The 72,089-nt window shown below is 34.5% G+C and overlaps 2 protein-coding genes across 2 annotated transcripts; both read left to right on the forward strand.

Annotated features, from left to right (window-relative positions):
• Positions 1 to 1,529: 1,529 nt before the first annotated feature.
• LOC131642507 (receptor-like protein EIX1) lies at positions 1,530 to 4,938 on the forward strand. The gene is made up of 2 exons (XM_058912748.1): positions 1,530 to 4,630; positions 4,737 to 4,938. Exon 1 carries the CDS (start codon positions 1,640 to 1,642, stop codon positions 4,625 to 4,627), a length of 2,988 nt encoding a protein of 995 aa, XP_058768731.1. The 5' UTR covers positions 1,530 to 1,639; the 3' UTR covers positions 4,628 to 4,630; positions 4,737 to 4,938.
• A 29,316-nt stretch (positions 4,939 to 34,254) lies between these two features.
• Positions 34,255 to 38,150, forward strand: LOC131642506 (receptor-like protein EIX1). The gene is made up of 2 exons (XM_058912747.1): positions 34,255 to 37,308; positions 37,402 to 38,150. The coding sequence occupies exon 1, from the start codon at positions 34,330 to 34,332 to the stop codon at positions 37,303 to 37,305; it is 2,976 nt and encodes a 991-aa protein (XP_058768730.1). The 5' UTR covers positions 34,255 to 34,329; the 3' UTR covers positions 37,306 to 37,308; positions 37,402 to 38,150.
• Positions 38,151 to 72,089: the final 33,939 nt, after the last annotated feature.

Here is a 72,089-nt window from a genome sequence, read left to right on the forward strand (position 1 = left end):
AATTATGGCCATCGAGGAGTCACATTCGGCTGAAGATAAATTAGAAGTTGATTTGTATTGTATTTTTTGTTTTGAGAATTTGATTGTAAACTTATCTTCTAGAGCACTTATAAAATTAGTGATGTTTTATTTGTATTTTGATAATAAATATATGCAATACTAATTCATAAAATGTTTCATATTAAATGTATTTTTTTAAAAAATTTATTTGATTAATATAGTAAATGTATTTATCAAAATATTAGTGAGAATTTGAGATATGTCAAAATATTAAAAATTATAAAAATAATAGGTTTATTAAAAACACCAACGAAAGCACTTTTTCAGAAAAGCGTTGCCTTAGGCCTATATATGAAAGCACTTTTTAAGAAAAAACGCTGCCTTAAGCCAATATATGAAAGCGCTTTTTAAGAAAAAGCGTTGCCTTAGGCCTATCTACGCCAGCGTTTTTGCCTAAACCAAAAAAGCGTTGTTGTAGGTCTTTTATTGCATAGTGCCTAGTATAGCATATTTCCACCTCTACTAGTAAGCAAGAATAGTCAACTTTATACCGCTATTAATAATTTTTTTTGTAAGCAAGCTTCATTAAGAGAGAACAAAAGTTCTCAAACTCAGTTACAAAAGATCCAAGAAAACACTACTCAGAGAAGAGAAAATTACACACCAAATAAAACTTAAGAGATATAAAACAAAAGGTTTTTACAAAACTCATAAAAATTACAATTGGCTTGTGTAATATTTCCGATAAAAGACCACCTCCATAACACCGCTTTGATGTTCCAAATGACATCCAAAACGCTCCAATCTTCCTCTCTAAAATTAATCTCATTCCTACGGTTCCATAAACACCAAATTGTTGCTAACCAAACACAACATTCTTTTCTTTTTTTTACCCTCTTGTGTTTACAAAAACGATTCCACCTCAAAAAACTATCCTTTAGATCAACCGTTTCGAACTCATCAAAATCAATCCGACCGGCCACTTCCTTCCACACTAAAGTGGCAACATGACAACCAATTAACAAATGATAAGAAGATTTGGTATTGGCTCAAAAAAAAACACAAGAAATATCATTAGAATTAGTAAGGATGCCTCGACGAACAAGCGAATCTTTAGTAGGAATCTTCTCAAGAAAACACCGCCATCAAAAAGCTTTTATTTTGAAAAGAAACTTGCATCTTCCGCTATTAATAATTGACTACGCAGTTATATATATTCTGCTTATTTATAATAATAATAATAATAATAATAATAATAATAATAATAATAATAATAATAATAATAATAATAATAATAATAATAATAATAATAATAATAATAATAATAATAATAATAATAATAATAGTAATAGTGGTGACATATCAGGCATTTAGCTTATTATTATTGTCTTGACTTTAATTTTCTTCATTTATCATAAAACCAAAGTCTTGCCCGTCACACAAGTTTGATAGACTTAAAGCCCCCACCCCACTAAGGAAAGAAAGAAACAACAAGGAAATTAGGTAGATGTGTTATTTCATTGTCTATAAATTAATATGCATCTTGTTTATCTTTATTCCACTTCACAATTCTGTTAACTACTATATCTCTTTTATTAAAACATCCACAAATATTTTAAACTGATTTGAGTTAAATACAATGCCTCGTTCTGTGTTCCATTTTCTCTTTTCCATGGTGACAATTCTATGGATCAGTTTGTTATGTGGTGAAAGTTTTCGTATGAGTAAGTGTGTGGAGATAGAGAGGCAGGCCCTCCTCAAGTTTAAAGATGCTTACATTCTTGGATTGGACAACCCTTTTGCCTCATGGAATGGTGAAGATTGTTGCCAATGGGAAGGAATTTTATGTAATAATTTAACTGGCCATGTAACCGGTTTGGAAATAGGTTACGCCCCGGGAATTGGAGGTAAGTTAGATTCTTCAATATGTGAACTTCAATATCTAACTTCCTTAAGTCTTGATAATAATCAATTAAAAGGAAATATTCCCGAGTGCATTGGTTCACTTGATAAGCTCATAGAGTTGGATCTTAGTTCCAACAAATTTGTTGGTGTCGTTCCTCCTACTTTGGGGAATCTTTCCAAGTTGCAAACTCTTAACCTTGCATATAATGATAATATGAGTGTAAATAATTTCGAATGGCTTTCTCATCTCTCTAATTTGAGATACCTTGATTTATCATCTGTGAATCTCACTTTAGTTGTTGATTGGTTATCATCTATAAGCAAACTCCATTCTTTATCTGAACTTCATTTATACAATTGTGGGCTTCAAAATGTCACTCTCAAATCTATTCCCCATTTGAATTCTTCCATTTCTCTAGAAGTTCTAGAACTTAGAGGAAATAGTTTAAACTCTTCTATTCTGCCATGGGTCGTTAAAGTTAGCAAATTTGTTCAATATCTTGATCTCTCAGATAATGAACTCCAAGGTAGTATACCAAAACCGTTTAGGAGTATGTGTCAACTGAAAGATTTACGCCTAAATTCAAACAAATTGTCTGGCCAACTCAGTGACAACATACAACAATTATGTTGTGTAAATAATAGTTTAGAGTATTTGTTTTTAAGTGATAACCCATTCACAAATGAGTCACTTCCCAATCTTTCATGCTTTTCATCCTTGGTGGAATTATATCTTCAACATACCAATCTTGTCGGCATGCTACCAAAATCACTTTTTCTTTTGCCATCTCTTCAAATTTTAGATCTTTCTCATAATCATTTGAGTGGTGTGGATATCATTGATAATGCAAATACATTGACTTTGCAGGGGCTATATCTAAGTTTTAACCAATTGAGTGGATCAATGTCATTATTTGAGATTACTAAACTTACTTCATTGCACACAATTGATCTATCCTATAATCCGTTAAGTGGACCAATTCCTCACACAATTGGCCGACTTTATAACCTTACCTCAATGTCTTTCTCTTCAGCTAAGTTGAATGGTGTCATTAATGAAACACATCTATCAAAATTGTCTCAGTTAAATCATTTGGATTTGTCTCAAAATTCACTTTCATTTAACTTGAGTTCAGATTGGGTTCCACCTTTCAAACTTGGAATACTAATAGCATCATCGTGCTTGTTGGGTCCTAAGTTTCCAATATGGCTCCAAAATCAAACAGAACTTACAAATCTAGATATCTCTAATACAGGTATTTCAGATTCATTTCCTAAATGGTTTTGGAATCTATCTTCAAATTTGGAGTATTTGAATGTTTCAGATAACAAACTTATTGGACCCTTGCCAAAATCATTTCCAAGTACCATTGTAGATGATTATTACAACCATCGTGTGTGGGATTTAAGTTTCAACAATTTGAATGGTTCATTGCCCCCTTTTCCCGAATTGCTCTCCCTATTTCTCTCAAATAATATGTTTACAGGGTCTCTATCTTCTTTTTGTACTTCCTCGGCTCAATATTTAATTTATTTGGACTTATCAAATAATTTTCTAAACGGGGAACTTTCAGATTGTTGGTGGAACTTCCAATCTTTAATAGTTTTAAATTTGGCAAGGAATAATTTATCAGGGAAATTACCTGACTCATTTGGTGCTTTACAACAAATTGAATCACTCTATTTAAATAACAACAATTTCTTTGGTGAAATCACATCTTTGATCCCTTGTCAAAGCTTGAAACTAATTGATGTTGGCGATAACAATCTTCAAGGAACTTTACCGATGTGGATAGGTCATGATCTTCCTATGTTGATTGTTATGCGTTTACGGGCAAATAAGTTTCAAGGAAATATTCCTACAAGTATGTGCAATTTATCATTTCTTCAAGTATTGGATCTCTCAATGAACAATATTACTGGGTCAATACCACAATGCTTTGGTGACTTAATTGCTCTATCAAATTCAATGCTTCCAAGAGAAAGCTTTCACCATATCTTATCATCATTTGCCTCTTACACAGAAGAGTATGCATCTGGCACCTTCTATGATAAGGAAATATTGGCTTTGAAAGGATCAAATAGAGAATATAAAACAAATCTCGGATTGATGACAACCATTGATCTTTCTTGCAACCACATAACAGGAGAGATACCCCAAAGTATGACAAAGTTGGTGGCATTGATTGGCTTAAACCTTTCAGGAAATAATCTCACAGGATCCATTCCCAACAACTTTGGTCATATGAAAAGTTTGGAATCACTTGACCTATCAAGAAACCATCTTTTTGGTAGAATTCCAACAAGCTTTTCAAATTTGAATTTTCTCAGTTACATGAATTTGTCTTTCAACAACCTGGAAGGCGAAATTCCACAAAGCACTCAACTACAATCTTTTGATCCCTCTTCATTTGTGGGAAATGATAGACTTTGTGGGCCACCACTCATAAATCTTTGCCATGATGGTGTGATTTCTCCAACTAGAAGCCATGAGAAACATGTCACAAGTGAAGATGAAGATAAGTTCATAACTTTTGGATTTTATGTTAGCTTGGGACTTGGTTTCATAATTGGATTTTGGGGAGTTTGTGGAACTCTGGTGATAAAAACATCATGGAGACATGCATATTTCAAGTTCTTCAACAACATCTCAGATTGGATTGAAGTCACAGTAGTTGTTTGTGTAATTAAATTGAAAAGGAGATTCCAAGTGGAAGGCTAACAGGTAAATTTGTTATGATATATACCTTTTATTTTATTTTTTTATAATTTTCACACACATAATATTAGTTAACAATGACGTGATGTAATTTTTTAATCAATATTTGTAGGTAAAGCTTCACTTGAGAGGGTGATATGTGACGGTGTTTTCGTTAATATATGTTCGATTTGAAACGTGCATGTGGAATTCTGGAGTATTCTTTTGGCACTCTTTTTCCATTGTTCTGTCTCTTTTTATTATGAATGTTCTGTCTCTTTTTGTGTGTTTATTATTGTTTAAATCCTCATGTACTATGGAAAAGTATTATGAAGTTGAATGATTTCATTTTATTATCGTCATGTTATATTTAATTTTTTTTTGAAGCATAGTAGATTTTGAAAAATGAAAATTATTTACGTATTTCATAAAATTTATAAAATATTATTACTATTTTTTTTCAATTATTTTTTTATTTAATAAAATTAAAATAAAATAAATTTTACTAATCTCTTAAATAAAATATATCTAAAATAATTTTAACCTTTTTTTTATAAAAAAAACAAATTGTTATACTACTATTTCAGAATACCATTTACAAGAAAATAAAGAATACTCTTATGACAAGTCAATTGTTAGTCTTAACATTTAATATTAAAATCACTTTGCACATAGAATCTCTACTTGAAGTTGTGAATTCGAATTCTTAAAAATGCAAAAAATATACTAACCTAATAACTACTTACATATTAACATAAAAATAATCGATAAGAAATTTTAAGATATCTTTACATTATAATGTCACTAAAATAATTTTAGATTCTTTTTAGTTAATTTATTAAAAATTATAGTACTTTTTCATCATACTACTTACAACAAACAATACTTTTATAAAAAGTCTATTGTTTATTTTAAACTTCAATTTTTAAATTACATTAAAAAAAATTTAATACGATATAATACATATACACATACAAATATATATATATATATATATATATATATATATATATATATATATTAACGCATACTCCTAATATATTTGTCACATATAAATTATTTTTGTCACATCACTCTTATTCCTATGTGTTATCTTCTAAAATTTATTTTCATTTTTCACAAGTGAAAATCACATAGAATCTGTACTTAATATTATGGGTTTAATTCTTAAAAATACAAAAATTATATCAACCTAATGATTATTTATATATTTTCATAAATCTTAAAAAATAATATTTTTTTATTTTTCTTGCAATATTTTCTCGTCATTCTGCAAAACACCTTTGGTGATTTATTACTAATAATTAACAAACAATCATGACTAATATTAATTACTACAGTCTAAATTACCATGGAAAAACTATATTTATATTTTAATCGTAGGTGACATTTTGCAACGCCACTTTGTCCATCTTATCTTTATCTTTATCTTAATCTTAATCTTAATATATATAAATCCAAGGTTGTCATGATGGCAACCCTAGCCACATGTCACCTTGGTAGTATCTCTAAACAAAATTTGGCCACATATCACTTTCATAATAAATCTAAACAAAAATCTTAATTTTGACTTTTACTAATTTAACCCTATATTAAAAATAAATAAGTATAATAATCATAATAATAATATAATATAATATTCAGCCACGAATATTAATAATAATGATATAAATATGTAATATATAATATTTATAAGTTTATATTTTATTAATTTGTTAAAAAAATTCAAACTATTGTTATAAATAATTAATAATATTTTATTTAAATTAAAAAATAAAATGTAAGTAATCTGTAACAAAAAATTAAAAGTCCTTATTATTTAGTTTATTTTAGATTTAAAAATAAAAATAAATTTAACATAAGTTTATATTTTATTAATTTAAAAAAAAATCAAACTATTGTTATAAATGATTAATAATATTTTATTTAAATTAAAAAAATAAAATGTAAGTAATTTGTAAAAAAATTAAAAGTCCTTATTATTTAATATATTTTAAAATATTTGTTTTATTAATTTTAAAATTTCTATTATTAATAATAATATATTATCACCCTTTCAATTAGTTATCTATCTTTTATACTGATTTTAAAATTTTCATTTTTGCTATTTTTTTTAGTCTCATATATTTCCTCTTTCATTTTCTAAAATTTATATCATTTGTTTAATATTTCATGATTTTGGAGTTCATATAATTTTTCTTAATTTTATATTTAATTCATAAAATTATTTAAATAATTATAAAAACAAAGATCAAATCTAACAAGACCCCTATTTTTTAAACATATATTTTTTAATTTTTATTCATTTTTTATATAAATCTATTAATTTTCAATTTAATATCTTTTTAAAAAAAATTCATTTCTATAAGGTTCTCTATTTAATAAAAATGTAACTATTAAAACGTTTTTCTCTTAATTTTAATAATTCTTTACAATAACAATTAATACATTATCATTATTATGAAACCATAAAAACCCATCAAAAATTCTATTTAATTTATTTTAAAGTATTTATTTTATTAATTTTATAACTTCCATTCTTATTAATATATTAAGACTAATTTGACCCTATATTAATATTAATAATAATATAATATAATAAAAGAAAATACTAATACTAATACTAATACTAATACTAATAATATAATATCCAACTATCACTATTATAAATAATAATAGTAATAATAATATAATATTCAATTAAAATTAAGATATAGGGAAATAAATTAATACAAAAAATTTAAAAATGAGATGTATTTGTGCTCTTCAAAATTAATTTTTTTATGTAAATTAATTTTTTAATTTTATATTTAAACAAAAAATTGAATAATTATTTATACAAAAATAAGCAAATGTCTAATTTATCTTATTACTCTAATTCTCACATTTTAATATAAAAAGTCTTTGATTCTCAATTTAATAGCTAATAAAAATAATAATAAAAATAATAATAATAATAATAATAATAACAATAATAATGATGATGATGATTATAATAATAGTAATGATAATTATTATTATAATAATGTAACTTTAAAATATTTTTTATTAGCTTTTATATTTTATATAATAAATATTATTAATCAATGCATTATTATTATGAAACCGTAAAAAATCCTCAAAATTTCAATTTAATATATTTTAAAGCATTTGTTTTATTAATTTTATAACTTCTATTATTATTAATATATTATCAACTTTTCAATTAGTTATCTATTTTTTTAACTATACATCTTCAATCGCACAACTATTTTTATACTGATTTTATATTTTTTATTTTTGCAATTGTTTTATTCTCATATGTTTCCTCTTTCATTTTCTAAAATTTTTATCATTAGTTTAATATTTTATTATTTAGGAGTTCATATAATTTTTCATAATTTTATACTTAAATCATAAAATTATTTAAGTAATTATAAAAACAAAGATCAAATCTAACAAAACCCCTAGTTTTTTTAACATGTTTTTAAATTTTTATCCATATTTTATATATAAATCCATTAATTTTCTCTTTAATATCTTTTTTAAAAACTTTTCATTTCTATAAGGTTCTCTATTTAATAACAATGTAACTATTAAAACGTTTTTCTCTTAATTTTAATCATTCTTTATAATAACAATTAATATATAATTTATGAAACCATAAAAACCCATTATAAATTCTATTTAATTTATTTTAAAGTATTTATTTTATTAATTTTATAACTTCCACTCTTATTAATATACTATCACCCTTTCAATTATTTTCTATTTTCTTAACTATACATCTTCACTAACATGACTCTTTATATACAGATTTTTCATTTTTCATTTTTGCCATTTCTTTTTCATTCTCATATGTTTCTTCTTTCATTTTCTAATATGTGTATCATTTTTTTAAAAATTTTATGTGCAGATTTAGGAGTTCATATGTTTCCTCTTTTATTTTTCAAAACATGTATTATTTGTTTAAAACTTCATGTGCAGGTTTTGAAGATATATATGAGAACTTTGTTGAAAGATCAATTCTCTTACAAAAAGGTAGACACTATAACTTTTTAATTCTGTTTCTTTTATTTTTCTTTAACATTACACCACTAAATATATATTAAATTATACTAACCACTTTTCTTTCTATTCATTGTCCTTTTTATGTAAGTTTTAAGTTATTGCGGTGTATTGTAAAACTTTCATCATAAGCTATATACTTTTTATGTATTTTTAACCTTGAGTGTTAATATTATGAATTGCAGTTGAAATATAGATTATAATATGAAGATCTTTTTTCATTGCATATCAACAACAATGTATAGGGTGAAGATTATTTAACAAGGAGTGTACATTTTCTCACCTTTCTATTAATTTTGGTAACTTTCAATTAATATTACTATTCATTTTTGTATCATCAATTACTATTACAAGAGTCATGTATACGTTTTTTTTTTTAAAATTTTTTGTAATGTAATTTAATTTATATTTTTTATTCCTCACATAAATTCAATATTCTCATATCTATGTGCTAGGATAAAGACTCAACTTACTATATTGTATTAATTAATGAATATTTTAGAAAACTCTTTTATAATAATTTGCTTGAATATCAATATAATTTTTATTTACATGTATAATTATTATTTCATTTTGATATGTATTGCATTCAATATTTGACTCTATTACATAAAAGTGGATTGAATTTTTAATTATTTTACTTACGATTATCAAAGTATTCCTTTCATATTAAAGTATATTACAAATCAAAGTTGGAATCTATATATGGTGTTATATGCATATCAAATATCTTGAAGTGTATTTTGTGGATTAAATAATAAAATCAAAGTTAGAATTTACATATGGTGTTATATCATATCAAATATCTTGAAGTGTACTTTCTGGATTTAATAATATAATCAAATAAAAATAGAAATTTACATTTACATATACAGGCAAAAGAATCTACATATATTATGATATGACGACTTTCAAGAGACAACCAAACTTAAGAAACAACTGAAAAATATATTTTATTTTTTTAGCAAATGGTTTTTCTTTTAATTATTTAGTAGTCATTTTTTATTATATCTCATTATTTTTTATTTTACTTCGGTTTTAAAAACTTTTCATTATCTTTACTTTATACAAATTTGCATAATAAATGAATTATAATACTATTAACTACATTCATGTTACATAATGAATGAGTTATAAACCTATATATTATGATTATTAATTTTATTAAAAAAAATCAATTTGTGGTACACATGTATTTATTAAAATATTTTCAAATTTATAATTTATAGAAGAAAACCACGTATGTATATCTTTTAAATAATTATTTTTTTATTACAATCTATTAGAATATTAGAACAAGAATTATAAACTCAATTTAATATCTAAATTAAAACTCAGAAAATATTTTTTTTTAATTTAGTTGATTCATGAAAAAGTTTTCTTTAATATATGTTAATAAATATTAATAATATAAATAAAATAAAATAAATAGTAGTTAATTTATTCAACAACTATAATTAATTATTTAATTGAATCAAAGAAAATATATTGTTGTATTGAATTGTTTCTTCACAAAATAAAATTTTAATCTAATTTTTTACATTCATAATAAATTATTATATAGAACAATTATTTGGTCACAATTTTATTAATTCGTAATTTTTATTACTTTCAACTAATATTATTGATAATTTTAATAAAGGCCCACTAATATTGTTAATAATTTTTTAATTTTATTTACTATTAAATTCATATTAAAAAGTGATATATGAAAGTGTTTTTTGTTGTAACTATAAAAATGAATGATAATGTATACTATTACTTTTATTTATTAAAATTTAACTGATACATGATTTCTAAAATTATAAGCATAAAAATAATTAATACATAAATTCTTAATTATGCAAACAACCGCGCATCGCGCGGGTCACAGTCTTGTCTATATAAATGCAAGGTTGTCATGATGGCAACCCTAGCCACATGTCAACCTGATAGCAACTCTAAGCCCAAACCCTAATTCTAATTTTACAAATTTGACCCCACATCCTAATTTTAACTTCAACCTGATAGCAACTCTAAGCCCAAACCCTAATTCTAATTTTACAATTTTGACCCCACACCCTAATTTTAACTTTACTAATTTAACCCTACATTAATAATAATAATAATACCATTAATAATAATAATAATATAAATAATAAGTGATATATATTTATTGCCACAACCTGAAATCTATTAGTTATTGAATTGACATAATATTAATAATTAAAATAATAATAATCATAACAACAATAATAATAATAATCATAAGAGAAATAATATTAATAATAATTTAAATAAATAATAAGTAATATATATTTATTGACACATTCTTAAATCTATAAGTTATTAAATTGACAAAATATAAATAATTAAAATAATAATAATCATAACAATAATAATAATAATAATAATAATAATAATAATAATAATTAATAGTAATATTAATAATAATGATTAAAATAATACTAATCATAACAAAAATAATATTAATAGTAATATTAATAATAGTTATTAATATTATTAATAATAATAATAATAATAATAATAATAATAATAATAATAATAATAATAATAATAATAATAATAAGTAGATATGGTGATGTATCATCTTCATAATAATTGTTGCCCAACCCTAATTTTATATTCACATTTTTTGTCGATCTAATTTATCAAATTTTTATTCATACATAATAAATTACTTATTTAAATAATATTTTTTTATAAAACCCCTACATTAATAATTAATTATAACGATAATAATAATAATAATAATAATAATAATAATAATAATAATAATAATAATAATAATAATAATAATAAACTCTTCAATCTAAGCATAAACCCTAATTTTAATTTTACTAGTTTGACCCAATATAAAAAATAAATACTAATTATAAATATAATATTAATAATTATAATAATAATAAAAATAATAATATAAATAATAATTAATAAATTAATAATTTATTTATTTAATAATTGACACAATATTAATAATTAAAATAACAATAATAATAATTGAAATATAATAATATTATAAATAATAATATAAATAATAAAGAATAAAGAATATATTATTTAATAAGTGACACAATATTAATAATTAAAATAACAATAATAATAAATGAAATAATAATAATAATAATATTGAGCCATAGCAATAACAGTTACAAATAAATAAATCATGAAATTAATAATAATAATAATAATAGTAATGATATTATGGATTAAATTATACATAATAATTTTAGCAATCAAATTAATTTATATTAGAGAAGAAATAAAAAAACTTAAATAAGATTTTAAAATAAATAATATATTATTTATTAAATAATAATAATATTGAGCCATAGTTTGTTTGAGTTTTGAATCTTTTGAATTTGGCCAAACTGTTCCATTGCAGCCACACTGTGAGACTGTGGCATAGTTTGTTAGACTGGCTCGATAACAAGACTGTAGGTGCTATTGATTTCAACTGGATCAAGCGGGTTACCAAAGGAAAAGACCAGAACAAAGGGCTGCTCAAAGCTACACTGACTGAAGTTGTATATGGCATTTGGATGTGTAGGAATAAAAGAATTTTTGATACAGTGATGGATAATAGGGATATTCAGCATATGGCTAGGGACATTATTGATACCTTAGTTTATAGAGGGTGGCAAAAACCCAATTATAGAAAGATCATAGTCAATACCCTTTGTAATTAGGTCATTTATGGCTGTTATAGCTTGTTTGTAATTGTTCCACTATTGAAGTAATAAAATCTTTTATTTCAAAAATAATATTGAGCCATAGCTATAAAAAATAAAAATAAATAATAATAATAATGATAATGATAATAATAATATTAATCAGGATTAAATTATACAAAATTAAATTAACAATCAAATTAATTTATAACAGAAAAGAAATAAAAAACATAAAGAAGATTTTAATATATATTTTTGGATTCAAAATATATTTAAAAAATATTTTTATTATTAATATTATTATCAATTTAATAATTACAACAACACAAAAAAACTAAAAAACTAAAAATAAACTTAACAAGAGATTTTAATACACGCAAATTTATTTTTACATTTTAAAAAATTATTAGAAAATTAAAAAATTATTGAGTAGAAATTCTTTCTTCATTATTATTATTTTTCTTTACTTCATGTAAGTTACAAAATTTAAAAATTATAGGCTATTAACTTCATTAATGTTATATAATAAAATAAGTTATAAGAAACTCTTTAAAATTTAATAAATGTAATATTAAAGTTTAACTTTTTATAATTAATAAATGTAATATTATAGTTTAGTGTTAAATTTCTTTTAAATGTAACTCATAAAGAATATTTCTATAAAAACGGTTAACTTTGTCATTAATTTCTCTTATACCATAATTAATATATTTATAATAAATTAATGTGCTTAATATTATTGAGCATTTTTAAAAAGGAAGAGAATTATGAAGGTTAAGAGTAAAAATATGTAAACCCAGAGGTAATATAATTTAAAATAGGTAAAATAATTTTAAATTAAAGTTATTAAAAATGAGAGAATATATAGAGTTAAATTAAATATAAAAGAGGATTGAATTAATCAAAATTTATCTGAATTAAAAAATAAAATTTAAAAGGATGAACAATAATTTCATTTCATTGATATTGTCATACCCCAAATTTGTCCTACCCCTTGACTTTTATCTGGCTTAGGCTTATGCATTTCATAGTCTCATGTGCATACCTCATGTAGGTCATTCACTTAATACCTTCATATCATTGTTACTGTTCAAGAAAATTGATGAAAAAGAGCTTCCGTGTGGGAGATGTCTTGGTTCAAAAGAGAAGGTTTGACGTATGATTATATGGCCTTATTTCCATTGAAGTTCTCCTAAAAGATCAAGGTTTCATCCTCTCCAAGTCAAAGTTTTGATTAAAAGATACAATCCTCAAGTTCATCAGGCTTTCCCAAATTAGGATTTGACCAAAGTCAACCCTATTGACTTTTTGGTCAAGATTTAATAAGGAAAGGATTGTGGAGGCGAAAATATGTTTGTCTTGAAGAAATATCATTCACAGGAGTTCATTGTTTGGAAATTGTTGAAGCGGTATAGCGGCAAGCAACAAAAGATTTGGAAATATTTATCCGAGAATTATCGTGTCCACAGAGATTGGTGATACCGAACTGCCGTTCGATGGATTCTTAGTTCTTGAGTTCGGGTTAAAATGGGTTTTAAGTAAACAAGGAAAACATAACATATGAACATAAAATAAATTCATTCTTGATAGAGAATAGCTTATCTGGCTTGAATCTAAACTACTCCTCACAAACTTAGATTTATCACTCCGCCGTACTCAATCTACAATACTCATCAGAATCACCACATATCCCTCACATCAATGTCCATGTCTGCAACACCGACGGGAATTCAACTATATTGCTCTTTCGACGATGTCTCAACCGATCGAACAACACAGAGACATTAAACTCAGATATTATGTGGATGTTAACCCCAATCCTATGTCTAGAATCAAAAGCTAACAGATATCCCCCTAATCAAGATTTGTGATGTCTATGTCTACAACAACATAAATCCAGAGCATTTAAGCAAAAAGATCAAGGAAACACCGATTAAGATTTGTAAAGCAAATATATTATACAACTAGTACAAAGAGTAACAAACATCCATGTGTTTAGAGTAAACTTACAAACAAACCCAACAAAAGTGGTTACAAAGAGAAGAGGAGGAGAAGAAAACCAAATCTTTCGCGGTGTCAATCACGATCAATCGAGCTCCCGACCAAGAATCTTCCGATTACAAGCCACAAATGTTGTTTTCTAAGCTCTCCCTACTCAAAAATGGTTATGATGACTTTGGGAACAAATACCCCAAAGCATAACCCTAAAAAATGTGATTTTTCCCTATTTAATGACTTTCCAAACCGCCCAGACCGCGCTTAGCGCGGTCAAGCCCGCTTAGCGCGCTCAACAGAACAGCAAATCTTGTTTTGGTCATATCTTGAGAACCGTAACTCCGATTTGCGCCCGGTTCGAAGCGTTGGAAAGCTTATTCCATTCTCTATCTAACAATGAACAAATTGCAACCAAATTGATGATTTATTATTCTTTGGTTTTGAGCTTTATTCGCCGAATGAATTGATTCCGCCGCTCAAAATCGCGCATTTGAAGCCGTGTCTTCGCCACGCTATTGCTCATGCTCCAAATACGCCTCAATACCTACAAAATGAATAGAAAACTATCAAAAAGTATAAAAGTATATGAAAATACATCTATTCACAAAGTATACGTTTTTATACACAAAACGGGGTATTATTCGAACGGTATTAACAAAAAGTATCGATAAGTGCCACTATTTACAAACACAAAATAACTACATTTTGGCACTTAACAGAAATTGATTGAGAATTGGATCAGAAACGAATTAATCGGGAAATTCACCTGGAATCGGAGAAAATTGGAGCAGTTGACTTTTTAGTCAAAATCAGGGTCAATATTCAAATATTGACTTTTGGGGAAAAATCGGTCAAAGAAAATTGAAGAAATAAAATAAAATCAAGAAATTACCAAAATTGCCAAATTTGGAAAGTTGGTTGAAGTGTGAAATGCCAAAAATAGAAGTTTCCACACTTAGTGAAATTTCTGGAATATTGAGATTGATTGACCAGTTCACTTCGCAGCCTGATTACACGTGGATTTAGGAATTATTTCAGGAAATGCTCAACATCAATATTGTTCATCTCATGGAGATGAACAACTTTGTAGTTGCGTGTTTTTCCATTTGGAGCATGGTTCGTGAGTTATAGAGATGCAAAGTCTGAAGATTCTCACTGTATCAAGTCAATCTGCCAGACAAGTTTTCACGCTAGCGCAAGCATTTGCTCAAACATGTAGTGTGCCATTTTCCAATTGAGTTTCAGGAAATTCTAAAGATCTTTTTAAGGAATTATGGAGGTCTCTATCTTCCTTGCCATGTGTCGCCCTCGGTTTTTTACCATACCTCTTGCGGAGAGATACGCGAACTGACTCTTTTCTTTCTGCTTTTGTGTTTTTGAAAATCAGAGAGTCGCCACCGACTTTTATTTTATCCAATTAAGGAAAGGTTTATAAAAGAAACAGAAAAAGACCTTTAAGAAATTCTGGATAAGGGGGTAGGTTATACAAAGGGAAGGTGTTAGCACCCTTTGTATCCATGGTTATCCATGGGCTCTTTAATTTGCTTAGCTCACTTTGTTTTAAATCACTTTTCTATTTCCTTGAAATGCTTGTATGTGGTTTCAAATACCTTTGTAAATTGACTTTGTAATGATCCTTGTGCGGATGTATACAAAGTGTTTTTATCTTTCAAAAGATGTTTTTGAAAAAAGAACGTTAACTTCGTAATGATCCTCGTTTGGATATATACAAAGTATTGTCTTTTTGAAAGTTTCATTTTGAAAAACAATGATATATGAGAGATTTGTTTGTTTTGATCTGAGCAAGCAAATTAGGAGGTCTACCCTAAGTTATAAGGTCTTTTCCTATTTCCTTTAAAAAACTATCCTTTTACCGGATGTAAACGAAAGTTTGATTTTGCATTTGAAACAATAGAATTTGATTTTGAAAAGAGTAAAAGAGGGATTACCCTAAGAGGTGCAAGTGTGATTGTGTTTTGATTCAGATTTTTTATCTTTGAAGTTAGTGATCTAACGATTCAATTTTAATCTTTGGCATGCACGTAGTTTTATATGTACTGAAAATTAAAATGCGGAAATGTAAAATGCGGAAAGTAAATCTACGCTATTACATCGATTTTGCAGGAATGTAAACTACGTTATTTACATGAATTTGACAACCTATACACTTGATCTAGGAATTTAAATTGCAAGAAAATAAAAGAAATATTTTTGGATTTTTTGATGATTGATTTTAATTAGAATTAATGCATGATTAATTTAATTAAAATGAGAAAAAAATGGAAATAAAATTTAAACCTAAAAATTACGTTTAAAATATGTTCACAATGCTTATTAATTAATTTTAAAACAAAACTAATTCTTTTGGAATTTTTGAAGTAGTTTTTGAAATTATTAAAATTAAATTGAAAAATGAAATAAAAATGTTATGGGCCTTAGGTTGGTCGTGGGAGGCCCTTTACATCATGGGAAACATGTTTGGACCATGGAAATTGGGTTTCATTTGGAAGAAAAACATTTTTGATCAATGTTGATTTCATGCATTTTCCCAAAATTTAGCCAACTTCAACAAGGTGTAAATCCCTCAATTTGTATCATATGAAGGAGTTATTGCACTTTTTGGAAACCTCAAAGAGTCCTCTAACCAATGTCTTTGGTCTCATATCAAAATGAGTTTCCATGCTCCTTGTGTGTCCTTTTGAAAAAGTGACTTTTTGTTGACTTTGAAAATGACCTGTAATGTCTTTGTCCATATTTTTCAAATGGTGAATCTAATGACCATGGGACCAATTGCATTTGAAAGATAATTGAATTTCCTTCAACATGAGATTTGGTTTGAATTTTTTGGATGAAGGATGAGAGAGTTATGGCCAGTCAAAGTTCAGTTGACTTTTTAGGAGAAAACCCTAATTTTGAAACTTAGGGTTTTGTTGATTTTTGATCTTTCCTTGATGAATTATGATCATACAATGATCAAATGATGAATCCTTTGACAAAATATGGATGTTGACAAAAAATTTCATTTTTGACTGTCTGTTGACTTTTCTGGTCAAACGGGTCGTCTGTTGACTGTTTGAGCTGCTGACTGTGCGTCTGAGCGAATTGAAGTTTGAAAATTTGTATGATGGTACTTTGAGATATATGGAGGTCCATGAAATCCATTTGAGGTCTCAAAAACTTGTTCTCCTGAAAAAAAAAACAAGAAACCCTAGTTAGGGACTGTTTGTGTAGGAGACAGTTAAGCGTACCTGATTTTTGTGCAGTGCTGAGTCTCTGCTAATCATGTGATATTCAGAAGACTTCTAGGACAAAAACCTTGGAATTTTGAAATGCAAAAGTTTGATTTGATTGATGGTACAAAACACGGAGAATTGCACTATCAGCGGTTTGACTGTCAACTGACTGTTCAGGCATGTAGCAGTTAAAGTGAAAATTCAACAGTCAAAGTTAATATTTTTGTTGTTTTTGTTTTTTTTTTGTTTTGTGTTAATGATGAAAATTTATTTACATGAGTGGTTAGTAAAACACAGACATAGTAAATAAATAATAAATACTGTATGCGAGCAAAATTACCAATAATGACCCTGAAAATTATTTAATGCACAGAAAAATAAATATTTAACTGGCAGAAAACACACAAAATATTATCTGGATAATTAAGCAACAGTACGACAAATAGTACAACATTTAATACTGACAGTATAAATATTACATACTACAATGAACAGTACAACGAGTAAACGGTACATTAAGAAATAAAAGATACGACAAACTTTAAGAATGACGATTAATAACCCATGCTACAAACAGTAACATGTAGATGATTGGGAGTGTCAACATCCCAGGTCCACATTTTTCAGGGCTATGCAGACAAAAGAAAGACATGATTACCACCACGACGGTGATGGTCATAAGGAAACACGTCTCTATCCGCTTCGCCATTTTTGCCGGGGAAAGAAGAGAGAATGAATATGAAGTAGAAATTTGAGAGATGAGTTAGAATTTGAAGTGAGATTTTATGAAAAAAATGAGAGGTATTTATAGAATGAAAAGAAGGATAGAGACATTGGGGAATGAAGTGATTCCGTACAAAAGGAAAGTTTGAGTGGAAGTGAGATTTGAAAGAAAGTGTATGATAGTGTTGGAAAAAAGAAAGATGTATAGAATAAAGTTAGGATTTGATTTTGAAAGAAAAGATTTGAAAAGAAAGGAAAAGATTTTGAAAATAATGGAATATAGTACAAAAATTAGTGGGAAACAAAAAATTAATAATAATTTACTTGTTACCAGTACAAAATTTTTAACACCGTATTCTATATTCTAAAATAACTATTTTATTTGTAAACAAATTATTTATTTCTTTTACAATTTGCTATAATAATTTCAATTTTTATTTATTGTACTTAATTTTCATTAATATATTTTATTATGACTTAAATATTTAGGAAAAAGATAATAATTCTCCATTATACTATATTATCTTGAATATATTATATATGAAATGATTATAAATTATAATACGTGAGTTTCTTTGGAACACTTTGTTGAATAAGATTTAATGATTTTAAGTGCATTATAAATATTGTATAAAATTATATTTTATATGAATACTTTTGATTAAGAGAAAATGGGAAAAACCAGTTTCTAGATGGTTAAGGATTTAAATATGGAGATAGAAGATTTTATTTGTATAAAAATTTTATGATAGTTTTTTCTACCAATTGATATTAGCTACCCATATTTATGCTAAATAGATGGTTGAATATGAGAATGTTGTGTACTTGAATTGTAGTCTAATGCAATAATTTTAGTTATGTTTGCAGGTTTCTTTTTGGTATATAATTTTATTTGTAATTTTGTAGTTTGGATTTAGAAAGGAAGTGTAAGAATAAGATTTTAAAACAACACCAATTACAATTGGGAATTGCTTTTAAGAACATCAATTTACAAGATATCAATTGTCATTAATGTAAATAATCAATTTACAAGATTTTCTAAAACTGCATCTACTATACAAACAATTAATAAAAGATTGACCAATCTGACTATTATGCCCTTACTTAAAAATTTCTTTACAAACAAAAAAGGACAATTCGGTAACTAACAAAATCACATATCACTTTTTCAACCTTTCAATAACCAAGTGCCAATTGTCAACCTCTCATTGGTCCAACTTTTTAACTTTTCAATAACCAACTTTTTCTCCCCAACACACTTCTTCTCTCTCTTACTTAAATTTTCAAATTTCTTTCACATTTCATTTTCCCACACTTTCTTACTTTCATCTTAATTTTTTTTCATTTAATCACAAAAATTATTAATAATCTATTTTTTTAACTTTAATAAAATTAAATATTTATTTATCTCACGGGTCACTATCAATACAATATTAAATTTATTTTAATCGATCATTACACACTTTCTCTTTCTTAATTAAAATTTCAAATTTCTCTCAAATTTTCTTCCCACACTTTCTTATTTTCATTTTAATTTTTTTTCTCTATTTATGTATCAACTCTAAAAAATAATTTATTTTTTAATTTTAATAAAATTAAAAATATTGTAATATCACGGGTCACTATCAACATAATACTTATTTTATTTTAATCAATCATTGTTTTTATTAGAGAGATAATATCCTTATTTTTATTTTTTTTTCTTTTCTTCATTTCACGATTTTTTTTAAAGATTATTTAATACAATTAAGTTCATATGATTATTGTTCATTTTACATTTGTATTTAAATATATTTTATATCGGATCAAATAAATTTTTTATTTCACAGGTCATTATCAACAAAGTATCTATTTTATTTTAATCAACAATTAATATAAATTGAGTGATAATTTTCATTTTTAAATGTTAAAATTTCATTTTGTTATCTTCATCTTCCATACTCTTTTTTATATAATTATTTAATATAATTAAATTTATATAATATTTTTTATTTGTAATTAAATCATTTATTAAAAATTTATATGTATCTAATTAATTTCATACAATATTAAATAAATTTACCCGTGCGGAAGCACGGGTATGTTACTAGTTAATGTTTCTAATCTAATATAATCATTATTTAAGATTTTCTAAATATTTTCTTCCTTTATTCCAAACGGGTGCATTAATGTTTCTAATAAAAATATGACTGGTGTTCAAGATTATAAACGAATAATATGATCAAACTGATCCAATTAAACAATTATTTTCAATTTTGTGAGATAAATATGTGCTATTAATAACTATGTTTAAATTTATTTTCTATTAGATAATAAAATCTTATAATATTAATAGATCATCATTTATTAACTTTAATTTATAGTTCTCACGCAACATTGATGGTTACTACTTTTTTTTAATATTTTTTAATTAAAAAATAAGAAATTAAATTAAATTCATTCTCATATTCATTATGATTATTTTTAAAACATATCATTAAATTAAATATTTATTTAATATATGATCATAAAATCATATAATATCAATAGAATCCATAAATTTACAATACATAAATTTTTTAAAATTATAGGCATGTCCGACGGGAAGAACCTTTTTTTCTAACGGGCCGACAAAATATTTACTTAAATTGAACATATATTATAGATCATATGTTCTAACGGGGCGACAGATTATAGGTTTTTTAATCCATATATTAAAATTTTTGAATTTTTTTCAAACATTTATCTCAATTTGTTTATAATTAAAAATCAAAATTTTTTAAACAAACTAACTTATAAAATAAAATACAAGAATAGTAAATCATTAAGGAATATTTGAAAAAAATAAAGAATTAATTGATTCGGTAATGTAATATTAGAACATTTTTACGATGAATTATATATATATATATATATATATATATATATATATATATATATATATATAAAAAGAAAACTGGCTAAATAGGTTAGCCTATGTCTGCATATATATTAGAACAAATGCTAAATAGACCCGCTTATATATGCATATATAGACCGACCTATAAGGCTTCTTAACTATTAAGAATTAATTGAAAACTTTAATAAGACACGGGCTTTTAAATTAGCTTTTAGGCCAGACCAGACTTTTAAAAAGGGCTGGCAAGGCAAAAAAACGGAGTCTATGATAGGCCATAGGCCAGACTTAGGCCTTTTAAATTTATCGTAGGCCAGACTCAGGTCTTCTAAAGCCTAGCCTCACTACGCCAAATTTGAGTTTTGCCAGCACAGCTACGAAAATGCTTTTAGGCAAAAGCGTTGCTATAGGTTTCACTAAAAACAAATCTAAAAAACAAGGAAAAAAGCGCTGTTGTAGGGGACCATTAGAAAGAGCTTAAAAAAAGCGCTAGTAAAGGGTCCCCTTGCGAAAGCGATTTTGAAAAAGCGCTGGTAAAGGCCCCCCATTTCAAAGCGCTTTTGAAAAAGCGTTGGTAAAGGCCCCCCCCATTACAAAGCGCTTTTGCTAAAAGCGCTGTCTTAGGCCATGTATTTTTAAAAAATAAAACAGGACATCCCAAAGCCCTAATTCATTTTCACGATTTTGTTTGTCCCCTACAGTACAAACTCTCTCCTCTCAATTTCTCAACTCTCTTGTCTTCTTCTCCTCTCAAACCGCCGCACATCTCTCATCTCATAAAACCCAGAAAAACCTTCCTCCCACAAACCCCAAACGACAACAACAAGAACCCTAAAACATTTAACCATAACCCCAATTTCCAGAAAATAAAGATTGTTACGAGACAAAATAAGCTTGATTGAAAGGGTTTCGTTTCTCAGCCTCTAAAAATGGTACTCACCGCCAGAGAAAGCTTGATCCGATTAATCGAAAAACGACGCTGTTTCATTCCCAATCGTCTTTCCATTCTCTCTGATCCCATTCCAAACCCTAACCACCACCAACAACAACCTACCACACCCGGTGACAATGACAACCCCAAAAACGACGTCGTACAGTGTCCCGTTTGTTCACTCACACTTCCCTCCGATAACCACCGCATCAACTCTCATCTCAGTACGTATTTATCATCGTCATCACCGCTTCATTTCATTTCAATTTCAATTTATGTTTTCAGATTCATGTCTCTCTCAACCTAAACTAAGCGGAACAAAATGAAAACGAAAACGAGAACTCACACAACAAACTCTACTTCAGTTAAACTTCACTCGCCCTGATCCACACGTGCCGGATTACACGCTCCTAAAAAAATTGCAGTTCACTGAAAGTCCCATTGCTGATAAGGATTCTGCAATTATTACAACTGAAGCTTTGCCATTGTCATCCGAATTCACCCCTATTGTTACTAACCATCATGATATTGTTGATAATGTTGATGATGAATGTAACCTTTTTGAAGTAAAGCTTGAGACTTTGATTGTGGGTCGGAGATATGCTGAACAAGAGGAAATATGTGCTGGTGATACAATCTCTCTTTTGAGAGACTCGCAAAATGTTAAGGATCCAAATGCCATTAAGGTTATTGTTTTTTCTAGCGTCACTCATATGTCTATGTTGTCTGTTGGTGTTTGACATAAATCCTAACATTTCATAACAAACAAACTGTCGGTAACAAACTAATAGATTCATGTACTTAGACTCACTTTCAAATCCAATTTAAGTAAATTCATAGGCAGTTATTAGATTGTCATGACTTTTCAGGAGTGCAGCACTTTATCATTGGCAGGTTTGTCCGCGAGGTCTTTTGTTGGCCAAATAATTGCATAAAGTGTGCTAACTATAAGAATAAAGTCATCTGGCACAGCCATTCATGGTTTTTCCGTACTTTTTTCGCATATGTGGGGTTAGCTTTTCACATTTGATAGTCTCTACTCTTTACAGTGCAACTTCAACACCATGCTCGACATCACCTTCCTACATTTCAGTTGATCTTTGTACATGTCATTGAATCACTGGTCTTTGTTCCTGTAAGCACTTATTTGTCAAAAATTATTCGTTTGAATTGCCTATCATTTGTAATATTTCTTGTTGTATTACCTTTGCTGATAAATTACCTATTGATTTCTGCAGATTATGATCGGTATTCTGTTTTTCCTTTTTTAGTTTTATGATGACCAGCTTCTTGCTTTTATGGTCTTGATTCTTGTCTGGTTGTGTGAGCTATTTACTCTTATTAAGTATGTATCTCTCTCTAGTGTCTATCTGGTGTATGATTAGTCTAGCAGGTTACACTTTCATCCACACATATATTGTTATTCCATGATCAGCTAATGAGTATTTACTGTAACTTGTAGTGTTCGAACACCAATATCAATGAAGTTCTTCCCGCGTTTCTTTCTTCTGTATTTTCTGGTCTTTCACATATATTTCTTCTCTTATGCTTATGGTATGTTAATACTTTTTTTGCTTCAATATCAATGAAGTTCTTCCGGCGCTTGTTTGTGTGTCTGAATGTTCAAGCATGGCTTATCTGATTTATAACTTATTAGTTTCACAAGTAGGAAGATTAGTTTCATATTTCTAGTGTAGTGACAATTTACTTATGGGACTTATCTATAATTTACTTATGGGACTTATCTATAATTTAGAAGTTGATTTGTGCATTGTTGGAAAGTCAATTATGGCCATTGAGGAGTCACGTTCGGCTGAAGATAAATTAGAAGTTGATTTGTATTGTATTTTGTGTTTTGAGAATTTGATTGTAAACTTAGCTTCTAGAGCACTTATAAAATTAGTGATGTTTTATTTGTATTTTGATAATAAATATATGCAATACTAATTCATAAAATGTTTCATATTAAATGTATTTTTTTTAAAAATTTTATTTGATTAATATACTAAATGTATTTATCATAATATTAGTGAGAATTTAAGATATGTCAAAATATTAGAAATTATAAAAATAATAGGTTTATTAAAAACACCAACGAAAGCACTTTTTTGAAAAAAGCGTTGCCTTAGGCCTATATATGAAAGCGCTTTTTAAGAAAAAACGCTGCCTTATGCCAATATATGAAAGCGCTTTTTAAGAAAAAGCGCTGCCTTAGGCCTATCTACGCCAGCGCTTTTGCCTAAACCAAAAAAGCGCTGTTGTAGGTCTTTTATTGCATAGTGCCTAGTATAGCATATTTCCACCTCTACTTGTAAGCAAGAATAGTCAACTTTATACCGCTATTAATAATTTTTTTTGTAAGCAAGCTTCATTAAAAGAGAACAAAAGTTCTCAAACTCAGTTACAAAAGATCCAAGAAAACACTACTCAGAGAAGGGAAAATTACACACCAAATGAAACTTAAGAGATATAAAACAAAAGGTTTTTACAAAACTCATAAAAATTACAATTGGCTTGTGTAATATTCCCGATAAAAGACCACCTCCATAACACCGCTTTGATGTTCCAAACGACATTCAAAACGCTCCAATCTTCCTCTCTAAAAATAATCTCATTCCTACGGTTCCATAAACACCAAATTGTAATACCCTGACTCTCTAAACCCAATAATTATCATTTAATTGGTTAAGTGATGATTAGAAGGCATATTGATATTGGATTATATTAATCTAAGAAGGATTATTAAGGAAAAGTTTCATGTGGAATGGTTAGAATCTAATGGCATAGTTAGAATATGACTACATGGCATTGTTGTAAATATGAACAAGTTGCAGGATATAATGGACCTTGACCTCTATTGCATGATCATAAGGGCATGTTTGGAGGGTTAGTGTTTCTAAGTCAGATTTTTACAACTAAAGTGGAGAGAGTTTAGAAGAGAAGCTCATGGATGTCACCTTCAAGACTCATTTTCGTACACAATGGACAGCTTCCACTAAAACAGGTATAACTCTCAACTCGTAACTCCGATCGTAACGATTCTGGTCCCATTGGAAAGCTAACGAATTTCTCTTCGATTTGCACCTATGGTTCGCGTTCATAGCTTCTGTTTCGGAGGAGAAAACTGACCTTGAAGTTGTGTCAGTGATGCTGAAAGTGGGTACAAGTGTGATTACGGGTTTGATGAGGATATAGTGGAACTTTGACTATGGTGGGAGTGCAATGGCAGCAAAGTACATGATCTCAACCTTCATTTTAGCAAGGTGAGTCCTTTAGATAGAACTTGGGTAGGATTTGGGGAAGAATGCATGTCAAGGGTTTAGATTGAGATAAACATATTGCATGCTTAAATGAATGATAAATGTGATAAATTGCTAATTGGTAATTTTATGTAATGCATGCTTGATTTAATGCTTAGATTGTGTTTTACGTATGTAATGTGTACATTAGATCACTATTGCATGTTGGAAATTCGTTCAGAATTGAATCATGATGATTGGAATTGATGTAGGACAATTGGGACTGGTTTAGAGCTCTTAAAAATGCAGAAAAATAGTTCTGGTTCAGTGTAACCGGTTACGGTTGTTGGTGTAACCGGTTACGCTGCTGAAAATGCAATTCTGGGCTGTTTTTCGTGCCCGTAACCGGTTACGGTTTTGGCGTAACCCGTTACGCTGGGTAAAAAGGGAAAAATCAGCAAACTTCATAAATTTGTAACTTTCGGCTCGGGTATCGGAATTGCGCAAACTTTATATCGTCGGAAAGCTAGCGACGTCTACTTTCTAATAAAATTGGTCCCCAAACCAGAATGTTTGGTTTAATTATATTTTATCCCCACTTAGTGAATCAATGAATTAGTATGGAACTTATGTCTTTACCAATTGATTAATAATTTTTATGTTAAGCATGGCATAGTTTATTTATTGCTTATTATGATTGTGATACCCATATTTGAAAGCGTTATGCCATTATGTTTTATACATGATAATCTATGGACCCCATCGTTTTGGTTAAACGATTGGATTGATTGCATTGTTGTGACCTTGACTTTATGTCATATTTTTGTATGCTTGAATCGAAGTGGCCGGCAGGCTAGATTGGGATATACCTCTTACTATGAAGTCAAGGTATTTTCCCGGACCGTGTAGTCCAATGGAATAACCCGTTCATGTGTATTGTTCGATATGGTGTGCATCTGAGCTACCGTTGCAGTGTGCTCGTGAGTTTCCGTACGGGGTTCTACTCACTTGGCGTTAACACACTTGCGTGCTCGGTATGGTGGGGTTATGCGGCCAAGTAGGCTAATGCATAATGAGATAACTCACCTCTAGTAAAGTCACGTAGACTAATACTAGGCTTTCGCCCGATGGGCTCAGGCGTCAAGGTGGCGGTTTGTACTCGGCGTAACTCACTAGCGTGAAGGAGGTTAACGGGATAATGACGCCAATTAGGCCAGGTCATGGTACGGCCATTTAGGCTTGTGGACTCGTTTAACCATCCTGCAGTGTGCTTGTATAAGTCCCTTGACAAATAGGCAGGAGGTTACTCATCGAGGATGCATTTATTCCATAATCCTAGCCGGGGTTGTTTACACTTCTGGATTCCCCGTATGCGGATGCGGGTTTGCATACTTGTTTGCTATACAATGTGTATTTTCTTGAGACAAGTCCAATGGTGGATAAGTCGCCTTGTTTGCTCCGTACTTGTACCGGATGTGAGGTTGAACCCCGGATCAATGGTGGATTCGGTTTTTGATGCATGTACCCTGTAGAACCGAGTGGACCCATAGGATAGGAGGACTCACTGAGATTTAGTAATCTCACCCCAATCAACTTATATTTTTCAGGTGTGGTTTAGTAGTGTCTGGTCAGTAACAGGTTTGGACTGAAGACTTGGAAGTGGTGTTGGCTCGGAGACCTCGTCAGATCTCTTTTCCGCTGTGCAGATCCATTGAAGACAAATGTTCTGTAATTCTTATTAGAATTTCATGTTGTATTGTATTATAGATCTTTCTATATCTATAGCTTTTGTATGTACTCAGTATCAATTTTAACGTTTCATGCATAATATACTAGTCAGTTATGTATGGGGTGTTACAGTTGGTATCAGAGCAGGTCGATTCTCGGCCGAGCCATGAGACATCACTAGCAATTCCTTTTCCTCCTCTCAAGTGTGCGTTGCTAGCCTGATTTTACTGATATCTCATTCAGTTGTTGAACTTGATCAACTCATCGACTGAGTGTGAGACAGTAGGATTACGGCAGAGCCGCCACGAGGACTCGTAAGCCTGTAAGGTTGTGAACCTAAATTGTTGGAGTGGGATGAGTAATGAATTGTTGGACGTTTTAAGTGGATGATATTGGAGTCGTCAAGCTTAAGGAGAGCGTTCGACACAAAGTAGTAATACCCAAACTGTCAAGGTGTGGATGGAGACAGCTTGAACCCCCAGGATTTTGATTGGACGAAGTGAAGATTTCTCTAAGTCTTGGTAATAGCAAGGGAAATCCAATAGGATTGAGTAGGAATCGTGTAAGGGAGATTCTCCGAAGGTGTTGAGCTGTGAATTAGTAGGATTCAGTACTGATGATGCTGTCGGTGTTAAGTGTGACTGATGAGCTGATAGGACAGAATAACCCTTGGAAATGCGAACAGAGGAATCAGACCTTTCTGTTTGTGCTAGTACGGACAGTAATTGGATGGATGAAGTAATAGATCCTGATCCAACTTGAAGTACCCTAATTGAGAGTAGTTACCTAGTAGATGTTGGTGGAACGTATGAGTGTGGTAACTTAAGATTGGCGAAGCTTGAATACCTTGTCGGTGGAAGAGGGCATGCATTTCCGTTCTTATCATTTTGTATTTAAGTTCTAGAACTACGCTAGATGGAATATGAAATGATGTAGAAGCGTGAAATGCAGTGACCTAAGTTCTTGTTAGTTGTTGTTTGTCTGACCCCGAGTGAAGCTATAGAACTACGCTTGGCATTGGGCGTTCAGGCGAGTAAGAACTAAGATCTATCTGGAACGACAGTAGGATAATCGCAGTTGAGTTGGTTGTTAGGAACCATAGTATTCCTATCTGGACTGAATTATCCTTGGAATCTCATGCATGCGTGGGACGAGTGGGTACACGCACTGCATGGTAATCCGAAGTTGAACTTCAAATCTTCGTGCTAGGAGTTTTGGCTTTCCAAGTAAGTGAACCTTGAAGTGTAGCACTCTCAGGTTTTAGCATCCTGAGTAGTGTGATTCGAAAGACTTGAGGAACGATGAATCTGTTGGAGGCCTGTTCAGACACTTGTCGGTTGTGACTTTAGGATACGCGTGGAGATCATTATACGCCACTGAGGTAGGTTACCTAGATACATGGCCTCGGAGTTGGACCACCATGTTGGTACTACCAGACGCGTATAATGCCACAGTATCGCTATCGTGCACAAGGATGTGTGAGTCATCTTTTTCTGACATGTGTGGGACAAAGGTGATCTGAAGTTCAAGGTAGAATTCTGATTTGGCACTTGTGAGATGCAGATCCAGACTCTCATAAGGTATATGGGATAAAGATCCATACGTCGCGCTCGATAGTAGAGGAATAACTGGACAGGCGATGGTGTGATAGATCAACATCCAATACTATACTTATGGAGACCCTGAGTGATCGTGATCGCGTGAGTCAGTGTCAGATTGTACCTTGGGATATTCTTGTTTCATGAAGCGTTAAGTTGGCAATTTTGCATGAGTGCCTAGAGTGAAACTTATGTGCGGTCATGATATCCTGGTCAGCATGGTGAGTGGCTATCATGTACCATTGGCGACCGATGATGGAATATGCAAGTTGTATCTTGGATCGGCTCGATGTGTGATGTGCCCGGTAAGGTATTGCTAGATAATATGAGTGGAGAAGTGTTAATCTTGGTAAAGCACGGACATTTTGGTTTGAGAACTGCTAAGGAGTTTATAAGAGAGATGTTCAAAGTGCAAGGTGCAATTTCTTGCATTGTGGCTACACTCAGACCGTTGGAAGCACTGCAATGAAGGATGCAGCCGCCGAGGAAATCAGTTTGGTTCAGAGGTAGAACAAACATTAGATGACTGTGTGAATGGAGTGTGACTATGGGAGTATTGTTATATCGGTAAGTTGCACGAGTTATCAGAGGTGATACTACGCTAAGAGAATGAAGGTGTATGGTTGGGTAGAAGTTGTGTAAAACTGCTAGAGTTATCATGAGCTGCAGTACATCGTGAAGGGTTCGAAATACCGGTTGAGCAACAAGATTTGTTGGAATGACAAACATAGCAGATGTACACTGTGGAAATCAGTGACAAGGACGAACCTCTAAGCCAGTGAATTTTTGGGTTTCAATGTCCTAAGATAGAAACGTGTACCTAAGTTGTGGTAGATGAACTATATGGAATGGCAGAGTAAGTAGAAGCTTGATTCTGGAGAGTATGCAACTTTGAGGAGTAGTAGTCGATGATGGATGTATATGGAGACCTGTAACGTGTTGTAATTGGACAACTGTGGATAAGGAATTATTGTGTATTAATGGGAACTAAGTGAATTATGGATATAATATGACTCAGAGGATTTCAAGGTGTGTGACTTGTTGGAATCAGAGTAGCGCAACGGATCAGGGAAGAATCAGATAAGTCTGAGGTAGGAATGGACGGACTATTCGCATGATCTTATATTGGGATGAAAATATCTTCCTAAGGGAAATTGTCAAAGCAGCGTTTCGTTCGTTCTAGTCTCTTAAGGATCACCATAACTCGAGAGGTGTTGTCAATGGACCAGCTTGGGAATACTTTTTGTGGATGGCATGCAGTACGACGTTCGTAGATCATCAGTTTAGCTTGCAAGTCATAAGGGTTGGACTGAGTATCAGACCGTCGAAATGCTGAAGGCTAGAGAGGACATTCAGTTGTATAAGTAAAGGTAAGCTTGGGGCAACTATCCTAAGACTTTAGGAACCAGAGGTTAAGACCGAGGAATTTGGAGATCACCCAATGACATTGTATGGACTCGAATGGAGAATAATTTGAAGTGTTATCGCAGAAGTGACGTGGTGGCAGTAATTCTCAAACGGGAAGTAATTCAAGAAGCTGAGTGGATTATTGGAGTTTTTGAAGTTTTGGAGATTCAGTGCAGAGCAGCAAAGGTCAAGGACCCTTTCCCCAGGTGTGTCAAGACGAAGTATCAGATTAGACGCGTTGCTTGAGAGTTAAGGTTTCTAATCATGTGTAGTGGGATGCAAGCGTTTTGGCAGATTATGTTTCCTCGTATGGAATGACCCTCAGACAGAGTAGTGAGATTACCTAAGGAGAAATGCGAGTAATATTCTTTCCCTTAATTGGATAGCTATGATGGGTTGGTATTCGTGGTGAACGGAAGGAATTCGAGGACGAATTCTATTTAAGGGGGGGAGAATGTAATACCCTGACTCTCTAAACCCAATAATTATCATTTAATTGGTTAAGTGATGATTAGAAGGCATATTGATATTGGATTATATTAATCTAAGAAGGATTATTAAGGAAAAGTTTCATGTGGAATGGTTAGAATCTAATGGCATAGTTAGAATATGACTACATGGCATTGTTGTAAATATGAACAAGTTGCAGGATATAATGGACCTTGACCTCTATTGCATGATCATAAGGGCATGTTTGGAGGGTTAGTGTTTCTAAGTCAGATTTTTACAACTAAAGTGGAGAGAGTTTAGAAGAGAAGCTCATGGATGTCACCTTCAAGACTCATTTTCGTACACAATGGACAGCTTCCACTAAAACAGGTATAACTCTCAACTCGTAACTCCGATCGTAACGATTCTGGTCCCATTGGAAAGCTAACGAATTTCTCTTCGATTTGCACCTATGGTTCGCGTTCATAGCTTCTGTTTCGGAGGAGAAAACTGACCTTGAAGTTGTGTCAGTGATGCTGAAAGTGGGTACAAGTGTGATTACGGGTTTGATGAGGATATAGTGGAACTTTGACTATGGTGGGAGTGCAATGGCAGCAAAGTACATGATCTCAACCTTCATTTTAGCAAGGTGAGTCCTTTAGATAGAACTTGGGTAGGATTTGGGGAAGAATGCATGTCAAGGGTTTAGATTGAGATAAACATATTGCATGCTTAAATGAATGATAAATGTGATAAATTGCTAATTGGTAATTTTATGTAATGCATGCTTGATTTAATGCTTAGATTGTGTTTTACGTATGTAATGTGTACATTAGATCACTATTGCATGTTGGAAATTCGTTCAGAATTGAATCATGATGATTGGAATTGATGTAGGACAATTGGGACTGGTTTAGAGCTCTTAAAAATGCAGAAAAATAGTTCTGGTTCAGTGTAACCGGTTACGGTTGTTGGTGTAACCGGTTACGCTGCTGAAAATGCAATTCTGGGCTGTTTTTCGTGCCCGTAACCGGTTACGGTTTTGGCGTAACCCGTTACGCTGGGTAAAAAGGGAAAAATCAGCAAACTTCATAAATTTGTAACTTTCGGCTCGGGTATCGGAATTGCGCAAACTTTATATCGTCGGAAAGCTAGCGACGTCTACTTTCTAATAAAATTGGTCCCCAAACCAGAATGTTTGGTTTAATTATATTTTATCCCCACTTAGTGAATCAATGAATTAGTATGGAACTTATGTCTTTACCAATTGATTAATAATTTTTATGTTAAGCATGGCATAGTTTATTTATTGCTTATTATGATTGTGATACCCATATTTGAAAGCGTTATGCCATTATGTTTTATACATGATAATCTATGGACCCCATCGTTTTGGTTAAACGATTGGATTGATTGCATTGTTGTGACCTTGACTTTATGTCATATTTTTGTATGCTTGAATCGAAGTGGCCGGCAGGCTAGATTGGGATATACCTCTTACTATGAAGTCAAGGTATTTTCCCGGACCGTGTAGTCCAATGGAATAACCCGTTCATGTGTATTGTTCGATATGGTGTGCATCTGAGCTACCGTTGCAGTGTGCTCGTGAGTTTCCGTACGGGGTTCTACTCACTTGGCGTTAACACACTTGCGTGCTCGGTATGGTGGGGTTATGCGGCCAAGTAGGCTAATGCATAATGAGATAACTCACCTCTAGTAAAGTCACGTAGACTAATACTAGGCTTTCGCCCGATGGGCTCAGGCGTCAAGGTGGCGGTTTGTACTCGGCGTAACTCACTAGCGTGAAGGAGGTTAACGGGATAATGACGCCAATTAGGCCAGGTCATGGTACGGCCATTTAGGCTTGTGGACTCGTTTAACCATCCTGCAGTGTGCTTGTACAAGTCCCTTGACAAATAGGCAGGAGGTTACTCATCGAGGATGCATTTATTCCATAATCCTAGCCGGGGTTGTTTACACTTCTGGATTCCCCGTATGCGGATGCGGGTTTGCATACTTGTTTGCTATACAATGTGTATTTTCTTGAGACAAGTCCAATGGTGGATAAGTCGCCTTGTTTGCTCCGTACTTGTACCGGATGTGAGGTTGAACCCCGGATCAATGGTGGATTCGGTTTTTGATGCATGTACCCTGTAGAACCGAGTGGACCCATAGGATAGGAGGACTCACTGAGATTTAGTAATCTCACCCCAATCAACTTATATTTTTCAGGTGTGGTTTAGTAGTGTCTGGTCAGTAACAGGTTTGGACTGAAGACTTGGAAGTGGTGTTGGCTCGGAGACCTCGTCAGATCTCTTTTCCGCTGTGCAGATCCATTGAAGACAAATGTTCTGTAATTCTTATTAGAATTTCATGTTGTATTGTATTATAGATCTTTCTATATCTATAGCTTTTGTATGTACTCAGTATCAATTTTAACGTTTCATGCATAATATACTAGTCAGTTATGTATGGGGTGTTACAGTTGGTATCAGAGCAGGTCGATTCTCGGCCGAGCCATGAGACATCACTAGCAATTCCTTTTCCTCCTCTCAAGTGTGCGTTGCTAGCCTGATTTTACTGATATCTCATTCAGTTGTTGAACTTGATCAACTCATCGACTGAGTGTGAGACAGTAGGATTACGGCAGAGCCGCCACGAGGACTCGTAAGCCTGTAAGGTTGTGAACCTAAATTGTTGGAGTGGGATGAGTAATGAATTGTTGGACGTTTTAAGTGGATGATATTGGAGTCGTCAAGCTTAAGGAGAGCGTTCGACACAAAGTAGTAATACCCAAACTGTCAAGGTGTGGATGGAGACAGCTTGAACCCCCAGGATTTTGATTGGACGAAGTGAAGATTTCTCTAAGTCTTGGTAATAGCAAGGGAAATCCAATAGGATTGAGTAGGAATCGTGTAAGGGAAATCCAATAGGATTGAGTAGGATTGAGTAGGAATCGTGTAAGGGAAATCCAATAATAATAATAATAGTAATAATAATAATAATAATAATAATAATAATAATAATAATAATAATAATAATAATAATAATAATAATAATAATAATAATAATAATAATAATAATAATAATAATAATAATAATAATAATAATAATAATAATAATAATAATAATAATAATAATAATAATAATAATAATAATAATAATAATAATAATAATAATAATAATAATAATAATAATAATAATAATAATAATAATAATAATAATAATAATAATAATAATAATAATAATAATAATAATAATAATAATAATAATAATAATAATAATAATAATAATAATAATAATAATAATAATAATAATAATAATAATAATAATAATAATAATAATAATAATAATAATAATAATAATAATAATAATAATAATAATAATAATAATAATAATAATAATAATAATAATAATAATAATAATAATAATAATAATAATAATAATAATAATAATAATAATAATAATAATAATAATAATAATAATAATAATAATAATAATAATAATAATAATAATAATAATAATAATAATAATAATAATAATAATAATAGTAGTAGTAGTAGTAGTGACATATCAGGCATTTAGCTTATTATTATTGTCTTGACTTTAATTTTCTTCATTTATCATAAAACCAAAGTCTTGCCCGTCACACAAGTTTGATAGACTTAAAGCCCTCACCCCACTAAGGAAAGAAAGAAACAACAAGGAAATTAGGTAGATGTGTTATTTCATTGTCTATAAATTAATATGCATCTTGTTTATCTTTATTCCACTTCACAATTCTGTTAACTACTATATCTCTTTTATTAAAACATCCACAAATATTTTAAACTGAGTTGAGTTAAATACAATGCCTCGTTCTGTGTTCCATTTTCTCTTTTGCTTGGTGACAATTCTATGGATCAGTTTATTATGTGGTGAAAGTTTTCGTATGAGTAAGTGTGTGGAGATAGAGAGGCGGGCCCTCCTCAAGTTTAAAAATGCTTACATTCATGGATTGGACAACCCTTTTGCCTCATGGAATGATGAAGATTGTTGCCAATGGGAAGGAATTTTATGTAATAATTTAACTGGCCATGTAACCGGTTTGGAAATAGGTTACGCACAGGGAATTGGAGGTAAGTTAGATTCTTCAATATGTGAACTTCAACATCTAACTTCTTTAAGTCTCTATGATAATCAGTTAGAAGGAAATATTCCAGAGTGCATTGGTTCACTTGCTCAGCTGATAGAGTTGAATCTTGCTTTTAACAAATTAGTTATGATTCCTCCTAGTCTGGGGAATCTTACCAATTTGCAAACTCTTTATCTTGCATATAATTATGATATGAGTGTAAATAGTCTTGAATGGCTTTCTCATCTCTCTAATTTGAGATTCCTTGATTTATCATTGGTGAATCTCACTTTAGTTGTTGATTGGTTGTCCTCAATAAGCAAAATCCCTTCTCTAACTACACTTCATTTAAGTTGTTGTATGCTCAAAAATGTCGCTCATAAATCTATTCCCCATTTGAATTCCTCCGTTTCTCTTAAATACCTTGATCTTAGGGGAAATAATTTAAATTCTTCTATTCTGCCATGGGTTATTAATGTTAGCAAAGTTCTTGAATATCTTATCCTTTCACATAACTCTATGCAGCAAAGTATTCCATATGAGTTTGGAAACATGATGTTTCTTCAATATCTTGATCTCTCATATAATGAACTCCAAGGCAGTATACCAGAGTCCTTTAGGAATACATGTCAATTGAAAACTCTGAACTTAAATTCCAACAAATTGTCTGGCCAACTCGGTGACAACATACAACAATTATGTTGTGCAAATAATAGTTTAGAGTATTTGGATTTAAGTGACAACTCATTCAAAAGTGGGCCACTTCCTAATCTTTCATGCTTTTCATCCTTGGTGACATTATATCTTCAACATACCAATCTTGTCGGTATGCTACCAAAATCACTTTTCCTTTTGTCCTCTCTTCAAATTTTAGATCTTTCTCATAACCATTTGAGTGGTGTGGATATCATTGATGATGCAAATCTATCGGCCATAAGGACGCTAGATTTGAGTTTTAACCAATTGAGTGGACCATTTCCCCACATAATCTGTCAACTTTCTAGTCTTGATGCATTGTTTATCTCTTCAAATAAGTTAAACGATATCATTAATAAAACACATCTATCAAACTTATCTGAGTTGGAAATTTTGGATGTGTCTCAAAACTCACTTTCATTTAACTTGAGTTCAGACTGGATACCGCCTTTCAAACTTACAGATCTATATGCATCATCATGCCAGCTGGGTCCTGAGTTTCCAGTATGGCTTAAACATCAAACAAAACTTTCTTATCTAGACATCTCTAATACTGGTATTTCAGATTCATTTCCTAAATGGTTTTGGAATCTATCTTCGACATTGCAAAATTTGAATGTTTCACATAACAAACTTAATGGACCTTTGCCAAAATCATTTCCAAATACCTATGACAGTTCTATTGTGTGGGATTTCAGTTTCAACCATTTGAATGGTCCATTGCCTCCTTTTCCAGAACTAAGTGCCTTATTTCTCTCGAATAATATGTTTACAGGGTCTCTATCTTCTTTTTGTACATCCTTATCTCACAGTTTAATGTATTTAGACTTGTCTAGTAGTTTGCTAGCAGGAAAACTTACAGACTGTTGGGACAAGTTTCAATCTTTAAAAGTTTTAATTCTGGAAAAGAACAATTTATCAGGAAAAGTGCCTGGCACAATTGGTGCCTTACGACAAATTGAATCGCTCCATTTAAATAATAACAACTTCTCTGGTGAAATTCCATCTTTGATCCTTTGTCACAACTTGAAATTAATTGATGTTGGCGATAACAATCTTCAAGGACCATTACCTATGTGGATAGGCCATCATCTTCCCAAGTTGATTGTTCTACGTTTGCGGGGAAATAAGTTTCAAGGAAACATTCCTACAAATATGTGCAATCTATCATTTCTTCAAGTATTGGATCTCTCTATTAACAATATCACAGGGGAAATACCACAATGCTTTAGTGACATAATTGCTTTTACAAATTTGAGTTTTCCAAGAACAAGCTTTTACTATTCATGGGTATCAATTTCCTATTTGGGAGGTGAAGTAGACTATGAATTGGCCTCCTTCAATGACAAGGCAGTACTATCATTGAAAGGATCAAATAGAGAATATGATAAAACCCTTGAACTAGTGACATCCATTGATCTTTCTTGCAATCACTTGACAGGAGAGATACCTCAAAGTATAACAAAACTAGTGGCATTATTTGGCTTAAACCTTTCAAGAAATAATCTCACAGGATTCATTCCCAACAATTTTGGTGATATGGAAAGTTTGGAATCACTTGACCTATCAAAAAACCATCTTTCTGGTAGAATTCCTTCAAGCTTTTCAAATCTGACATTTCTTGGTTACATGAACTTATCTTTCAACAACTTAGAAGGGAGAATTCCACTTGGTACTCAGTTACAATCTTTTGATCCTTCTTCATATATGGGGAATAATGGACTTTGTGGCCCACCGCTCATAAATCACTGTCCAGAACATGTGATTTCTTCAACTGGAAGCCATGAAAAACATGTCAAGAATGAAGATGAAGATAAGGTCATAACTTTTGGATTTTATGTTAGCTTGGGACTTGGTTTCATATTTGGATTTTGGGGAGTTTGTGGAAGTCTAGTGATAAAAACATCGTGGAGAAATGCCTATTTCAAATTCTTCAAGAAGATCAATGATTGGATTCAACTTAAAGTAGTTGTATTTCTAATCAATATGAAAAAGAGATTCCAAGATGAAGACTAACCGGTAAGTTTCTTGTAATATATACCTTCTATTTTTTTTATAATATTGCACGCCTAGTATTAGTTGACTTATGTCATTCTTTATCAATACTTATAGGTAAAGCTTCCCTTGAGAGAGTGATATGTTTCATATGGAACGTGGATGTTGAATTCCAGAGTTGTTCTTTAGGTACTCCTGTACCACTGTTTTGTTTCTCGTCGTCATGAATTTTCTAATTAATGTATTATAGAGTGAAGGAAGTCAACATTTGTGTGTCTATTGTTTAAATCTTCATGTATTATGGAAAGGTATTATGCAGTTCAATTACTTCTTTTTATCATATTATGTTACATTTAATAATATTTTATTTGTTTAAAACGCAATAGATTTTGAATAGAGATTTTAATATTTCATCTATCACAAATTTTTATATAGTTTTACAAGTTATTAAACTAGTTGTTAAGTTTGTTTATAGAATTTGAAAAATCTTTATTACTGTACAAGTTATCTCATACAAAATTTGATAAAAAACTTATCCAAGTTAACCCAAAAAAAAAATACTTTTACCCGCATATTAGCCGCCGGTAAATTTTTGAAAATCTTATATATACAAATTTTCCAATATACAATTTTATTAAAATAAAAACTTAAATTTATTCACGAATAAGCCGCGACAAAAAATTTCGAAAATCTTTTTTACAAATTTTCCACTAAAGAATTTTGAAAACTTAATTATTTGATAGACAATTTTATGCATAAAAACTTAAATTTATCAAGAAAATCTTTTTCAAAAACTCAATTTAAAAAGAATAAATTTGACATTTTTTTTAATAATGGATAGACGTGAAGATATAATTGTAAGGGTATCAGGCAAAATCTTACATATATAAATTTTGAGGTCTCATGGTCCAATCCTGTTGCATCGACTAAAATATCATGCATATGTCTCTACCCACAATCAGAAGTTTGTGAAATTATTTTGAGGTCTCATGGTTCAATCTTTAGAAGTTCTAATTTTGGAAAAGAACAATTTATCAGGAAAAGTGCCTAGCTCAATTGGTACTTTAGGACAAATTGAATCGCTCCATTTAAATAATAACAACTTTTCTGGTGAAATTCCATCTTTGATCCTTTGTCACAAGTTGAAATTAATTGATGTTGGTGATAACAATCTTCAAGGAACATTACCAATGTGGATAGGCCATCATCTTCATCAGTTGATTGTTATACGTTTGCGGGCAAATAAGTTCCAAGGAAACATTCCTACAAATATGTGCAATCTTTCATTTCTTCAAGTGTTGGATCTCTCATTTAACAACATCACAGGGGAAATACCACAATGCTTTAGTAACATAATTGCTTTTTCAAATTTGAAGTTTCCAAGAACAAGCTTTCATTATTTATCTTCATCAATTTCCTATACAGGAAGTGGAGAGTATGAATTTGCCTCCTTCAATGACAAGGCAGTACTATCACTGAAAGGATCAAATAGAGAATATGATAAAATATCATATATATGTCTTTACTCACAATCAGAAATTTGTGAAATTATTTTCTCAACTAATTAGACTAAGATCTTGTTTTTTGGATTTTTTAGAATTCCTGTATAAGTATCACATATATTATTAAAATTGATATTGAATATTATGTAATATATGTTCATAAAAAGAAAATGGACCCGAAGATCTATTCTTTAGACGTTTAAAATTAATTATATGGTTGATACTTATGAGATCATCAATTCTTAATTATATATTTGAAACACCCAAAATATGACATTAAGATATTTATACACATTAAGCCAACAAGATAATCTTAGTCCTCCCTAATTTATGCTAATATTTCTCATCTAAGTGAACATTTGGATGTGTTGTGTATATTCCAATTGCTCCAATATAATACATTAAGATGAGTCATGAATGAATATTGGAAAAATATAATTAATATGAATCTCAATTTTGAGGATATAATTTGAGAAAATAATCAAATACTTGATTGCGGCCCAGTGGGATGATTATCACTTGATAAATTAATTTTCCCAATATTAGGGGGAGGCAATAAGCAGCTGAAATCATGAACAAGAAGTTCAAATGAACAATTTAAAATAAATTGTTATCTTGATTCTCGTACAAATCAATATGAACCAAAAGTTTAAAATATTATTCATTTGCCAAGTTTATGAAATAAATTATCAGCTGATAATACTTCACTCAAAGTGAATTCTCCTATTGTATAATATAATATTGCAAATTAGTTGTTGCTGCGTGTCGCGGGGAAAAATCGTTGTCCTTTTTTCGGGATGAGACACCTGATGCCTTCTTTGGGCTCGAGTGCTCAAAAAATGATTTTTCTTTTGTTCCGACCAAACTTTTTATTATTTCCAAAGTAGGAAAAGGAAAAAAGCTGCAATAACCTAAAAAGTGGGGGGAGAGATCTTTGGGTAAGAGGGTTGGTTATACGAAGGGAAGGTATTAGCACCCAACGTATCTATAGTACTCTATAGGTTTCTTTGCTATATTCTTCATTCCATGTTATTGAGAGGTTCTTGTGAAATAGGTGGGACCTAAGGTGTTTGTTTGATTATGCTCGCAAAGATCGTCGCGATCCTCTGCATACATATCCCTTAGAGGGAATCAGAGCATCTGTAGCTCGGGGTCTACGGGTGCTAAGGTTTGAATGGTTTTTTTTGTTTTGTTTTGCTCGCCAAGGATACGACCTTGTGCCTACGTATTCTCAAAGGGATGTTGAGAAAGTCAGAGCAATCGTAGTTCCCACTTATGCTAGTGGAAGCAAAGGAAAATAGACAAATGTCATCTAAATGCTCGATGTATCTAATCTATATCATCACATACATCTGTTTGCTTTTTGTTTGAAAATCTTTTCATTATAAGCCCTGGGCTGTGCCACTTATGGCGCTTAGAATGATAAAGATGTTTTTTGTTGTTTAACCAGCCTTGTGGCAAAAACTTTCAATGAAGTCAGCCTTGTGACAAAAAGTTTTGATTAATCAGCCAGCCTTGTGGCAAAAGTTTCAATGAAGTCAGCCTTGTGACAAAAACTTTGATTAATCAGCCAGTACGGTGGCAAAACGGTTTGATTGATTAGCCAGCCTTGTGGCAAAAAGAAGTTTGATTGATTAGCCAGCCTTGTGGCAAAAAAAGTTTGATTGATTGATTGTTTGTGATGATATATAAGAGATACTCCTAGCATAGAGATGAAAAATGTCTAATCTCCTAGGGTATTTGTTTTGGATATTGGGGGATGCTTATAAGAAGCCCGTGGGTCCTTGTACGAAGCCCAAGAGGAGGCTATCCGAGGGTCCTTGCATTTTAAGCCCAAGAGGAGGCTATGGGAGGGACAATCCAGGGTCCTTGCATTGTAAGCCCAAGAGGAGGCTATGGGAGGGTCACTCGTTTGTACAAAGCCCAAGGGGAGGCATGGTATAGTTGGTTTGAGCTCTTAGAGCGATTTCACCGGGAAACCATACTCTATGTCCTAACCTAAACTAGGGAGATTCTTTGCACGAAGCCCAATAGGAGGCTATGGGGAACCTAGTGTTGTACTAAGTTGATCAAGTATATATAACACAAACACAAATATGAACAAGTACGAACAAACATGAACAAGTACATGAACAAATATGAACAGTTATATGAACAGTTATATATGACAAAGTGTGTGTATATAATGGAGTTTATGAAGGAAATATACCTGTAAGCATGATCCATTTGTATACACGGGGGCTCGGGACTCATACTCGGGGAGAGGCCCTTTTGAGTTTATTCAAAGCTATGTAAACAGGTATTCACAAAGGGGCTTGGGACTTATACCTACATGGAGGCCCATGGTATTTTTGGGAAGATTTAAAGAAAACCTTCATTTTTGATTTGTTATTCAAAGTTAAAAACAAACTGATCAAGGTATGTACAAAAAGGTGTACAATGAAATACCTAATTTCATGTACAGGAATGGGACTTATACCTATGTGGAGGCCCATGTTTTATTTTATAAAACATGGTTGATTGTTTTGAAAAAAAGATGTGAGATTTGTCGTTTGAAAAACTGTTTGAAAGTTTGTTTTGAAAGAGTTTTCTGTACAAAGAAAAACTGTAAAAAGAAAGAGGAAAGGGACTTATACTCTCTAATATTCGAGAGGCCCCACATCGCTTTGAAAATCAATTGATCAATTAAAAAGATTTAATCAATAGTTTTCTTTGAAAATCAAAAAGAAATGGTTTATCGTTTTTGAAAAGAATCGCGATCGCTTGTTTTAAAACGATTTGAATTATGAAAGAAGTTAATTTAATCAAGATAAGCAAAAGATTATACTTAATTAACACTTAGATGATTAGGGTTTGATCAAAAAATATTTACAAGTGATTAAGTTTGAAAATCAAATGAAAAATAATATTTAAAAGTATTAAAAATACTTAAAAAACAAGTCATTTTAAACCTATTTAAAAATGTATCAAATAAATATTTTTTGATGATTTTTTTTTATATTCTTAAAATATATATATTAAATGAAGAGTGAGCAAAAAATGAAGTGAAAATAGTGAATTTTGATTGGTTAAATTAATTGATGAAGTTTGTTAAAAAATGAAAGAAAAATAGTTGCAAAAAAAATGATTTTGGTCCCTAGGGGTGTTGAACCCACGCCCTCTCTCTTACCAACCAAAACATGGACCAACTGAGCTGCGCGTGCAGCTTGTTTATGATACGCGTTCAATACATTATATTTTAAAACAATTATTTGAATTCTTTAAACCAAAAAACGCGCCAAGAACACAACCCTAACTGATTTTTGAAAATCATCAAATCTGTGTTGTTTTGATCAAGTAAAGGGTCTATTCCGCTCGGTTTTTCACAAGGATCATGATAGTGGCCTTTGATTTCATTTATTTTCACTCTAAAGTCATCAATTTTCTGGAAATCGTGAAGAACCCTAATTCTGAGATTGATCATGAAATTGTGTATGTGCAAGATAAATAGCAATTGATTGAGGGTTAATGATCCTCGTGTGTGCAGAAATGAGATGGTATGTTCATATTTCATTCATGATGCATGATTCATAGAGTTTGAAGTTCAAGTAGCTTACCTTCAAAAACGGCAAAAGTGAGAATCGAATTCTGCAAATGAGGAGTTCCAGTTGTTGTTTCTTGATCTGGACAGCATCAATGGACCTTATGGAACATGTTTGAATGCTTGGAACAGTTTGAATTCACTTGAGCAAGGTCATGGAACCCGATCTGCAGAAGCTTCAAGCATGGATCGAGCTTGATGATTATGAGGTTACAGGTTGATGGTGAGTGTTTGGAGAGTTCATATGAAGTATATGGATGGTGTTTGAAGTGTTAGTTTGGACAGAAGTAGCCTGGAATTGATTTTGGCATGATAAGGTTCAATATATGCAAATATGGAAATGAGGTAGTGATTTTGAGATTTGAGGTGTTTTGTGGTGTATGAGTGATTCAAACACATCCCATATGATGTTTATGGTTTGCTAGAATCATCACTTTGGTCAGAACTTGCAAGGTTTAGAGGTTGAGTTTTCTACCTCTTTGAAAACTATGAAACTTGTAATTCAAGAAAGAAAGAGAAAACCTATGCTTTTGAGGTTTTGGTGTCATTTGCAATGAAGTAATGACCTCTATTTATAGGCCAAACTTTCTGAACTCAGAGCTTTGCAACTTGCTTCTTCTTTGGTGATTTGGCACTTAAAGGATAGAAAGGAATCTTACCATTAAATGCATATGGTTAAAGTTACTAAACCATGGTTAAAATTGGCTATGCTTCTTATCTCTTTCCCATCTGTCTCAAATCAGAAAATATCTTCCAATTATTGCCTCTATGTATCATTACTTGGACCATTTGGCAATTTGGTTCATAACTTAGTGAAAATGGCATGAAATTTCAAGTGAAAAGTTCACTAATGTCAAAATTCAAAACCATGGCTACACTCCATATTTTTTCATGCTCTTGGACATTTTGGAAAGCTCATGTTGCATACTTCAAAACCCTAGTTGAAAGTTTCTTCAAGACCTTTAAGGAAGTGGGTGAAAAAGATCCATGAACTTTGAAGAAAATGAGATTTTAAGTGAAGTTTTCAAAAAGTACCAACTTTGAAGCTCCATATCTCTTAAATGGTTGATCTTATGGAAAAAAATTATATGTGTCAAAGTTGTTTATTGGATCAAAATCTACAACTTTCATGTTGGAAGTTTTTTTCAGTTTGTAGGTGAAAGTTTGAGAAATTCTCTTCCAAAGTTTGGAAAAAACCATGAAAAACACTTAGAAATTTTTCTAAGTATGAAAAGTCAAACTTTTGACTTTTTGATTCTTGATTGATTTTCTTGATTTTTCTTGATCAAATGACTTCTCATATCATATATTGATGATTTAAAACTTCAAAAGTCATGGTTGACCAAAATTCCCCAAAAGTCAATGGTGATCTTGTACAGTTGACTTTTTCAGACGAATCGCGTTTCTGGAGTTTTCAAATGAAATAGGCTATCCTCACCAAATGAATGGTATGAATGGATCATATTGAAGCATTAGAGGATATTGAGTCATGGTTTGAGTTGTGGCACCATGTCCTGATTAAAAAGTCAGTTGTTCAATGAATTAGGTCAAAACCCTAATTGTCGACCTAATGAAATTGATGACTGTGGATCTTGAATTGAAATGTAATTTCCATTGGATATTGTCATAGGGATTATTTGAGGATGATTGAAACCTTTGATTGACTTCCTGGGGATTTTTAGGGTTTCCCAAATGTGATCCCTGATTTCAGTCCCTGATAGTTCAAAACCCTAATCTGATGATTTGAAATTTCACTGTTGATCAATCCTCGTGTAGGAGATGTCTTGAGCCAATGGATTAGGTCAAAATGATGCACTTGGGGTCTTGAGGTCATGTCTCAAGTCATTAGGTCAAATCCTGAGCAAAAGTCAGGAGTATACTATCTTCAGTCAAAACCCTAATCTGGTTGATTCAGAGCCTTTGAGCTTGTTGAAATGAATCTCTGAGAACCAAATGTTGATTGTTGATGAAGATGATTCCTTTGAGATGAAGGGAAGACGAAACCCTAATTGATATTTGTACTGATGAGTGATTTCTTGATTAATCCCTGCTGAGTCACAAGTAGCAAACACAAGCTATGCAATTTGTTAGAGATGCAAATGATGCATATGCAATGATATGAGGTGGTATCTTAGGTCAAAAATTGGGGTATGACAGATGCCCCTATTTAAGTTTCTTCAACCTGAGACATGAAGATTGGAAATCTTCGTTTTGATAGGGTGGAAGAGACTTAAATATCAGAAGACGCGAATTTTGGACCTAAGATACCAAAATTGCGAATGATGCAAGGATATCTTTACCGAGGGATATCAAGAACTGACTCCACTGGGGACAAGAGATCGGGAAGGATGTCTCAATCCGTTTTAGGAAGAGAGTCCGTTTTTTTCTTTTGCGGGAAAGCAAGTGTATGCTTCACCGGGGAATGATAGCTTTGTAAGAAAAGCTTACCTCTCGACATTACCGACTATCTGCATGGGGATAGACTTGTTTAATAATGCGAAGGTGAAAGGTATGAAACCGTATTACCGACTATCAGCATGGTGATAGACTTGACAAGGTAAAAAGAGTTTCAAAGGTTCGGTTAATATTACCGACTATCAGCCTTGTGATAGACATGTTAAATAATATAACCAGAACGAAAGGTTACCGACTACCAGCCTCGTGATAGCGGTTTTGAAGACATGATCAATTATCAGCTGAATGATAAAATGATCCTGGAGACTTTGTTAGGGAAATTACTGGTTATTCAGCCTTGTGAACAGTAATAAGGCCCTGATTGTCAAATGGTCTTCATGATTGATTTCCTAGAGAGGAAAATCTTTTGAAAGAAACATAAACTGCTCAGATGATGAGGCTATTGTTTATGGTCTGTTTTTTCACGACTCTTTTTGAGGAATCGGAATTTGAATATCTGGTAAAGACAGGGTTCTAACCAAGATTGAATTGGAAAGAAACAGTCAAACAAGACTTTGTACCCATGAGGAATGAACTCAACTGGGGATTTTCTCCTTTGTTTTGAGAGGAGAAACTAAAGCAACCTTCTTCCACGAGAAATGATCTCAGTGGGGAACTGGAAAAAGAAAATATTCTTTATGCTTATGGGTGACAGTCTATTGGAGAGATGACACGCCCATATCTGCTTCTTTTCTTTTTTCTCTTTTTTTTTTTTTTTTTGGGATATATATATCCCGAACAAGTGAATATTGAAGCAAACATTGAAAAAATGCAAGAATGCATAAATGATGCAAATATGTATGAATGATGAATGTCATGAATGTCGCATGCATGCTAACAATACTGACAGACAAAGAAGTATATACTGGAGAAGGACCAACGTCGCAACCTAACAAGATACTTGGCAAATGCTCTTCAACACGGTGTAGATAACACAGGTGATGAATGGTGTTGCGTGCTTTCAACTTCTCTGGGGAAGATGAGCATCTTTTCTTATTGAGATGGAAGACCCTTTTCACTGGAGATGGAAAATCTTCGTCACTGGGGATAAAAGACCTTCTTCACTGGGGATAGAAGAGCTTTTCCTATCATAATCTTTGATTCATCTTATGGAGATAGCTGTTGATGTTCCTTCTGTTGTTCACAACTCAAAGGAAAATTTCGCTTTTATTTTGAAAAAGTGAAGTAAATTCATTTAAAACTTTTTTTTCTTTTTTTTTTCAAAAGTGAATAACACAATTAAAGCGTCATTTTGCAAGCTAAAAGAAATTAGAGATTGCAAACAAATGGGCACAAGGCTCAAATTTATTTAATAGGATGGAAATCAGCTAAAGGCGTGATTCCATGGAGTATTTACAAAAGTTGGAAATGATAATTATGCGGAAAAGGCTACATTGAAAGCAATAACCACTATTCCCCTAACAACTTTGAGTTCCAACTGTGCTTGTCGCTTCAGATTGGCAAGGATTTGATTGAAGATCCTTTGATGAAGTACAGACTCTTCAGGTGACGAAGCATGGACTGATGCAGTTACTTTGTCATAAATCCTTAATTTTTGCCTAGATTGCCCTTTCAGGTTTTCAATCTACCAGGATGAATTTTTCTGTTTATTGTCTCTAATTTTTGCCTGGACCGCCCTTTCGGGTTTTCAGTCCACCGAGACGCTCATTTTTGCCTAAGTCGCCCTTTGCGGGTTTTCGACTTACCGAGCTGTTCTTTTGTCTTTTTTAGACAAAGTATTTCTTGACTGCATCAGCATTGACAGGACGTGGGAGTTCATCACCATCCATGGTTGCAAGAGTCATGGCGCCGCCAGAAAATGTTCTTTTGACAACATACGGGCCTTCGTAATTAGGAGACCATTTGCCCCTAGAATCTGGTTGAAAAGACAAGATCTTTTTAAGCACGAGGTCGCCTTCTTGAAATTCACGAGGTCAAACCTTTTTGTTAAAAGCTTGTTTCATCCTTGCTTGGTATAACTGTCCATGGCATAGAGCAGTCATACGTTTTTCTTCGATTAAGTTCAACTGATCGTATCTGCTTTGACACCATTCAGCTTCTGATAACTTAGTTTCCATGAGGACTCTCATTGATGGGATTTCAACTTCTACGGGGAGCACAGCTTCCATGCCGTATACTAGAGAAAAGGGAGTTGCCCCTGTTGAAGTACGCACTGAAGTACGGTACCCATGTAAAGCAAATGGCAGCATTTCGTGCCAATCTTTGTAAGTGACGACCATTTTCTGGACGATCTTCTTAATGTTCTTGTTGGCAGCTTCGACGGCGCCATTCATTTTTGGTCTGTAAGGAGAAGAGTTATGATGTTCAATCTTGAATTCCTCACACAATTCTTTCATCATCTTGTTGTTCAAGTTTGAACCATTGTCAGTAATGATTTTGCTGGGAACACCATATCGGTAAATGATGTTATTCTTGATAAACCTCACAACCACTTGTCTTGTAACATTGGCGTAAGATGCTGCTTCGACCCATTTGGTGAAGTAATCAATTGCTACCAAGATGAAACGATGACCGTTTGAAGCTTTTGGCTCGATCATTCCGATCATGTCGATACCCCACATGGAGAAAGGCCACGAAGATGAGAGAACGTTGAGTAGAGTCGGTGGCACATGGATCTTATCTGCGTAGATCTGGCACTTGTGACATCTCTTCACGTGTTTGTAACAGTCAGATTCCATTGTCAACCAATAGTATCCTGCTCTTAAGATTTTCTTGGACATCGCATGCCCATTTGAATGAGTTCCAAAGGACCCTTCATGCACTTCATGCATTAACATGTTTGCTTCGTGTCTATCCACGCATCTGAGCAAAACCATGTCGAAATTCCTTTTGTATAGCACATCTCCATTCATGAAGAAACTGCCAGAAAGTCTCCTTAGAGTTTTCTTATCTTTGTTTGATGCCCCAAGCGGGTACTCTTGAGTTTGAAGGAAGCGTTTGATGTCGTGGAACCACGGTTTATCATCGATGACTGCTTCAGTTGCAAACACATAGGCAGGCCTTTCAAGACGTGTAATTCTGACTTTTGGCATATCGTTCCAATGACTAACTTTGAACATGGAAGATAGAGTAGCCAAGGCATCTGCCATTCGATTCTGATCTCGAGGTATATGATGCAATTCAACCTTGTTGAAGAAAGTCAACAGACGTCTCGCATAATCTCTGTAAGGAATCAAGCCAGGGTGGTAAGTTTCCCACTTGTCTTTGATTTGGTTGATCACAAGGGCTGAATCTCCATATATGTCGAGGATTTTGATCCTTAAGTCAATGGCTTCTTCGAGACCCATGATACAAGCTTCATATTCTGCGATGTTGTTGGTGCAATCAAATAGCAGTTTGGCGGAGAACGGGATATGAGTACCCTTGGGAGTGATGATGACTACCCCAATTCCATTGCCAAAAGCGTTTACTGCTCCATCAAAAATTAGGCCCCATCTTGATCCAGGCTCAGGACCTTCTTCAGGTAACGGTTCATCACAATCTTTCATCTTTAAGTACATGACATCTTCGTCAGGAAAGTCAAACTTGAGAGATTGATATTCATTAATTGGTTGATGCGCCAGGTGATCGGCGAGAATGCTTCCTTTGACCGCTTTTTGAGCACGGTACTCGATGTCATACTCAGATAACAGCATTTGCCACCGGGCAATCCTTCCTGTTAAGGCAGGCGTTTCAAAGACGTACTTGATCGGGTCCATTTTGGAGATTAACCAAGTAGTATTGTTGATCATGTATTGGCGGAGACGTTTTGAAGCCCAAGCCAAAGCACAACACGTTTTTTCGAGCATGGAGTAACGAGACTCAGAGTCTGTGAATTTCTTACTCAGGTAATAGATGGCATGCTCCTTCTTACCGGTTTCATCTTGCTGTCCAAGCATACAACCCATGGATTCTTCTAACACGGTAAGGTACATGATTAATGGTCTTCCTTCAACTGGAGGAATCAATATTGGTGGTTCTAACAGGTACTCTTTGATACTGTCGAACGCTTTCTGGCAATCTTCAGTCCATACAACCCCTTGATCTTTGCGGAGAAGCTTGAAAATTGGCCCACAAGTAGCAGTCATTTGAGAGATAAATCTGGAGATATAGTTCAATCGTCCGAGAAATCCTCTTACTTGCTTTTCAGTTTTTGGTGCAGGCATCTCTTGAATAGCTCTGACTTTGTCGGGATCTACTTCAATTCCTCTTTGGCTGACAATGAAACCCAAGAGTTTTCCAGATCTAACCCCAAAAGTACATTTGTTAGGATTCAAGCGAAGCTGATATTTCCTTAGTCGTTGAAACAACTTCAAAAGGTATGCAATATGTTCTTCTTCTGTGCTGGACTTGGCTATCATGTCGTCCACATACACTTCGATTTCTTTATGCATCATGTCATGGAAGAGAGTAGTCATCGCCCTTTGGTAAGTTGCGCCTGCATTCTTTAATCCAAATGGCATCACTTTGTAGCAAAAGGTACCCCATGGGGTGATGAAAGATGTCTTCTCCATGTCTTCGGGAGCCATCTTGATCTGATTATAACCGGAGAACCCGTCCATGAAGGAAAAGACGTTGAACTTAGCGGTGTTATCAACCAGCATGTCGATATGTGGTAATGGAAAGTCATCTTTTGGACTGGCCTTGTTCAAGTCACGGTAGTCAACACACATTCTGACTTTGCCATCTTTCTTCGGAACTGGCACTATGTTGGCCAACCATTGAGGATACTCAGAGGTGACTAGAAAACCTGCGTCGAGTTGTTTTTGAACTTCCACTTTGATCTTGTTAGCCATATCAGGGTGAGTCCTTCGCAATTTCTGCTTAACTGGCGGACATTCTGGCTTCAATGGCAAGTAATGCTGAACAATATTGGTATCCAACCCAGGCATGTCTTGGTAGGACCAGGCAAACACGTCAACATATTCTTTGAGAAGGTCTGTCAACTTACTCTTGACATCAGTATCAAGCAGCGATCCAATGGTCATTTCTTTTTTGTCTTCTTCAGAACCCAAGTTGATCTTTTCTAAAGGCTCTTTGTGAGGCAGAATGGCTCTTTCCTCATGCTTAAGTAATCGAGAAATCTCGTCCGGGATCTCCTCTTCTTCCTCTTCTTCGGCTTCGAACATAGGAAACTCAAAGTTGGGAGAGGGCATAGGATTATTGCATTCAATGGGTTTATTAAAAGTTAATCTGCACATGTGATTGATATTTATTTCAGAAAATTGTGAATGCAAGAGTGTATGCAGATTTTTTTTAGAAAAGTTTTTTTTATTTTTTTATTTTGGTTTTTTAGGATTACCATTTCCAGAAAAAAAGCAAAAAATAAAACATATAATGTAGGGAATTCGAAATGACACTTTATTTATGATTCATTTTTGAAACAAAGCCCTAAACACAAACTCATTTGTCTTGGGCAGGACAAAGAGGGAAACTTTTAAAACAAAGCCCTATACACAAAGTTATTTGGGCGGAACATTTAAAAGCGAAGCCCTATAAAACATCTCTCTGCTTTGGGCAAGGCAGGAGGTCAAAATAACAGCGAGGTGATTACTTTGAGCGGCGAACAACATTCGGAACGTCGACAGCTTTCCAGTAGCAACGAACTCCTCTGTGTATTATGTATTCAGGAAAATTCTCCCCAGAGTTGTCTTCAGTATTGACATTGACCGCTGGTCGAGCAGGATTTGAGGGTCCTGGTTTGTCACCCTTGTTCTTTGCAGAGTTGAAACGGTCTTCTTCTACTTCTTGAAGAGCATATGATGAGTCACAGTCTTCAGAATTTTCAGGATGTATTTCCCAGTCTTCAGGATGAAGAGACTCATTGTCAGCGACACTTTCTGAGTCAATTGCGGGACCATCTTCCCCTTCATCTTCAAAAATGGCATTTATGTGATAATAACCATCTTCAGGATTATAAACCTTGGCAGATGCATTGAAGCCGAAATCTTCAGTAATTTCAGGCTGCTGAGAGAATTGACAGGGTTGATAAATCTCTTCTTGTTGACTATTATATTCAAAGGAATCACCCCATCCAGTTGGTTGGATATCCTTAATCGCAATCTTTGAGCTTTCAGGTGCAGTATATTTCACCATATAATCAAATTTGCCACTTGGTTGTCCCAAGGTGTCCCAGATCTCTGCAGGAACAGGCTCAGTTTCTTCGCCTTTGGATTCTTCTGAAGGAGGATATGGTTCTTCCTGAGATATATATCCCGAGTCATTGAGATAACATTTCCATTCTTCTTCAGGATCGGGTAAACCTTCTTCGATACATTCTTCGATAAGGACATTAACCTCTTGAGGAATCGGGTTAAGGAATCCTCCACTAATGAATGTTTCTTTGATCGGACGAAGGGTTTCATCCTTCTTGGTGCAGTTTGAGAATGTTGGTGAACATCCGAGACCTGCTCTAGTTTCATTCTTGGTAGGGATCACAACTTGCCCCCAGCCAGTGGTAGTTCCATCTTTTACTACTTTCACTGCCTCTTTGTAAGAAGAGATCGATGCTTTCTTCTTGGAAGATTCGTCTTCTAAAGAGAGACCTTGGAACTGAGTTCCTTCCACATCATCAGCACTGATAAAAGAGAAATTGGATAAATGACTCACCATTAAGGCTTGTTCTCCACTTATCGTTACCAATTTTCCGTTTGTTACAAATTTTAACTTCTGATGGAGCGTAGAAGTTACTGCCCCTGCTTCATGGATCCATGGTCGTCCCAACAGACAGCTATAAGCAGCTTGAATATCCATGACCTGGAAGGTGATTTGAAATGTATGTGGACCAATTGTCATGGGAAGGTTGACTTCGCCGATAACAGATTTTCGCGATCCATCAAATGCTTTGACAACTACACCACTGAACTTCATAGGCATTCCTTGGTAAGATAAACGAGCAAGAGTCGTCTTTGGCATAACATTCAAGGAAGATCCGGTGTCTACCAACACATTGGACAAAGAATCTGACTGACAGTTCATAGAAATGTGCAAAGCAAGATTGTGATTTTTACCCTCCTCGGGGAGTTCTTCATCACAGAAGCTTAAATTGTTACAAGCTGTTATGTTAGCTATTATCCCATCAAAGTGGTCAACAGTCACATCATAATCTACAAAAGCTTGATCCAAGACTCTCATCAGGGCTTCCCTGTGGGCTTCTGAGTTTAAAAGCAATGAAAGTATCGAGATCTTCGAAGGAGTCTGCATAAGCTGATCCACAATCTTGTATTCACTTCTTTTGATAAGCTTCAAAATTTCATCAAAGTCAGGATTGACATTGGTTCCACTAGATTGGCCAACATCAGCGTTTGTATTACTGACAGGAGTTTCCACAGGATTCCTTACTAGTGTAACAACAGGATTTTGTCCGGCTGCAGGAGCAACAGGCTGCTTTGGAGGTAGTGGAGTATACACACGTCCACTTCTTGTTACGCGACTTACATCAGCAATGTTTACAACAGATTAAAGAGTAGGTAAAGGAACTTCTTGTCCATCCTTTATCATTGTGGCATTGTAATTGTATGGAACTTCCTTGTCAGAGTAATAAGGAACAGGTCCAGGTAGACAAATGATCAAAGGAGCAATAGGAACCTTCGGCTTGTTGTAAGTAACTTCCATGCGCTCAGGCATGTTGAAATGAGGAACGATGACGTTAACTTTAGGCATTTCCGAGTTGATATCTGAGACTAAAAGCTCATGCGGATAACATCCTATCATGTTAACTTCATTTTCATCCCTATTTCTGTAGATCTGAATAGTACCATTATCCAACAGTACTTGGAGATCTCTTCTCACAATCGAACATCCGTGAGGATCTATACAACATATGTTACAAGAACCATAGTGATGCTGGCGAAAACTCGGCCCTCGACAGAGAGTGGCGTGCATTTGTACCAAATCGGCTCTTGAGTAATTGATATTATAGACTCGGTATGGACCAGGACATCCGTACACCATGTTTACAACATGCCCTCCATGATTGGGCAGCGGATTTGCTTGCACATTTGGATTCAAATTTCTGAAAGAGAGGAGATTAGATCTAACCAACCTCTGAACTTCATATTTCAAAGCTATGCAATGCTCAAGATCATGGCCAGGTGCTCCTTGATGATAAGGGCATGAGACCTCAGCTTTGTACCACCATGGGAGTTTCTCAGGTACTGGTGGTGGTGCTCTAGTTTGAACGAGACCTTTTTCAATCAAAGCAGGGTACAACTCTGTGTAGGTCATTGGGATCGGATCAAACTGTGGAGCTCTTTGCACACGATTCTGATTATTGTTAAACTGTTGAACCTGTGGTCGAGGCTGTTGTTGTTGAAACTGCGGAGTAAATCCCGGATTCGGTGTTGTATTAACGACTGGCGCAATAGCAGCAATCTGTCGTTGACGATTGACGTTTCCTTTTGGCCTCCCTTGGGATACCATGTCAACACTTTGTTCTTTCTTCTTTGGGAAACCACTTCCAAACTTTTTGGTTCCGCTTGAAGATCCACCTTCTTTAGTCAGACGTCCGGTTCGGACTCCTTCTTCTAGACGCATCCCCATGTTTACCATTTCGGTGAAATCACTTGGAGCACTAGCAATCATGCGTTCATAATAAAACGGGCTAAGAGTATTCAAGAAGATCTTGGTCATCTCTTTCTCTTTTAACGGTGGATTAATCTGAGCAGCAGTTTCTCTCCATCGTTGGGCATATTCTTTGAAAGCTTCATGATCTTTCTGAGCCATGGATCGGAGCTGATCTCTGTCTGGAGCCATATCCGAGTTATACTTGTATTGTCGGACAAAGGCTTCACCTAGGTCATTGAAAGTCCGAATATTGGTGCTATCCAAGCCTGTGTACCACTTCAGTGCGGCACCAGTCAAACTGTCTTGAAAGTAATGGATAAGCAACTGATGATTATCTGCATAAGTAGACATCTTTCTGGCATACATCACGAGATGGCTTTGTGGACAAGAACTACCTTTGTACTTCTCAAAGTCAGGGACCTTGAACTTAGCCGGTATTTGTACACTGGGAACCAAACATAGCTCCTGGGCATTCTTTCCAAACAAATCTTTTCCACGGATAGCCTTAACTTCTAGCTGCATCTTGTTGAACTGTTCTTGGAGATCTTCCACAAGATTACGCTGATTTGTGCTATCACCTTGATCATGATAAATCTCATTGCCATCATAAGGAACAGTGTGAACCGTAGGGGTCGGAACTGTCATAGTGGGTTGAGAAAGTGCCATAGTGATTTGGGAAAAAGTTACCCCTGAATGTGGAATAAACGCCGAACCCTGTGCAGCAGGCGCTTCAGTTGTAGCTGTTTGAACCCCAGAGAAATTATGACGGAAACCTGTACCAAAGCTGAAAGGCGTGCCCCAACCTTCTGGCATGGAGAAAGATGGAATACCGAATGCAACTGTAGAAACTGGAGTAGTGACTTCAGATGTTACTGTTGCTTGACTGTTGGGTGGCGGCGGCTGATTCTGTGCGGCCATTAAGGAGTCAACCAGAGTAGTGAGACTTTCCAACTTTTCCTGAAGGGTGGTCACTGTACCACGGAGCTCAATATTCTCTTGTTCAGAGTGTTCCATTACTCTTCTTCTACTTGAACGAGTATTGTATCTGTGATCTGATTGCGAGCGCGGTCGAGAAACTTTGAGACGCGACAGCTTGACGATCTATTGGAGAAAGATCCAAAAGATGAGACTCTATACAACAGACTCGATATGCAGAATGATGTATGCAAAAAGAAATTTATGATTTTTCCAAACATTTTAAAGATTATTTTCTTGCAAACATTGGAACACAAACTATTCTTTTATTCTTTTTTTTTATTGCAATAATGGGAAATGTTACAACATTGGAGCGTAGCTCCTTACAAAAGCAAATGATAAAAAAAAGCTAAACAACCCTAAGCATCTTCATCAGACGAAGAACCAAATGCATTGTGCAGCTTGAGCTTCATGATTTCTTTCCCATAGTAAGCTTTCAACTCGGCCTTTTCAGCTCTCAGTTTGTCAACAACATTCTTCCAATCGCCAGGAGTCGGAGCGTTGCTAGTTGAACCTTCAAGATTTTTCTTGCTTTCTTTGATGTACCTCTTGATTGCAGCGTCTTTCTGACGAATCTTCTCATCTTTGCTCATGAGCCATCCGTCTTGATAATAGAGAGTTTCTTCGTGATCTTTCACTCTTTTCTTCAACTTTCTATTTTCCACATCAGTTCTTCGAAACTTTTCTTCCCAAGCGTCTTTTTCTATCCTCATCTTGGTCAAAGTGTCTTGGTATTCTTCCATAGTGGGAATGTTGGGTCGTTGAGATACTGCAGGAAACATGGGTTTTTCATAAGCATAAGGCATTTGGAACTCCTTTGCTCTTTTCTTTACCCAGCAGGTGTAGGCGTCCATGGAAATGCAATTTCTTTCCTCACCTTTTTCTTTCCATCGGACGTCGTACCAAGCTCTCACCATTCTTGCTTTCAATCTTTTAGGATTATCCCCTTCTCGGTAGAAGTAGCCTTCCACTGTGGGACCAACGGGTTTAACTGAATTTGCATACCCGAGTTGTCGTCGGGCTAGGACCGGGTTATAGTTAATTCCTCCTTGTGTACCAATGAGGGGTACGTTGGCGAACTCTCCACAACTTTCAATGGTTTCTGTACCACAGCGAGCCAAGGTATACCAATGAATATCATTATTAGTAAGAGACATAAGTCTTCGAGGCCAACGCAGACCTTCTCGATTTTCCGTGAAAATAGGAGACTCAGGTAAGTGTGAAACAATCCATTTGAACAACAAAGGTGCACAACATACAATGATTCCACCGCCTTGGCGATTCCTATGATGGACAGAGAAATACATGTCACCAAGCAAAGTCGGAACGGGATTTCCAATCAGAAAGATCTTTATGGCATTGATATCAACAAAGTTATCGACATTGGGAAACAGAACCAACCCATAGATGAGCAAGGCTAGTATAGCTTCAAAATCTATCATGCTACCCGTTTTGATGAAATCAAAGGCTTTCTTTATTAGGAAGTGTGAGGTTAAACCCGGGAGGTTTCCTTTGGTAGTCCAATTACTCTCTACTTCAGACTTTTTCATGTGGATACTTGCTGCAATGACGTGTGACTTGGGAATGGCTTCCAAACCATTGAAGGGTATTTTTTCAGACACGGGAATACCCAAAAGATTGGCATATTCTTCCAAGGTCGGTACCAACTGGTAGTTTGGAAAGGTAAAACAACGGTAGACGGGATCATAGAACTGAACCAGAGTTTTGAGAAGTCCTTCATCAACATGAGTGTTCAAAATAGGCAAAAGCTTTCCATAACTTTTCCTAAAATTAGAAGGATCTTGTACAGAAGATGCTAACTCTATCAGTCTTTCTACATCAGGCGCTTTGAAACCGTACTTTTTGGTATACCTTTTTTCCATAACTTAATCCTATAATGTTTGCAAAAAAATTTTTTTTGGAAAAATCATGTTTTATGGAAAAAGATGGGTTTTTTAATGAATGTATGAATGCATGGATGCCACATATTCAAACATGGTAAAGCAAACATGGTAGCGCAAACATGGTAACGCAAACATGGTACTACAAACATGGTAACACAAACATGGTAATTCACACAGGTTCAAAGGTCCAACGTCACGAGCATGAGGTCAGAGAACCAAAAATGGGATAGTTCTAGTTAATCACCTGCACAACATGTTCTACTGATACATCAGAGTCTACATTTTTCTTTCGGATATTACCGGCTTTCCACAATTAAGCTCATGAGCCAGCAATATTCTCAAGAAAAACTCGTCTGAGTGTGGTTCTCCGCATGACAACTAATCCAAGTCTTCACCTGGATAGTTTCTGCACCACAACCTAATAAGGCCATGATGGGTTGGGGTTCCACGGCCAACTCAGCTTCTACAGTTCAATGAAAGTAATAATGTCTTCGCTACGAAACATGCTAAACATATATTACCAACAAGGAACCTCCACTGAGCGGAAGGATTCTCACGTGCACCTGCACATGACTATACCCTCCACCTAATTTCTTATGTGTACTTAATCCGGGTTAGGATTTGTCCATAATGTATCACTTGTAACAGAACCACACATGTAACAGAACCAGAACCACACATGTAACAAAAAATGAAATGAAAAAAATAGAAAATAGAAATAACCCTTCCTTTGGAAACAATAAAAAGATGGTCCCCAGTGGAGTCGCCATTTTTCTGTCGCGGGGAAAAATCGTTGTCCTTTTTTCGGGATGAGACACCTGATGCCTTCTTTGGGCTCGAGTGCTCAAAAAATGAGTTTTCTTTTGTTCCGACCAAACTTTTTATTATTTCCAAAGTAGGAAAAGGAAAAAAGCTGCAATGACCTAAAAAGTGGGGGGAGAGATCTTTGGGTAAGAGGGTTGGTTATACGAAGGGAAGGTATTAGCACCCAACGTATCTATAGTACTCTATAGGTTTCTTTGCTATATTCTTCATTCCATGTTATTGAGAGGTTCTTGTGAAATAGGTGGGACCTAAGATGTTTGTTTGATTATGCTCGCAAAGATCGTCGCGATCCTCTGCATACATATCCCTTAGAGGGAATCAGAGCATCTGTAGCTCGGGGTCTACGGGTGCTAAGGTTTGAATGGTTTTTTTTTGTTTTGTTTTGCTCGCCAAGGATACGACCTTGTGCCTACGTATTCTCAAAGGGATGTTGAGAAAGTCAGAGCAATCGTAGTTCCCACTTATGCTAGTGGAAACAAAGGAAAATAGACAAATGTCATCTAAATGCTCGATGTATCTAATCTATATCATCACATACATCTGTTTGATTTTTGTTTGAAAATCTTTTCATTATAAGCCCTGGGCTGTGCCACTTATGGCGCTTAGAATGATAAAGATGTTTTTTGTTGTTTAACCAGCCTTGTGGCAAAAAAATTCAATGAAGTCAGCCTTGTGACAAAAAGTTTTGATTAATCAGCCAGCCTTGTGGCAAAAGTTTCAATGAAGTCAGCCTTGTGACAAAAACTTTGATTAATCAGCCAGTACGGTGGCAAAACGGTTTGATTGATTAGCCAGCCTTGTGGCAAAAAGAAGTTTGATTGATTAGCCAGCCTTGTGGCAAAAAAAGTTTGATTGATTGATTGTTTGTGATGATATATAAGAGATACTCCTAGCATAGAGATGAAAAATGTCTAATCTCCTAGGGTATTTGTTTTGGATATTGGGGGATGCTTATAAGAAGCCCGTGGGTCCTTGTACGAAGCCCAAGAGGAGGCTATCCGAGGGTCCTTGCATTTTAAGCCCAAGAGGAGGCTATGGGAGGGACAATCCAGGGTCCTTGCATTGTAAGCCCAAGAGGAGGCTATGGGAGGGTCACTCGTTTGTACAAAGCCCAAGGGGAGGCATGGTATAGTTTGTTTGAGCTCTTAGAGCGATTTCACCGGGAAACCATACTCTATGTCCTAACCTAAACTAGGGAGATTCTTTGCACGAAGCCCAATAGGAGGCTATGGGGAACCTAGTGTTGTACTAAGTTGATCAAGTATATATAACACAAACACAAATATGAACAAGTACGAACAAACATGAACAAGTACATGAACAAATATGAACAGTTATATGAACAGTTATATATGACAAAGTGTGTGTATATAATGGAGTTTATGAAGGAAATATACCTGTAAGCATGATCCATTTGTATACACGGGGGCTCGGGACTCATACTCGGGGAGAGGCCCTTTTGAGTTTATTCAAAGCTATGTAAACAGGTATTCACAAAGGGGCTTGGGACTTATACCTACATGGAGGCCCATGGTATTTTTGGGAAGATTTAAAGAAAACCTTCATTTTTGATTTGTTATTCAAAGTTAAAAACAAACTGATCAAGGTATGTACAAAAAGGTGTACAATGAAATACCTAATTTCATGTACAGGAATGGGACTTATACCTATGTGGAGGCCCATGTTTTATTTTATAAAACATGGTTGATTGTTTTGAAAAAAAGATGTGAGATTTGTCGTTTGAAAAACTGTTTGAAAGTTTGTTTTGAAAGAGTTTTCTGTACAAAGAAAAACTGTAAAAAGAAAGAGGAAAGGGACTTATACTCTCTAATATTCGAGAGGCCCCACATCGCTTTGAAAATCAATTGATCAATTAAAAAGATTTAATCAATAGTTTTCTTTGAAAATCAAAAAGAAATGGTTTATCGTTTTTGAAAAGAATCGCGATCGCTTGTTTTAAAACGATTTGAATTATGAAAGAAGTTAATTTAATCAAGATAAGCAAAAGATTATACTTAATTAACACTTAGATGATTAGGGTTTGATCAAAAAATATTTACAAGTGATTAAGTTTGAAAATCAAATGAAAAATAATATTTAAAAGTATTAAAAATACTTAAAAAACAAGTCATTTTAAACCTATTTAAAAATGTATCAAATAAATATTTTTTGATGATTTTTTTTGATATTCTTAAAATATATATATTAAATGAAGAGTGAGCAAAAAATGAAGTGAAAATAGTGAATTTTGATTGGCTAAATTAATTGATGAAGTTTGTTAAAAAATGAAAGAAAAATAGTTGCAAAAAAAATGATTTTGGTCCCTAGGGGTGTTGAACCCACGCCCTCTCTCTTACCAACCAAAACATGGACCAACTGAGCTGCGCGTGCAGCTTGTTTATGATACGCGTTCAATACATTATATTTTAAAACAATTATTTGAATTCTTTAAACCAAAAAACGCGCCAAGAACACAACCCTAACTGATTTTTGAAAATCATCAAATCTGTGTTGTTTTGATCAAGTAAAGGGTCTATTCCGCTCGGTTTTTCACAAGGATCATGATAGTGGCCTTTGATTTCATTTATTTTCACTCTAAAGTCATCAATTTTCTGGAAATCGTGAAGAACCCTAATTCTGAGATTGATCATGAAATTGTGTATGTGCAAGATAAATAGCAATTGATTGAGGGTTAATGATCCTCGTGTGTGCAGAAATGAGATGGTATGTTCATATTTCATTCATGATGCATGATTCATAGAGTTTGAAGTTCAAGTAGCTTACCTTCAAAAACGGCAAAAGTGAGAATCGAATTCTGCAAATGAGGAGTTCCAGTTGTTGTTTCTTGATCTGGACAGCATCAATGGACCTTATGGAACATGTTTGAATGCTTGGAACAGTTTGAATTCACTTGAGCAAGGTCATGGAACCCGATCTGCAGAAGCTTCAAGCATGGATCGAGCTTGATGATTATGAGGTTACAGGTTGATGGTGAGTGTTTGGAGAGTTCATATGAAGTATATGGATGGTGTTTGAAGTGTTAGTTTGGACAGAAGTAGCCTGGAATTGATTTTGGCATGATAAGGTTCAATATATGCAAATATGGAAATGAGGTAGTGATTTTGAGATTTGAGGTGTTTTGTGGTGTATGAGTGATTCAAACACATCCCATATGATGTTTATGGTTTGCTAGAATCATCACTTTGGTCAGAACTTGCAAGGTTTAGAGGTTGAGTTTTCTACCTCTTTGAAAACTATGAAACTTGTAATTCAAGAAAGAAAGAGAAAACCTATGCTTTTGAGGTTTTGGTGTCATTTGCAATGAAGTAATGACCTCTATTTATAGGCCAAACTTTCTGAACTCAGAGCTTTGCAACTTGCTTCTTCTTTGGTGATTTGGCACTTAAAGGATAGAAAGGAATCTTACCATTAAATGCATATGGTTAAAGTTACTAAACCATGGTTAAAATTGGCTATGCTTCTTATCTCTTTCCCATCTGTCTCAAATCAGAAAATATCTTCCAATTATTGCCTCTATGTATCATTACTTGGACCATTTGGCAATTTGGTTCATAACTTAGTGAAAATGGCATGAAATTTCAAGTGAAAAGTTCACTAATGTCAAAATTCAAAACCATGGCTACACTCCATATTTTTTCATGCTCTTGGACATTTTGGAAAGCTCATGTTGCATACTTCAAAACCCTAGTTGAAAGTTTCTTCAAGACCTTTAAGGAAGTGGGTGAAAAAGATCCATGAACTTTGAAGAAAATGAGATTTTAAGTGAAGTTTTCAAAAAGTACCAACTTTGAAGCTCCATATCTCTTAAATGGTTGATCTTATGGAAAAAAATTATATGTGTCAAAGTTGTTTATTGGATCAAAATCTACAACTTTCATGTTGGAAGTTTTTTTCAGTTTGTAGGTGAAAGTTTGAGAAATTCTCTTCCAAAGTTTGGAAAAAACCATGAAAAACACTTGGAAATTTTTCTAAGTATGAAAAGTCAAACTTTTGACTTTTTGATTCTTGATTGATTTTCTTGATTTTTCTTGATCAAATGACTTCTCATATCATATATTGATGATTTAAAACTTCAAAAGTCATGGTTGACCAAAATTCCCCAAAAGTCAATGGTGATCTTGTACAGTTGACTTTTTCAGACGAATCGCGTTTCTGGAGTTTTCAAATGAAATAGGCTATCCTCACCAAATGAATGGTATGAATGGATCATATTGAAGCATTAGAGGATATTGAGCCATGGTTTGAGTTGTGGCACCATGTCCTGATTAAAAAGTCAGTTGTTCAATGAATTAGGTCAAAACCCTAATTGTCGACCTAATGAAATTGATGACTGTGGATCTTGAATTGAAATGTAATTTCCATTGGATATTGTCATAGGGATTATTTGAGGATGATTGAAACCTTTGATTGACTTCCTGGGGATTTTTAGGGTTTCCCAAATGTGATCCCTGATTTCAGTCCCTGATAGTTCAAAACCCTAATCTGATGATTTGAAATTTCACTGTTGATCAATCCTCGTGTAGGAGATGTCTTGAGCCAATGGATTAGGTCAAAATGATGCACTTGGGGTCTTGAGGTCATGTCTCAAGTCATTAGGTCAAATCCTGAGCAAAAGTCAGGAGTATACTATCTTCAGTCAAAACCCTAATCTGGTTGGTTCAGAGCCTTTGAGCTTGTTGAAATGAATCTCTGAGAACCAAATGTTGATTGTTGATGAAGATGATTCCTTTGAGATGAAGGGAAGACAAAACCCTAATTGATATTTGTACTGATGAGTGATTTCTTGATTAATCCCTGCTGAGTCACAAGTAGCAAACACAAGCTATGCAATTTGTTAGAGATGCAAATGATGCATATGCAATGATATGAGGTGGTATCTTAGGTCAAAAATTGGGGTATGACAGATGCCCCTATTTAAGTTTCTTCAACCTGAGACATGAAGATTGGAAATCTTCGTTTTGATAGGGTGGAAGAGACTTAAATATCAGAAGACGCGAATTTTGGACCTAAGATACCAAAATTGCGAATGATGCAAGGATATCTTTACCGAGGGATATCAAGAACTGACTCCACTGGGGACAAGAGATCGGGAAGGATGTCTCAATCCGTTTTAGGAAGAGAGTCCGTTTTTTTCTTTTGCGGGAAAGCAAGTGTATGCTTCACCGGGGAATGATAGCTTTGTAAGAAAAGCTTACCTCTCGACATTACCGACTATCTGCATGGGGATAGACTTGTTTAATAATGCGAAGGTGAAAGGTATGAAACCGTATTACCGACTATCAGCATGGTGATAGACTTGACAAGGTAAAAAGAGTTTCAAAGGTTCGGTTAATATTACCGACTATCAGCCTTGTGATAGACATGTTAAATAATATAACCAGAACGAAAGGTTACCGACTACCAGCCTCGTGATAGCGGTTTTGAAGACATGATCAATTATCAGCTGAATGATAAAATGATCCTGGAGACTTTGTTAGGGAAATTACTGGTTATTCAGCCTTGTGAACAGTAATAAGGCCCTGATTGTCAAATGGTCTTCATGATTGATTTCCTAGAGAGGAAAATCTTTTGAAAGAAACATAAACTGCTCAGATGATGAGGCTATTGTTTATGGTCTGTTTTTTCACGACTCTTTTTGAGGAATCGGAATTTGAATATCTGGTAAAGACAGGGTTCTAACCAAGATTGAATTGGAAAGAAACAGTCAAACAAGACTTTGTACCCATGAGGAATGAACTCAACTGGGGATTTTCTCCTTTGTTTTGAGAGGAGAAACTAAAGCAACCTTCTTCCACGAGAAATGATCTCAGTGGGGAACTGGAAAAAGAAAATATTCTTTATGCTTATGGGTGACAGTCTATTGGAGAGATGACACGCCCATATCTGCTTCTTTTCTTTTTTCTCTTTTTTTTTTTTTTTTTTGGGATATATATATCCCGAACAAGTGAATATTGAAGCAAACATTGAAAAAATGCAAGAATGCATAAATGATGCAAATATGTATGAATGATGAATGTCATGAATGTCGCATGCATGCTAACAATACTGACAGACAAAGAAGTATATACTGGAGAAGGACCAACGTCGCAACCTAACAAGATACTTGGCAAATGCTCTTCAACACGGTGTAGATAACACAGGTGATGAATGGTGTTGCGTGCTTTCAACTTCTCTGGGGAAGATGAGCATCTTTTCTTATTGAGATGGAAGACCCTTTTCACTGGAGATGGAAAATCTTCGTCACTGGGGATAAAAGACCTTCTTCACTGGGGATAGAAGAGCTTTTCCTATCATAATCTTTGATTCATCTTATGGAGATAGCTGTTGATGTTCCTTCTGTTGTTCACAACTCAAAGGAAAATTTCGCTTTTATTTTGAAAAAGTGAAGTAAATTCATTTAAAACTTTTTTTTCTTTTTTTTTTCAAAAGTGAATAACACAATTAAAGCGTCATTTTGCAAGCTAAAAGAAATTAGAGATTGCAAACAAATGGGCACAAGGCTCAAATTTATTTAATAGGATGGAAATCAGCTAAAGGCGTGATTCCATGGAGTATTTACAAAAGTTGGAAATGATAATTATGCGGAAAAGGCTACATTGAAAGCAATAACCACTATTCCCCTAACAACTTTGAGTTCCAACTGTGCTTGTCGCTTCAGATTGGCAAGGATTTGATTGAAGATCCTTTGATGAAGTACAGACTCTTCAGGTGACGAAGCATGGACTGATGCAGTTACTTTGTCATAAATCCTTAATTTTTGCCTAGATTGCCCTTTCAGGTTTTCAATCTACCAGGATGAATTTTTCTGTTTATTGTCTCTAATTTTTGCCTGGACCGCCCTTTCGGGTTTTCAGTCCACCGAGACGCTCATTTTTGCCTAAGTCGCCCTTTGCGGGTTTTCGACTTACCGAGCTGTTCTTTTGTCTTTTTTAGACAAAGTATTTCTTGACTGCATCAGCATTGACAGGACGTGGGAGTTCATCACCATCCATGGTTGCAAGAGTCATGGCGCCGCCAGAAAATGTTCTTTTGACAACATACGGGCCTTCGTAATTAGGAGACCATTTGCCCCTAGAATCTGGTTGAAAAGACAAGATCTTTTTAAGCACGAGGTCGCCTTCTTGAAATTCACGAGGTCAAACCTTTTTGTTAAAAGCTTGTTTCATCCTTGCTTGGTATAACTGTCCATGGCATAGAGCAGTCATACGTTTTTCTTCGATTAAGTTCAACTGATCGTATCTGCTTTGACACCATTCAGCTTCTGATAACTTAGTTTCCATGAGGACTCTCATTGATGGGATTTCAACTTCTACGGGGAGCACAGCTTCCATGCCGTATACTAGAGAAAAGGGAGTTGCCCCTGTTGAAGTACGCACTGAAGTACGGTACCCATGTAAAGCAAATGGCAGCATTTCGTGCCAATCTTTGTAAGTGACGACCATTTTCTGGACGATCTTCTTAATGTTCTTGTTGGCAGCTTCGACGGCGCCATTCATTTTTGGTCTGTAAGGAGAAGAGTTATGATGTTCAATCTTGAATTCCTCACACAATTCTTTCATCATCTTGTTGTTCAAGTTTGAACCATTGTCAGTAATGATTTTGCTGGGAACACCATATCGGTAAATGATGTTATTCTTGATAAACCTCACAACCACTTGTCTTGTAACATTGGCGTAAGATGCTGCTTCGACCCATTTGGTGAAGTAATCAATTGCTACCAAGATGAAACGATGACCGTTTGAAGCTTTTGGCTCGATCATTCCGATCATGTCGATACCCCACATGGAGAAAGGCCACGAAGATGAGAGAACGTTGAGTAGAGTCGGTGGCACATGGATCTTATCTGCGTAGATCTGGCACTTGTGACATCTCTTCACGTGTTTGTAACAGTCAGATTCCATTGTCAACCAATAGTATCCTGCTCTTAAGATTTTCTTGGACATCGCATGCCCATTTGAATGAGTTCCAAAGGACCCTTCATGCACTTCATGCATTAACATGTTTGCTTCGTGTCTATCCACGCATCTGAGCAAAACCATGTCGAAATTCCTTTTGTATAGCACATCTCCATTCATGAAGAAACTGCCAGAAAGTCTCCTTAGAGTTTTCTTATCTTTGTTTGATGCCCCAAGCGGGTACTCTTGAGTTTGAAGGAAGCGTTTGATGTCGTGGAACCACGGTTTATCATCGATGACTGCTTCAGTTGCAAACACATAGGCAGGCCTTTCAAGACGTGTAATTCTGACTTTTGGCATATCGTTCCAATGACTAACTTTGAACATGGAAGATAGAGTAGCCAAGGCATCTGCCATTCGATTCTGATCTCGAGGTATATGATGCAATTCAACCTTGTTGAAGAAAGTCAACAGACGTCTCGCATAATCTCTGTAAGGAATCAAGCCAGGGTGGTAAGTTTCCCACTTGTCTTTGATTTGGTTGATCACAAGGGCTGAATCTCCATATATGTCGAGGATTTTGATCCTTAAGTCAATGGCTTCTTCGAGACCCATGATACAAGCTTCATATTCTGCGATGTTGTTGGTGCAATCAAATAGCAGTTTGGCGGAGAACGGGATATGAGTACCCTTGGGAGTGATGATGACTACCCCAATTCCATTGCCAAAAGCGTTTACTGCTCCATCAAAAATTAGGCCCCATCTTGATCCAGGCTCAGGACCTTCTTCAGGTAACGGTTCATCACAATCTTTCATCTTTAAGTACATGACATCTTCGTCAGGAAAGTCAAACTTGAGAGATTGATATTCATTAATTGGTTGATGCGCCAGGTGATCGGCGAGAATGCTTCCTTTGACCGCTTTTTGAGCACGGTACTCGATGTCATACTCAGATAACAGCATTTGCCACCGGGCAATCCTTCCTGTTAAGGCAGGCGTTTCAAAGACGTACTTGATCGGGTCCATTTTGGAGATTAACCAAGTAGTATTGTTGATCATGTATTGGCGGAGACGTTTTGAAGCCCAAGCCAAAGCACAACACGTTTTTTCGAGCATGGAGTAACGAGACTCAGAGTCTGTGAATTTCTTACTCAGGTAATAGATGGCATGCTCCTTCTTACCGGTTTCATCTTGCTGTCCAAGCATACAACCCATGGATTCTTCTAACACGGTAAGGTACATGATTAATGGTCTTCCTTCAACTGGAGGAATCAATATTGGTGGTTCTAACAGGTACTCTTTGATACTGTCGAACGCTTTCTGGCAATCTTCAGTCCATACAACCCCTTGATCTTTGCGGAGAAGCTTGAAAATTGGCCCACAAGTAGCAGTCATTTGAGAGATAAATCTGGAGATATAGTTCAATCGTCCGAGAAATCCTCTTACTTGCTTTTCAGTTTTTGGTGCAGGCATCTCTTGAATAGCTCTGACTTTGTCGGGATCTACTTCAATTCCTCTTTGGCTGACAATGAAACCCAAGAGTTTTCCAGATCTAACCCCAAAAGTACATTTGTTAGGATTCAAGCGAAGCTGATATTTCCTTAGTCGTTGAAACAACTTCAAAAGGTATGCAATATGTTCTTCTTCTGTGCTGGACTTGGCTATCATGTCGTCCACATACACTTCGATTTCTTTATGCATCATGTCATGGAAGAGAGTAGTCATCGCCCTTTGGTAAGTTGCGCCTGCATTCTTTAATCCAAATGGCATCACTTTGTAGCAAAAGGTACCCCATGGGGTGATGAAAGATGTCTTCTCCATGTCTTCGGGAGCCATCTTGATCTGATTATAACCGGAGAACCCGTCCATGAAGGAAAAGACGTTGAACTTAGCGGTGTTATCAACCAGCATGTCGATATGTGGTAATGGAAAGTCATCTTTTGGACTGGCCTTGTTCAAGTCACGGTAGTCAACACACATTCTGACTTTGCCATCTTTCTTCGGAACTGGCACTATGTTGGCCAACCATTGAGGATACTCAGAGGTGACTAGAAAACCTGCGTCGAGTTGTTTTTGAACTTCCACTTTGATCTTGTTAGCCATATCAGGGTGAGTCCTTCGCAATTTCTGCTTAACTGGCGGACATTCTGGCTTCAATGGCAAGTAATGCTGAACAATATTGGTATCCAACCCAGGCATGTCTTGGTAGGACCAGGCAAACACGTCAACATATTCTTTGAGAAGGTCTGTCAACTTACTCTTGACATCAGTATCAAGCAGCGATCCAATGGTCACTTCTTTTTTGTCTTCTTCAGAACCCAAGTTGATCTTTTCTAAAGGCTCTTTGTGAGGCAGAATGGCTCTTTCCTCATGCTTAAGTAATCGAGAAATCTCGTCCGGGATCTCCTCTTCTTCCTCTTCTTCGGCTTCGAACATAGGAAACTCAAAGTTGGGAGAGGGCATAGGATTATTGCATTCAATGGGTTTATTAAAAGTTAATCTGCACATGTGATTGATATTTATTTCAGAAAATTGTGAATGCAAGAGTGTATGCAGATTTTTTTTAGAAAAGTTTTTTTTATTTTTTTATTTTGGTTTTTTAGGATTACCATTTCCAGAAAAAAAGCAAAAAATAAAACATATAATGTAGGGAATTCGAAATGACACTTTATTTATGATTCATTTTTGAAACAAAGCCCTAAACACAAACTCATTTGTCTTGGGCAGGACAAAGAGGGAAACTTTTAAAACAAAGCCCTATACACAAAGTTATTTGGGCGGAACATTTAAAAGCGAAGCCCTATAAAACATCTCTCTGCTTTGGGCAAGGCAGGAGGTCAAAATAACAGCGAGGTGATTACTTTGAGCGGCGAACAACATTCGGAACGTCGACAGCTTTCCAGTAGCAACGAACTCCTCTGTGTATTATGTATTCAGGAAAATTCTCCCCAGAGTTGTCTTCAGTATTGACATTGACCGCTGGTCGAGCAGGATTTGAGGGTCCTGGTTTGTCACCCTTGTTCTTTGCAGAGTTGAAACGGTCTTCTTCTACTTCTTGAAGAGCATATGATGAGTCACAGTCTTCAGAATTTTCAGGATGTATTTCCCAGTCTTCAGGATGAAGAGACTCATTGTCAGCGACACTTTCTGAGTCAATTGCGGGACCATCTTCCCCTTCATCTTCAAAAATGGCATTTATGTGATAATAACCATCTTCAGGATTATAAACCTTGGCAGATGCATTGAAGCCGAAATCTTCAGTAATTTCAGGCTGCTGAGAGAATTGACAGGGTTGATAAATCTCTTCTTGTTGACTATTATATTCAAAGGAATCACCCCATCCAGTTGGTTGGATATCCTTAATCGCAATCTTTGAGCTTTCAGGTGCAGTATATTTCACCATATAATCAAATTTGCCACTTGGTTGTCCCAAGGTGTCCCAGATCTCTGCAGGAACAGGCTCAGTTTCTTCGCCTTTGGATTCTTCTGAAGGAGGATATGGTTCTTCCTGAGATATATATCCCGAGTCATTGAGATAACATTTCCATTCTTCTTCAGGATCGGGTAAACCTTCTTCGATACATTCTTCGATAAGGACATTAACCTCTTGAGGAATCGGGTTAAGGAATCCTCCACTAATGAATGTTTCTTTGATCGGACGAAGGGTTTCATCCTTCTTGGTGCAGTTTGAGAATGTTGGTGAACATCCGAGACCTGCTCTAGTTTCATTCTTGGTAGGGATCACAACTTGCCCCCAGCCAGTGGTAGTTCCATCTTTTACTACTTTCACTGCCTCTTTGTAAGAAGAGATCGATGCTTTCTTCTTGGAAGATTCGTCTTCTAAAGAGAGACCTTGGAACTGAGTTCCTTCCACATCATCAGCACTGATAAAAGAGAAATTGGATAAATGACTCACCATTAAGGCTTGTTCTCCACTTATCGTTACCAATTTTCCGTTTGTTACAAATTTTAACTTCTGATGGAGCGTAGAAGTTACTGCCCCTGCTTCATGGATCCATGGTCGTCCCAACAGACAGCTATAAGCAGCTTGAATATCCATGACCTGGAAGGTGATTTGAAATGTATGTGGACCAATTGTCATGGGAAGGTTGACTTCGCCGATAACAGATTTTCGCGATCCATCAAATGCTTTGACAACTACACCACTGAACTTCATAGGCATTCCTTGGTAAGATAAACGAGCAAGAGTCGTCTTTGGCATAACATTCAAGGAAGATCCGGTGTCTACCAACACATTGGACAAAGAATCTGACTGACAGTTCATAGAAATGTGCAAAGCAAGATTGTGATTTTTACCCTCCTCGGGGAGTTCTTCATCACAGAAGCTTAAATTGTTACAAGCTGTTATGTTAGCTATTATCCCATCAAAGTGGTCAACAGTCACATCATAATCTACAAAAGCTTGATCCAAGACTCTCATCAGGGCTTCCCTGTGGGCTTCTGAGTTTAAAAGCAATGAAAGTATCGAGATCTTCGAAGGAGTCTGCATAAGCTGATCCACAATCTTGTATTCACTTCTTTTGATAAGCTTCAAAATTTCATCAAAGTCAGGATTGACATTGGTTCCACTAGATTGGCCAACATCAGCGTTTGTATTACTGACAGGAGTTTCCACAGGATTCCTTACTAGTGTAACAACAGGATTTTGTCCGGCTGCAGGAGCAACAGGCTGCTTTGGAGGTAGTGGAGTATACACACGTCCACTTCTTGTTACGCGACTTACATCAGCAATGTTTACAACAGATTAAAGAGTAGGTAAAGGAACTTCTTGTCCATCCTTTATCATTGTGGCATTGTAATTGTATGGAACTGCCTTGTCAGAGTAATAAGGAACAGGTCCAGGTAGACAAATGATCAAAGGAGCAATAGGAACCTTCGGCTTGTTGTAAGTAACTTCCATGCGCTCAGGCATGTTGAAATGAGGAACGATGACGTTAACTTTAGGCATTTCCGAGTTGATATCTGAGACTAAAAGCTCATGCGGATAACATCCTATCATGTTAACTTCATTTTCATCCCTATTTCTGTAGATCTGAATAGTACCATTATCCAACAGTACTTGGAGATCTCTTCTCACAATCGAACATCCGTGAGGATCTATACAACATATGTTACAAGAACCATAGTGATGCTGGCGAAAACTCGGCCCTCGACAGAGAGTGGCGTGCATTTGTACCAAATCGGCTCTTGAGTAATTGATATTATAGACTCGGTATGGACCAGGACATCCGTACACCATGTTTACAACATGCCCTCCATGATTGGGCAGCGGATTTGCTTGCACATTTGGATTCAAATTTCTGAAAGAGAGGAGATTAGATCTAACCAACCTCTGAACTTCATATTTCAAAGCTATGCAATGCTCAAGATCATGGCCAGGTGCTCCTTGATGATAAGGGCATGAGACCTCAGCTTTGTACCACCATGGGAGTTTCTCAGGTACTGGTGGTGGTGCTCTAGTTTGAACGAGACCTTTTTCAATCAAAGCAGGGTACAACTCTGTGTAGGTCATTGGGATCGGATCAAACTGTGGAGCTCTTTGCACACGATTCTGATTATTGTTAAACTGTTGAACCTGTGGTCGAGGCTGTTGTTGTTGAAACTGCGGAGTAAATCCCGGATTCGGTGTTGTATTAACGACTGGCGCAATAGCAGCAATCTGTCGTTGACGATTGACGTTTCCTTTTGGCCTCCCTTGGGATACCATGTCAACACTTTGTTCTTTCTTCTTTGGGAAACCACTTCCAAACTTTTTGGTTCCGCTTGAAGATCCACCTTCTTTAGTCAGACGTCCGGTTCGGACTCCTTCTTCTAGACGCATCCCCATGTTTACCATTTCGGTGAAATCACTTGGAGCACTAGCAATCATGCGTTCATAATAAAACGGGCTAAGAGTATTCAAGAAGATCTTGGTCATCTCTTTCTCTTTTAACGGTGGATTAATCTGAGCAGCAGTTTCTCTCCATCGTTGGGCATATTCTTTGAAAGCTTCATGATCTTTCTGAGCCATGGATCGGAGCTGATCTCTGTCTGGAGCCATATCCGAGTTATACTTGTATTGTCGGACAAAGGCTTCACCTAGGTCATTGAAAGTCCGAATATTGGTGCTATCCAAGCCTGTGTACCACTTCAGTGCGGCACCAGTCAAACTGTCTTGAAAGTAATGGATAAGCAACTGATGATTATCTGCATAAGTAGACATCTTTCTGGCATACATCACGAGATGGCTTTGTGGACAAGAACTACCTTTGTACTTCTCAAAGTCAGGGACCTTGAACTTAGCCGGTATTTGTACACTGGGAACCAAACATAGCTCCTGGGCATTCTTTCCAAACAAATCTTTTCCACGGATAGCCTTAACTTCTAGCTGCATCTTGTTGAACTGTTCTTGGAGATCTTCCACAAGATTACGCTGATTTGTGCTATCACCTTGATCATGATAAATCTCATTGCCATCATAAGGAACAGTGTGAACCGTAGGGGTCGGAACTGTCATAGTGGGTTGAGAAAGTGCCATAGTGATTTGGGAAAAAGTTACCCCTGAATGTGGAATAAACGCCGAACCCTGTGCAGCAGGCGCTTCAGTTGTAGCTGTTTGAACCCCAGAGAAATTATGACGGAAACCTGTACCAAAGCTGAAAGGCGTGCCCCAACCTTCTGGCATGGAGAAAGATGGAATACCGAATGCAACTGTAGAAACTGGAGTAGTGACTTCAGATGTTACTGTTGCTTGACTGTTGGGTGGCGGCGGCTGATTCTGTGCGGCCATTAAGGAGTCAACCAGAGTAGTGAGACTTTCCAACTTTTCCTGAAGGGTGGTCACTGTACCACGGAGCTCAATATTCTCTTGTTCAGAGTGTTCCATTACTCTTCTTCTACTTGAACGAGTATTGTATCTGTGATCTGATTGCGAGCGCGGTCGAGAAACTTTGAGACGCGACAGCTTGACGATCTATTGGAGAAAGATCCAAAAGATGAGACTCTATACAACAGACTCGATATGCAGAATGATGTATGCAAAAAGAAATTTATGATTTTTCCAAACATTTTAAAGATTATTTTC

Source organism: Vicia villosa, unplaced genomic scaffold (assembly GCF_029867415.1).
Source record: "Vicia villosa cultivar HV-30 ecotype Madison, WI unplaced genomic scaffold, Vvil1.0 ctg.005150F_1_1, whole genome shotgun sequence".
Classification (NCBI taxonomy): Eukaryota; Viridiplantae; Streptophyta; class Magnoliopsida; order Fabales; family Fabaceae; genus Vicia; species Vicia villosa.

What these genes read in the sequence shown, in the direction of transcription:
- LOC131642506 (XM_058912747.1), top strand. Translation starts at nt 34,330, where the DNA reads ATGCCTCGTTCTGTGTTCCATTTTCTCTTTTGCTTGGTGACAATTCTA.
- LOC131642507 (XM_058912748.1), top strand. Translation starts at nt 1,640, where the DNA reads ATGCCTCGTTCTGTGTTCCATTTTCTCTTTTCCATGGTGACAATTCTA.